Source organism: Telmatherina bonti (assembly GCF_933228915.1).
Source record: "Telmatherina bonti genome assembly, chromosome: 8".
NCBI classification, from domain to species: Eukaryota; Metazoa; Chordata; class Actinopteri; order Atheriniformes; family Telmatherinidae; genus Telmatherina; species Telmatherina bonti.
Genome location: NC_136626.1, coordinates 38,197,963 through 38,270,051, shown reverse-complemented (window position 1 = coordinate 38,270,051; position 72,089 = coordinate 38,197,963). Strand labels below are relative to the sequence as shown.

At 47.2% G+C, this 72,089-nt stretch overlaps 2 protein-coding genes across 2 annotated transcripts; one reads left to right on the top strand and one right to left on the bottom strand.

The window, feature by feature from the left end:
• The first annotated feature begins 25,261 nt into the window (after positions 1-25,261).
• Positions 25,262-57,185, top strand: tbl1xr1a (TBL1X/Y related 1a). The gene is made up of 17 exons (XM_079245089.1): positions 25,262-25,420; positions 25,496-25,552; positions 35,030-35,298; positions 40,086-40,187; positions 41,653-41,798; positions 41,891-42,116; positions 42,188-42,320; positions 42,551-42,692; positions 45,043-45,106; positions 45,284-45,381; positions 45,912-45,972; positions 46,044-46,165; positions 51,456-51,530; positions 51,621-51,748; positions 52,134-52,299; positions 52,378-52,479; positions 52,550-57,185. The coding sequence occupies exons 1-17, from the start codon at positions 25,296-25,298 to the stop codon at positions 52,574-52,576; spliced, it is 2,043 nt and encodes a 680-aa protein (XP_079101215.1). The 5' UTR covers positions 25,262-25,295; the 3' UTR covers positions 52,577-57,185.
• A 3,846-nt stretch (positions 57,186-61,031) lies between these two features.
• Positions 61,032-68,953, bottom strand: LOC306759664 (uncharacterized protein). Its single transcript, XM_079245366.1, has 6 exons — positions 68,842-68,953; positions 66,808-67,004; positions 66,614-66,716; positions 61,810-61,879; positions 61,615-61,718; positions 61,032-61,282 (listed from the first exon to the last, which is right to left on the bottom strand). Exons 2-6 carry the CDS (start codon positions 66,989-66,991, stop codon positions 61,072-61,074), a joined length of 672 nt encoding a protein of 223 aa, XP_079101492.1. The 5' UTR covers positions 66,992-67,004; positions 68,842-68,953; the 3' UTR covers positions 61,032-61,071.
• Between the last annotated feature and the right edge of the window lie 3,136 nt (positions 68,954-72,089).

Here is a 72,089-nt window from a genome sequence, read left to right as displayed (position 1 = left end):
ACCTAATACATAGATCATACATAATACATACATATTACATGCATAATACATACCAAATACATAATACATACCTAATACATAATACATAGATCATACATAATACATACCAAATACCTACTACGTACCTAATACAATAACTAATACATACATAAAACAAACCTAATATATACATAACACATATCTAATACATACCTATCACATACATAATACATAAATAATACATACCTAATACATACATCATACATATTACATACTTAATACATACCTAATACATACATCATACATAATACATACCTACTACATACCTATGACATACTTAATACATGCCTAATACATACCTAATACATACATAATACAATAACTAATAAATACATAATGCAATAACTAATACATACCTACTACATACCTAATACATAAATAATACATACCTAATACATGCATCATACCTAATACATACATAATACATACCTAATACATACATCATACATAACACATACCCACGACATGACTAATATATACGTAACACTTGACTAATACATACCTAATACATACGTAACACATGACTAATACATACCCAATACATACGTAACATATGACTAATACATACCTAATATATACGTAACACATGACTAATACATACATACGTAACACATGACTAATACATACCCAATACATACGTAATACATAACTAATACATACCTAATATATACGTAATACATGACTAATACATACCTAATACATATGTAACACATGACTAATACATACGTAATACATGACTAATACATACCTTTTTTTTTTTTTTTTTTTTTTCTTTTTTTTTGTCTTGTCCAGCATTTAAGCAAGCAGACTGATGTTCTGGATGCTGTGTTCTGCTGAGCAAATTTATTTTGCCAAGGGGAACTTTTGTAGATGTAATGATCCCCTTGTATTTCTTGATTCTTATTTTATTTTTCAATTTGTTTTGGATTATAGCTTGTATTACAGAGTTTATGCTGCTGGACCCGACCGGAAAGGACAGGAAAGGGGCAGAAAGAGAACAGAAAAGAGAACATAAAAAAAAAAAAAAAAAAAAACAAAAGAAAGAGATCAATGCATACATGTATATGCACATACATACCCACCTACATATATATGTATATACACTCGCACATACATTATATATATACATATATACATACATACATACATATACACATACATACACATGCATACACACACATGTACACATACATGCATACATAAAGATAGATATACATACATACATATACACATACATACACACACATATATATATATATATATATATATACATATATACACATATACATACTCACATACATACACATACATATACACATACACATACACATACATACACATACACTCACACATATGCATACATATATACATATCCATACACATACATACATACACATACACATAAGTACACACACATACCCACCCACACACATAAATATATACACCCACACAAGCCAACTCTAGATACGTGGAGAACAAAACCGTTGACAATCATGAGGACCAGAAACTAGCAAGTTAAAAAGACAGAAAGAGAGGTACCTGCTGTTAGTGAATAAACTTGCTGGATGACTCAGTGACTGTGACACATGCAGAACATTCATGCAGAACATTCAGAGTGGAACGTGTTTAGAGAAGAGTGATCATGCCAATGTGACCCCGCCCGCCTACAGCTAGAGGAAGGCCAGGAGAACCCAGAGACCCGGGTAACCGACAGTCACCCCCAGGTACAGATCCCAACCACCCCACTCCGGAGCCAGCCATGCATCTGCCCAGGAGGTGGCGAAGGAGGTGCCCAACCAGAGTCCCCCGCAGTCAGGGGGAACAGGCCCCAGCAGGCCCAGGCCGGCAAGGGCCGATCCCGCCGGGCACCGGCCACCTAGGGCAGACAGAGCGCAGGCCCCAGGGCCCCAAGAGCCCGTGAGCAGCCCCCCGCCCCCGCAGGCAGAGGGCACAGCCCACACCGACGGAGGACCAGGATCCCCAGACCGCCACCCAGCGGCAGCCAGGTCGCACCCCAGCGCACCAGCTGCGCCCCCGGGTACAGGACACCACCCCCCCACCACCAAACCACACACACATATACATGCATACCCCCCCCCCCCCCCCCCCCAACACGCACTCCCCTCTCAACCCCCATCCACACAACCCTCTGCAATCCATGCACATCATCCATCACATATACAACCCCACCCCACCTCTACTCACTCACCCATACCAAGTCACACGAACCCCAATCGCCCCCCCCCCCCCCACACACGCTCACACCCCGCCACCCCATCCCTCTACTTCTACCCAACCACACATGCCCCACCAAACACCCCTCCACCACCCATAGCCCCCCTCCAAACTTCACCCTCACTCACACATCCCATTCCGCATATACACCCCCCCCTACACACACACACACACACACACACATACCCTCACTCCTCCAACACAGGCACACCCCAATACAACCCACGCGCCAACATACCCGTCCACACACACATCTACTCATCCTCACACATCCCTATCCCCTACCCACCTATATCCCCAACCCTAATCCCCCCCCAGCCATCCCACCATCCATCTGTAACCCCATACACCAACTCCCACACATCCTCACCTCACCCCTCCATCATGTCCCATGTGAGATACCTCAGAGGGGGCAGAGGACAGGATGGCCCCGATCAGGGCCCCCATAATTACCGCCCACCACTCCCAGCGTCCCCCCCACCACCCCACAGATGCAGCCGACCCAGCACCCCCCCAGGGCCGGCGACAACCCTCCTACAGCCAGGCCAGCCCAGACTTAGGCCTAATGGACGGCACTCTTCCCCCACCCATACCCCCCCCCCCAGTAAAGCCCCGAGAGCAGGGGCATGAGAAGACCCTATCGTCCCTGCCTCCCCCCCGCTTATGACTGATTGTGAAGTATGTATTAGTTGCAATTAAAACTGAGGGAAGTGCCACGCGGTGCTGGGAGAGGGACCACCTAAGCAGCCCCGCCCACCATACACCGCATGCTCTTCCCCCTAATCATGTGAGTCGTCAGTGTTTTGGTGTTTGGTGTCTAAGTGTAATTAAAACTGGGAGGTGAGCCGAGGCTGGGTGCAGCGATCAAGACCACCTTGATGGCCTTTCTCACCACCCAGCGCCACGTGCACACCTCCCAATACCCTGCCTGTGTGTGATGGGGAGCGGGGAGGAAGAGGGATTGAGGGATTTAAGTCTGGAGGAGAGTGAGCTTTCCTCCAGAAGGTGAGCCGCCCGCGGCACTGGGCATGCCCCCTACTCCCAGGGCCCCCCAAGGACCAGGACAAGCCGGGGACAGCCATCCCCGTAACCAGAGCCTTCGGCGACTCTAACCAGAGAGTCATCACCGACCCAAGAGGGGACCAACTCACCACATGCAGAAGGGGGGCACGAGGACAAAGAGGAGGCGGGGCGGCAGAAGGGGAATCCCAGACCAATTGTCCACCGCCCCCTCACTCACAGAGGACACCCCCACCTGGGGACATGAAGTCCCCCCTTGTCCACACATCGGCACTTCACACTGTCTCAGCACACACCTACAGCCACACACACACACACTTCCGGACACATTCAGGTCCACCCAGCCACCCGTTCAGCCCACCCTTAAAACCATCCTCCTGACCCCCACGTCACATCCAAATCTCCCCCACTCCCATCCATCATATCTACACTTATCCACCAACCTACCACACACATGCACCACCCACTCCCCCATACATACACCCCTGCCCCCCCCCCCCCACACACACACACACAGACAGCACGCCCCCCCCCTCCCCCCTCCTCCCCCCCCACACACACACCCACCCGTATACATGCACCACCGCCACTCCCCACATACACGCATCACCCCACTCCCCTACACACACGGCACTACCCCCCCCACAGACACCACGACACCCCCCCCACACACGCATCATCACACTTCCCCACCCACACACATCCACATACCTATGTACCACCACCAGTCCTCAACGCACACCCCCTACACACATCCCTCCATACACACTCACATCCCATCCACACTATCAAACACCCCCCACTCAACAAGTCCCAGGGTCGCAACCAGGCACCAGAGCACGTACCTGCCCGCCGCCGCAGCGGCAGGTCCAGGTCAGCCCAGCCCCCCCCCGGCACAAGCCGACCCCCCACCCCCAAGAGACAGGGGACAACCCCGGGCACCGGAGCCCGGGACCCCGCCCAGCCCACCCCACGGCGGCACAGGCACCCGTTACGGAGTCACGCCCGCCAACCCATCCCCCGCCAGCGACCTCGCCCCGCCGCTGCGCAGCAACTCCAGCCGCTGGCCCATCCAGGTCCACAGTAGGGCTAGAAACCTAGCCACTCCAGCAATGGAGCAGTCAAAATCCCCCCCCCCCAGGAGCCCACCACAGACCCACAGCCCCCAGAGAACCCCAACCGGCCACCAACCCCGAGCGCAATAAGGTCACATTCTCCCCCCATACTAAGTGATGGAGCTGATCACAGGGGACCAGAGGGAATAAAGTTCAGCTGACTGATCTCTTGAGGAGGCAGACATCATCTCGACACTGATGTGATCTAATAAGAGATTTCTGAACTGCTGGATACACAGACTTTGTTTGCTTTTCCAGTTTAGAAGGATAGTTTTCTTTGCGATACATAAACTGGTGAGGATTAAGTTTGCAGAATTAAATTCTATGTTAATTTCACCCAAGTAACCCAGTAGGCCCAGTTTGGGGTTTGTAGGGATGTTACATTTGAAGCAATTTGACAGATCTTTACATACCTGAAACCAGAATTCCTGGACAGGTGGGCAAGACCACAAAGCATGGTAGTAGCTGTCAGTCGTGTTGCCAGTGCAGTGTGGACAGATGTTTGATTGTGACAGACCCATCCTGAACATCCTGTGTCCTGTATAATGAGTTCTATGCAGAATTTTAAATTCTATTAGTTGCATGTTTGAATTCTTAGTCATTGTAAATGTATTTGAACAGATTTGTGACCATTCATTTTGGTCAAAGTTACTGGATAAGTCTGCTTCCCATTTAGAAGTTGGGAGACATGGAATCGTCTAGCTTTGATAGTAATCTATATATTTTGGATAACAGTTTCGGGGCATTGAGATTTAAGAATTCTGCAGCCCTGATAGGTAGCTGCAAGTTTAATTGATCAGGGGTGTATTTCTTACCTATAATAGATTTAAGTTGATGGTATTCTTAGAATTTTGTGCTGCTGATTTCATATCGTGAAGTAATTGTATCAAAAGGGAGAAAGTTCCCATTTTCTATTAAATGTTCTAACTGTTTTATTCCTTTATTCTTCCACTGAGGGAAGTTTATCATTTTCCGGTTTTGCTGGATGTCGGAATTGTTCCAAATAGGTGTAAGTTTGCATGGAATAAGCAAGGATTTGGTTAGTTTAAGAAATTCCCACCAGGCCATTAGTGAGGAGCTGATATTAATTATTTTAAAGCATTTTTGGCGTTTGACAGCTGTGCTGATAAATGGCAGGTCTGAAATTGCCATATCCTCACACATAGCTTCTTCTATATTAAGCCATGGTTCATCTAGATAGCTAGGTTTAAGCCATTTAGAGATGTATTGTAGTCTATTGCTTATAAAGTAATTTTGGAAATTAGGCAAGTCTAAGCCACCGCTATCTTTAGTCTTCTGGAGTGTTTTTAGACTAATCCGTGGTGGTTTGTCTTTCCAGAGAAATCTAGTGACATGAGAGTCCAGCGATTTAAACCAGGTGGAGGGAGGTTTAATGGGGATCATTGAAAACAGATAATTGATTTTAGGTAGAATCATCATTTTTATAGTTGCAACTCTTCCCATTAGTGATATGGGTAAAGATTTCCACCGTGTGAGATCGTCCTCAACTGTTTTTAGTAGAGGGACACAATTTAGCTTTATAAGGTCTGACAGTCTGGGTGAGATGTTTATTCCCAAGTATCTAATATCTCCTGACTGTAAAGCAGTGTCAGGAGTATTATGGAAGGAACAGTTGATGGGTAGAACGGTGGTTTTAGACCAATTAATGGAATATTCGGAAATTGATGAGAATTTATTGATGAGTGCGATTGTCTGACAGATGGATGATTGTGAATTTTGAAGGAAAAGTAATACATCATCAGCATAAAGACTGGTCTTATGCTCCATATTTCTACAGTTAATGCCTTTAATGTCTTTGTTTTGTCTAATGCTAGCTGCTAAGGGTTCAATAAAGATTGCAAAAAGTGAGGGGGAGAGTGGACAGCCTTGTCTGGTGCCTCTCTGCAATCTGAAGCTGTGAGAAGTTTGATCATTTGTCCTGACGCATGCATTTGGATTGCTATACAGTATCTTTATCCAGTCGATAAACGATGAGCCAAACCCGAATTTTCTTAATGTTGCAAATAAGAATTTCCAGTTCACCCTGTCAAATGCTTTTTCAGCATCTAGAGAGATTATTGTAGTTTCCAGGTTATGTATGGTGGCATAATCAATTAGATTTATTAGTCTGCGCGTATTAGTGGTGGAATGTCGTCCCTTGATAAATCCTGTTTGATCAGGATGTATGATAAGTGGAGTTATTTTTTCTAGTCTTGTATGACTAATACATACCTAATACATACGTAATACATGACTAATACATACCTAATACATACGTAATACATGACTAATACATACGTAATACATACGTAACACATGACTAATACATACCTAATACATACGTAACACATGACTAATACATACCTAATATATACGTAACACATGACTAATACATACATACGTAACACATGACTAATACATACCTAATATATACGTAACACATGACTAATACATACGTAATACATGACTAATACATACCTAATACATACGTAATACATGACTAATACATACCTAATACATACGTAATACATGACTAATATATACGTAATACATGACCAATACATACCTAATACATACGTAAAACATGACTAATACATACCTAATACATACGTAACACATGACTAATACATACTTAATACATACGTAACACATGACTAATACATACATACGTAACACATGACTAATACATACCTAATATATACGTAACACATGACTAATACATACCTAATATATACGTAACACATGACTAATACATACCTAATATATACGTAATACATGACTAATACATACCTAATACATACGTAATACATGACTAATATATACGTAATACATGACTAATACATACCTAATACATACGTAAAACATGACTAATACATACCTAATACATACGTAACACATGACTAATACATACTTAATACATACGTAACACATGACTAATACATACATACGTAACACATGACTAATACATACCTAATATATACGTAACACATGACTAATACATACCTAATATATACGTAATACATGACTAATACATACCTAATACATACGTAACACATGACTAATACATACCTAATACATACGTAATACATACCTAATACATACGTAATACATGACTAATACATACCTAATACATACGTAACACATGACTAATACATACCTAATACATACGTAATACATACCTAATACATACGTAACACATGACTAATACATACCTAATACATACGTAACACATGACTAATACATACCTAGTACATCCATGACCCTTTCTTGCTTCATGCAGACGCAATTTGGAAATTTGACAGCAGATGTTTCCATGTTTTATTGTGTTAAACACTGTGTAACACTGAAGCATTTAAAGACAACTGCTTCATATTGATTCAGTGGTTCAAAAACATTCGCCTACCCCATCATACATTTTTATATATATATATATATATATATATATATATATATATATATATATATATATATATATATATATATATATAATGTATATATTATGTGTGTGTGTGTGTGTGTGTGTATAAAGCAGATTGGACTTTTGAATTGTGTATTTTCCAAATGTCGCTTTCTAGAACAGTCGTGTGTGTGTGTGTGTGTGTGAGATAGTATTTTGTGTAAGAGTTTGGCCAACCCCAGTCCGTCTACGCTGTCCTTCACCACACTGCGACACCCATTTTGATGTTTATGTGAGTGGCGCGTGCTTCCTGCAGAGAGGAGCTCAGGCCTCGCGCTCATTTCCGCCTGGCGGGTCAGCTGTGTGTGTTTCAGTGTGTGTGTGTGTTTGTTTCTATGTGTGTGTGTGAAGCCGCTGGCTGCTGCTGAACCGCTTGGCTCTTTTCTCTACCAGCGAGCAAACCTACATTGAGAGCAGCTGTACGTCCAGCGCTTCATCAGGGATTTATCGCCACATATAAACACACCGGGACTCCAGGCGGCGGCTGGCCGCGCTGAGCCCGTTGTACCGCGCTAGTCGGGTGAAGTCGGAGGCTGGAGCAGCGGTGGAGGAGGAGATTCCATATCAGGAGCACAGAGGAGAAGGCTCCCCCTTGTGTGGTTCGGAGCTGTTTGGTGAGTGTTTACCGCCTTTTAACCTTCTTATCGCCGTTATAAATCCCACGCAGGCGTGGAGGGGTCACGTGCGGGTGTGCGCGAGCTGTTTGGCCGGGTTATTGCGCTGTTTTCACCGCTTATTTTCTGTATTTTCCTCCTGGCTGCGTGGGGGGATGGGCAGCCTGGGTGCGTGAGTTGGCGCGCGCGTCTTGTGCACGTGTTCGTGGGTCAGTTCTCGCGCGTAGTTTTTGTCTGTGAGCGCGCCCTTCTTCCTGCCACTGCTGGCGAGTGTAAATGAAAGTAGAGTGACTCCTGATTAACGCAGTTAGGGTTCCAGACTCCGCTTCTTACCCAACAACGTCACGGCGTGAATGCGGTTTGTTCTAGTTAAACTGCAGCTGAAACTAGTTGCAGCAACCTTTACCTCTCTGGTTTATGTTCTAGTTAAACTGCAGCTGAAACTAGTTGCAGCAACCTTTACCTCTCTGGTTTATGTTCTAGTTAAAGCTGCAGCTGAAACTAGTTGCAGTAAACTTTACCTCTCTGGTTTATGTTCTAGTTAAACTGCAGCTGAAACTAGTTGCAGCAACCTTTACCTCTCTGGTTTATGTTCTAGTTAAACTGCAGCTGAAACTAGTTGCAGCAACCTTTACCTCTCTGGTTTATGTTCTAGTTAAACTGCAGCTGAAACTAGTTGCAGCAACCTTTACCTCTCTGGTTTATGTTCTAGTTAAAGCTGCAGCTGAAAAGTCAAACTAGTTGCAGCAAACCTTACCTCTCTGGTTTATGTTCTAGTTAAGGCTCCAGCTGAAAAGTCAAACTAGTTGCAGCAAACTTTACCTCTCTGGTTTATGTTCTAGTTAAAGCGGCAGCTGAAACTAGTTGCAGTAAACTTTACCTCTCTGGTTTATGTTCTAGTTAAAGCTGCAGCTGAAAAGTCAAACTAGTTGCAGCAAACTTTTACCTCTCTGGTTTATGTTCTAGTTAAGGCTCCAGCTGAAAAGTCAAACTAGTTGCAGCAAACTTTATCCCTCTGGTTTATGTTCTAGTTAAAGCTGCAGCTGAAACTAGTTGCAGTAAACTTAACCTCTCTGGTTTATGTTCTAGTTAAGGCTCCAGCTGAAAAGTCAAACTAGTTGCAGCAAACTTTATCCCTCTGGTTTATGTTCTAGTTAAAGCTGCAGCTGAAACTAGTTGCAGTAAACTTTACCTCTCTGGTTTATGTTCTAGTTAAACTGCAGCTGAAACTAGTTGCAGCAACCTTTACCTCTCTGGTTTATGTTCTAGTTAAAGCTGCAGCTGAAACTAGTTGCAGCAAACTTTTACCTCTCTGGTTTATGTTCTAGTTAAGGCTCCAGCTGAAAAGTCAAACTAGTTGCAGCAAACTTTACCCCTCTGGTTTATGTTCTAGTTAAAGCTGCAGCTGAAACTAGTTGCAGCAAACTTTACCTCTCTGGTTTATGTTCTAGTTAAAGCTGCAGCTGAAACTAGTTGCAGCAACCTTTACCTCTCTGGTTTATGTTCTAGTTAAACTGCAGCTGAAACTAGTTGCAGCAAACTTTACCTCTCTGGTTTTGTGTTCTAGTTAAAGCTGCAGCTGAAAAGTCAAACTAGTTGCAGCAAACTTTACCTCTCTGGTTTATGTTCTAGTTAAAGCTGCTGCTGAAACTAGTTGCAGCAAACTTTACCCCTCTGGTTTATGTTCTAGTTAAAGCTGCTGCTGAAACTAGTTGCAGCAAACTTTACCCCTCTGGTTTATGTTCTAGTTAAAGCTGCTGCTGAAACTAGTTGCAGCAAACTTAACCTCTCTGGTTTATGTTCTAGTTAAACTGCAGCTGAAACTAGTTGCAGTAAACTTAACCTCTCTGGTTTATGTTCTAGTTAAAGCTGCAGCTGAAACTAGTTGCAGTAAACTTTACCTCTCTGGTTTATGTTCTAGTTAAACTGCAGCTGAAACTAGTTGCAGTAAACTTAACCTCTCTGGTTTATGTTCTAGTTAAACTGCAGCTGAAACTAGTTGCAGTAAACTTAACCTCTCTGGTTTATGTTCTAGTTAAACTGCAGCTGAAACTAGTTGCAGCAAACTTTACCCCTCTGGTTTATGTTCTAGTTAAAGCTGCTGCTGAAACTAGTTGCAGCAACCTTTACCTCTCTGGTTTATGTTCTAGTTAAAGCTGCTGCTGAAACTAGTTGCAGCAACCTTTACCCCTCTGGTTTATGTTCTAGTTAAAGCTGCTGCTGAAACTAGTTGCAGCAAACTTTACCTCTCTGGTTTATGTTCTAGTTAAAGCTGCAGCTGAAACTAGTTGCAGTAAACGCAACCTCTCTGGTTTATGTTCTAGTTAAACTGCAGCTGAAACTAGTTGCAGTAAACTTAACCTCTCTGGTTTATGTTCTAGTTAAACTGCAGCTGAAACTAGTTGCAGCAAACTTTACCCCTCTGGTTTATGTTCTAGTTAAAGCTGCTGCTGAAACTAGTTGCAGCAACCTTTACCTCTCTGGTTTATGTTCTAGTTAAAGCTGCTGCTGAAACTAGTTGCAGCAACCTTTACCTCTCTGGTTTATGTTCTAGTTAAACTGCAGCTGAAACTAGTTGCAGCAAACTTTACCCCTCTGGTTTATGTTCTAGTTAAAGCTGCTGCTGAAACTAGTTGCAGCAAACTTTACCCCTCTGGTTTATGTTCTAGTTAAAGCTGCTGCTGAAACTAGTTGCAGCAAACTTTACCTCTCTGGTTTATGTTCTAGTTAAAGCTGCTGCTGAAACTAGTTGCAGCAAACTTTACCCCTCTGGTTTATGTTCTAGTTAAAGCTGCTGCTGAAACTAGTTGCAGCAACCTTTACCTCTCTGGTTTATGTTCTAGTTAAAGCTGCAGCTGAAACTAGTTGCAGTAAGCTTAACCTCTCTGGTTTATGTTCTAGTTAAGGCTCCAGCTGAAAAGTCAAACTAGTTGCAGCTAGGGCTGGGCGATATGACCTTTTAGTAATATCCTGATATTTTTATGCCATGTCACGATATACGATATATATCTCGATATTTACCTCAGCCTTGAATGAATGCTTTGGTGCATACAATCCCATCAGTAAGATGATTTTGTGTCTCCATTAAAACATAATTATTCATACTGCATTAAGATATGCTGATTTTAAACATTTATGCCAAAAGGATGAAATTGTAACGAAGCAAACTGATCAAAACCGTATTTATTGAACAGTTAAAGCAGTGGCAGAAACATGTCATTTTAAAACAAAATAAAGTGACTTTGCATGATGTAATAAATGCAACGTATGAAAATAGGTGCTCTAGGGGGGACTTTTCAAATGATGAACTATTATAAGGCTTTGCTTTATGGATACGTTTTTGAGTTGTTGTGTATTTTTTTAATCGCAGAGTTTAGCGTAGAAATCAGTCTTATAATCCAGGCAGAATGTCCTCGTATCGTCTCCAATAAACAATAAACGGTTGTTCGTAGGTGGACTAAGTCTGCTTATTTGATCCAAATCAGAATTAATTTGTGATTCAGAAAACCCCAAACAAGCGGACCGGGATTCAGATGAAAGTGTGGCGTGATGGAGAGTCACAAACCCAGTCGTCTACCTGAACTCACCTGCAGTCCAGGTTACCGATGGGAGAGAGAACTCTGGTCTGCCGACAGGTGGAGGTGTTGGTCCACTTGGGGCGAACCGCATACAGGCAGCAGCCGACAGGTGGAGGTGTTGGTCCACTTGGGGCGAACCGCATACAGGCAGCAGCCGACAGGTGGAGGTGTTGGTCCACTTGGGGCGAACCGCATACAGGCAGCAGCCGACAGGTGGAGGTGTTGGTCCACTTGGGGCGAACTGCATACAGGCAGCAGCCGACAGGTGGAGGTGTTGGTCCACTTGGGGCGAACCGCATACAGGCAGCAGCCGACAGGTGGAGGTGTTGGTCCACTTGGGGCGAACCGCATACAGGCAGCAGCCGACAGGTGGAGGTGTTGGTCCACTTGGGGCGAACCGCATACAGGCAGCAGCCGACAGGTGGAGGTGTTGGTCCACTTGGGGCGAACCGCATACAGGCAGCAGCCGACAGGTGGAGGTGTTGGTCCACTTGGGGCGAACCGCATACAGGCAGCAGCCGACAGGTGGAGGTGTTGGTCCACTTGGGGCGAACCGCATACAGGCAGCAGCCGACAGGTGGAGGTGTTGGTCCACTTGGGGCGAACCGCATACAGGCAGCAGCCGACAGGTGGAGGTGTTGGTCCACTTGGGGCGAACTGCATACAGGCAGCAGCCGACAGGTGGAGGTGTTGGTCCACTTGGGGCGAACTGCATACAGGCAGCAGCCGACAGGTGGAGGTGTTGGTCCACTTGGGGCGAACCGCATACAGGCAGCAGCCGACAGGTGGAGGTGTTGGTCCACTTGGGGCGAACTGCATACAGGCAGCAGCCGACAGGTGGAGGTGTTGGTCCACTTGGGGCGAACCGCATACAGGCAGCAGCCGACAGGTGGAGGTGTTGGTCCACTTGGGGCGAACTGCATACAGGCAGCAGCCGACAGGTGGAGGTGTTGGTCCACTTGGGGCGAACTGCATACAGGCAGCAGCCGACAGGTGGAGGTGTTGGTCCACTTGGGGCGAACCGCATACAGGCAGCAGCCGACAGGTGGAGGTGTTGGTCCACTTGGGGCGAACCGCATACAGGCAGCAGCCGACAGGTGGAGGTGTTGGTCCACTTGGGGCGAACCGCATACAGGCAGCAGCCGACAGGTGGAGGTGTTGGTCCACTTGGGGCGAACCGCATACAGGCAGCAGCCGACAGGTGGAGGTGTTGGTCCACTTGGGGCGAACCGCATACAGGCAGCAGCCGACAGGTGGAGGTGTTGGTCCACTTGGGGCGAACCGCATACAGGCAGCAGCCGACAGGTGGAGGTGTTGGTCCACTTGGGGCGAACCGCATACAGGCAGCAGCCGACAGGTGGAGGTGTTGGTCCACTTGGGGCGAACCGCATACAGGCAGCAGCCGACAGGTGGAGGTGTTGGTCCACTTGGGGCGAACCGCATACAGGCAGCAGCCGACAGGTGGAGGTGTTGGTCCACTTGGGGCGAACCGCATACAGGCAGCAGCCGACAGGTGGAGGTGTTGGTCCACTTGGGGCGAACCGCATACAGGCAGCAGCCGACAGGTGGAGGTGTTGGTCCACTTGGGGCGAACCGCATACAGGCAGCAGCCGACAGGTGGAGGTGTTGGTCCACTTGGGGCGAACTGCATACAGGCAGCAGCCGACAGGTGGAGGTGTTGGTCCACTTGGGGCGAACTGCATACAGGCAGCAGCCGACAGGTGGAGGTGTTGGTCCACTTGGGGCGAACTGCATACAGGCAGCAGCCGACAGGTGGAGGTGTTGGTCCACTTGGGGCGAACCGCATACAGGCAGCAGCCGACAGGTGGAGGTGTTGGTCCACTTGGGGCGAACCGCATACAGGCAGCAGCCGACAGGTGGAGGTGTTGGTCCACTTGGGGCGAACCGCATACAGGCAGCAGCCGACAGGTGGAGGTGTTGGTCCACTTGGGGCGAACCGCATACAGGCAGCAGCCGACAGGTGGAGGTGTTGGTCCACTTGGGGCGAACCGCATACAGGCAGCAGCCGACAGGTGGAGGTGTTGGTCCACTTGGGGCGAACCGCATACAGGCAGCAGCCGACAGGTGGAGGTGTTGGTCCACTTGGGGCGAACCGCATACAGGCAGCAGCCGACAGGTGGAGGTGTTGGTCCACTTGGGGCGAACCGCATACAGGCAGCAGCCGACAGGTGGAGGTGTTGGTCCACTTGGGGCGAACTGCATACAGGCAGCAGCTGAGAACACAAACCATGCAGGGTTAGTGGGATGATTCCCTCCAGCCAGAAGCTCCGCCACCCTGATGAAGGAGCCGCTCACCCTGCAGAGAGGAACTGGTGGCTCCAGCAGAGCGATTCCTGCAGCATTGTGATGCAGATAAAAAGTAAACCATGAGGTTATTTTCAGGGTTAGGATGCAGATCTCCGGGTCTGACTGTCGTGGATGCAGGAGAGTACATGTTGGGATGATCTCCAGAGCCGGCAGCTGAGTCATGTTGTGTAGAGAGGACACACTGACACACTTGGCCTTCATAAATCTCACTGGAAACACGGTGGAGCGGCGCCGTTATGTAAGCAGCACTTGTCAGTGTTGTGGAATGAAAATGGAAAGACAAGATAGATTAAGTAGAGTGAAATGTCTTCCTTCATTAGGTAACAGTCTGACGTGAGACATGCAGACATGGAGCAGGGCTGATTCCTGTTCACGCTGCTCTGACTAACATCTCTCATCAGTAAACCATAGGCAGTGTGTAGTTTGGGTTTATCATCTTCGGTGATGCTTATAATTTGACCAAATTAACCCGAAAAACTGCAGGATTTCTTCCACCATCACCAGCGTCTCAGCAACGGCAGCGTGTTCCTCTGGGGGGCACACGGTGATGGTCATGTGACCCTCCAGCTGGTCTATGGAGGTTTTCCAGCGTTTCTATCCGTCCAGGAGGTTTACAATCCAGACACAACATGTAGTGTTTATTCAGAGACTAGATGGTAAATCCAGCATTATTTATCACATCTTAATCACCATCACTACCATGTTGCTAAGAGACCTCTATTTTCACCTGGCCGTAGGGCTGGGCGATATGACCTTTTAATAATATCTGGATATTTTTATGGCATGTCCCGATATACGATATATATCTCGATATTTACCTTAGCCTTTTGTGCTTTAAAGTCAGTCGCCAAAACACCAGGAAAGTCTCCAATAACTCCAGTAAAAGCTGCTAGATCACTTGTGAGTATTTTGATACTTGACGACTAATGGACGTATTGTTGCAGCTGTAGTCTGAAACTCGTGCCGAACTTTTTCCTGTAATTCAGGAAGACTTCAGGAAGACGACGTTGCTGAGAAGGAAGTAACTAAACTCCCAGTCAGATTTCAGATGTTTCTCTGCAGAAGAGGAGGAATAGTTTTTTTTTTTTTTTTTTTTTCCTTCTGAAGGAAAACGTTTCTTATCTGACCGAGTTTTCCCAGATTCATATGTGGAGCGTAAAGCCAGATACGTTGCATGGGTAATAATTTCACCATCAGGGCTGCCATGTTTATTTTCATCACAAGGAAAAGGAGTGCTGATAGATCCCTTATTTTAATATCTATAAAAAAGAATCAATATGTCACTCATGGCATCACCTTAACTTTAAACCCATTGTCAGTAATTGATAATTACAGCCTGAAGCAAATCATTCAGACATTATTCATGTTCTTCTCAGCTGATAAAGACCTCCGACTAACTAACACTTCCCTCCCTTTCCTTGTCTGCTTTAACCGAACTAAGTTGTCCAGAGTTTAAAGGCAGCCGTGGACGAAACAAAGAGAATCAGATTGTTTGTGTGAATATTTACAAACCAGTTAGGTCGTTTCAGCTGTAAAACAGGAGACACGTCCAGCAAACGGAAGGGACATCATTAGTATTTTACTTTAATAATAGGTGTCAGCAATTGTTTTAACTGATAGCCAATAAAATACGGTTAAAAGCCTTTCATTTTCTCAGAAATTGACGGTGTGCCTTTAAACCCAGTGCGTCTTTAGTGTGCACTGAATTCCAAAATCTGCTGTGAAAAATCAAGCAAATGAATTCAGAGCGTGTCGTCAATCCGGCAGGATGAAACTAAAGACTCCAAGTGCTGGACAGTGGTGTGAAAGGGAAGCCGGGAGCGTCAAGCCATGGAGGAGAGAAAATACCTTCACAAAGACCGGAGCAAGCGGAGCCTCCGGCAGTTAAAAGTGAAGCCTATGTAGAAGTGTATAAAACTGCAGTTCCCCCTTCATCCACTAGGGGCTATAAAACAGAGCAAATCCCCAAAGACTCCCATGTTAAAAAGACCAACTTCACAACAAAAATAAACATGTTTACAGCAGAAATAAACACGTTTACAGCCTGGTACAGAAATCCATTTTAGGTTTAACAGGTCAGGTTTACCTTCATGACAACTGTGGGGGGAGTGAACTTTTTTCTAACTCGTTTAAAAGTAATTTAATCTCGAAGTTCGGCATATTTAGGGGCGTGTCCTTTTGATTGACAGGTACCCGATCTCCTGCTTCAACTAAGAAGAACGTAGAACAACTGCGGTTTTTAGCCGGTTAACAACGTGACTTAGCTTTAGCCCGCTTACCTCCGTTAGCTGGTTAGCTGCTGTTATCTCCAGGTTAGCTGCTCGGTTAGCTCTTAGCTACAGAAAGCTCCGAGTTCGCTCGATGTCAATCATCCACCATGACGCTCACAGCCCCCCTCTCAGCTCCACCTCTTTGCCCATATTTGTATTTTCCGGGCGAGACGACACGCATGCTAAAGCCGGTATCATCGCTGAACATCCACCCAGCAGCGAGGCTGACAAGAGAGAACCCGCTTCATGACCAAACTGCTCTTCAGTTCAGATACAGAAGATGAGAACTTCCATGGATCTGTGATGACAGACTGATCAAAAACTAGTATGTATTTTTAAACACTGTAGTTAAACAAGGTTCAGCCAAACTCACAGTTTTGCTTCTGTTCCATTGTTTTAGCACCCAACAACACGGCGCGCCTTCTGTACACCATAAACACAGAAACACACGCCGTAGCTGTGGCTGCGCCTTGTGGTACTCCCAGTTGTCTCAAGGAGTCAATGTGAGCATGAATGGTTGTTGGTCTCTTTCTGGTCCCGTGATGGACTGGTGACCTGTCCAGGGTGTGCCTGCCTCTCGTCCACTGATTGCTGAGGTAGACTCCAGCTTCCCTGTGACCCCTAACTGGACTAACTGGTTGAGAAATGGGTTATTTTGACACTAAAAACCACCATGTTGGTCGATCCTATGAAATACTTTTATGCGGCGTGTGATGCTGATTGTTTTTCCATTTGACGGGGTAAAACTTACGGCTCGTGGTGAAAACATGGCATCCAGGGGTCCAATCTGGTTTACAGGATCAGTTTAAGTGGCTCCAGTAAAACTGGAGAAGCTGTTTGTGGTGTTGGTGAGAGGATGAGCGTATCCTCTGTCAGCCGAGTGTTTGAGACACATGGACATGGAATATCTGTCCATGTCCTGCGCTGCATGATAGACTGACGTGTAGAAAACAGAAATTTATCTGTAAAAACCCAATGAGCTGTTTATGATGCTGAACGGAACAGTTTAAGCAGCCAGATGAAAACCAGAGGTTAGAGCGCCACGCTGCTGCTACAGGTTGATTCCCCGACTGGAACCCTTTACACGTCCAGACTAAATAACATCTCAAAGACTAGATGTCTTCCTGTTGTATCGTTCTCGTCACCAGGAAACCATAACTGGGATTGAACTGGGGAAGACGTGAACCTTCCAGTTGTTACCAGGAAACCATAACTGGGATTGAACTGGGGAAGACGTGAACCTTCCAGTCGTTATCAGGAAACTATAACTGGGATTGAACTGGGGAAGACTTGCACTTTCTAGTTGTTACCAGGAAACCATAACTGGGATTGAACTGGGGAAGACGTGAACCTTCCAGTCGTTATCAGGAAACTATAACTGGGATTGAACTGGGGAAGACTTGCACTTTCTAGTTGTTACCAGGAAACCATAACTGGGATTGAACTGGGGAAGACGTGAACCTTCCAGTCGTTATCAGGAAACTATAACTGGGATTGAACTGGGGAAGACTTGCACTTTCTAGTTGTTACCAGGAAACCATAACTGGGATTGAACTGGGGAAGACTTGAACCTTCCAGTCGTTACCAGGAAACTATAACTGGGATTGAACTGGGGAAGACTTGAACTTTCTAGTCGTTACCAGGAAACTATAACTGGGATTGAACTGGGGAAGACTTGAACTTTCTAGTCGTTACCAGGAAACTATAACTGGGATTGAACTGGGGAAGACCTAAACCTTCCAGTCGTTACCAGGAAACTATAACTGGGATTGAACTGGGGAAGACTTGAACCTTCCAGTCGTTACCAGGAAACTATAACTGGGATTGAACTGGGGAAGACTTGAACTTTCTAGTCGTTACCAGGAAACTATAACTGGGATTGAACTGGCGAAGACATGAACAGATGTGATAATGTAATATTTATATACCACTCCACTAATTCTGCCGTGTCTGTATGTTGACACCAAACCATTATCTGTGTTTCTCTGTCTGATAGTCTGAAGTTTCCCACAGTGTTGTCATGTCCTCCACCCTCTGGCCTCCACCCAGACCCACTCAGTGGGTCATGTTGTGAAATGTGTGGAGAAATCCTGGGCCACTGGATGGCTGCCACCGGGGGGCGCTGTCGGACATATGGACATAGCTGTCGGCTCTTCTGGGTTTGGTTGTTCCTGCTGTTGTTTTTTTAAGCGATCCACGTTTAGTGGAGAAAGTCCGTGTCGTAGGGCTGGGCGATTAATTGATTAATTTGAAATTAATTGATTAATTTGAATTAGCTGTTTATGAAGATTTATTTTGATCAAAATCTGAATTTTTTTTTTGCCCTGCCATCACCTTTTGGGCTTCCGTACCTTATAGTGACGTCAGCACACTCCCGCTGGTTTCCCACAGAAACGTATAAACACAACAACATGGCAGCTAGTGACGAACAAGTGCCGCTTCTGTGTTTCCATTACATTTTGTTGCTAAATAAAAAATGTTTTTGTAAGTTTCGACAAACAACAGTTGTGATTTGCGGGTGTTCCCATTGAACAGTGTTTAGCACATTAGCATCAAGTGTTGTAAAATCTTTCTCTTGTGAGATTTTACAAAAATTGCGTTTAATGCAGAGTGGCACGTAGCATTATTTTAGGGTTTTCTACTTGCTGCGAAGAATTTGCTTCAGATTTTCTGAGCTTTTCTCACTCACTTTCTTCTCTAAAACTCTGAAATTCACAGTTGTTTATTCCACACCGCTCCATCTTTACCGGGAATTACCTGGTCACGACCCCCACGTCACGACCCCCATGTCATGTCTGGGGACACGTAAAGGCAAAAAAAGTCTTTCCATTACACTCCTGCAAAATATTTTTATATCGAAATGTCTGAAAAACCTCCTCTAGAGATAGTAAAAACATTTTTAGCAATATGAGACTTTTTTTTTAATGTATGTGTTTCCATTAGCGGGTTTTTATGGCAATATTTAGTTTTTGTGCAGTTCTAGGTGTGATGGAAACGCAGGGTTTTCAGCGTGGGAGGGGGCACATGCCACAGGGGTCTGAAGCCAGATGCAGATGACAGGCTCGTCTTTCTTGCCAAACGTGTAAATTAAACAAAAAACAGAAAGAATGTAGTAATACATATATGTTAGAAATATAGCTTTAATCAACATTCAGGGATTTTTTTAAAAATGGTATTTTCTATCAAAGTGGTCAGTTTTCTCTAAACACATGTTAAGTGTAAAAACCATTCATTTTTATGACCTTATTGCCAATGTGGGAAATTGTTTTGGTTATTTAATGCCAAAATACTCTAAAAGAAATCACTATTTTTCTTCCAAGAGGAGGCACTTTTATTTATTATTTATTAGTTGTTTTATTTTAGAATAAAGTTACACAAGTGAAGTGAGGCCTGGACTGAAGGACACCTTCAGCTGTGTGGTGTGTAAACCTGGCAGCACGCCTGTGTTGGTGGAACTATGGAAGCCGAGCCATGACCTTCGACCTGATGTATTTAATGTTTCTGAGCGGAGTGTTTCCGTCGACAACGGTGAAGCAGAGAGAGAGAAGCGGAGTCACAAGCCGGCACACGGTTAACTTTTACTACCAGTTACTCTGGAAACTTTATCTTCATATTCCGTCTGAACGGAAACTTGTTCGGCTTCCGATACGTCGGCATTAAATCCGGTTTGGGCCACTTTGAACCGACTCTGGTCCACTTCCATGGATAATGCAGTTCTGTTTGGAGTTGGTCAACATGCAGCTCGGACCAGGCGTCACTATATGGTCTTTTTTTTTTTTTTTTTTTTTAAAAGACAGCATTATTTCCTCTTCTTACAGACGCAACGTGAAGCCTGTGTGTCGCAGCGTTACATCTCCTCTGTAACTCTTGCGACAGCAGCTGAGTGTGGCGGGAAGTGTTCAGGCAGCAGCCGTGAAGCTCAGCTAATCTGTACATATTGGTTAATCTGTGCATGAACAGAGTCTGGATGTTTCCGTAGCTGTGTGGACACCAGTAGGGCTGCACCATTCTGGATAAAATGAGAATCACGATTTTTTCTGCTTAGAATTGAGATCATGATTCTCTCACGACTTTTTTCCACGTATTACCGACACGTCAACTTTGCAACAGCTGACACTGAACATAACAACAATAAATGTCTCTTGTCTTCTCTTACACACACAACCTCTGAATAATTTTAATAGTAACATTTTTAACAATATTTTCTGTGCATAAGGTGATGAGAGGTCGGTATGGTTCTTAAAATATAAACAACAGGAGGGTTGGACATGAAGTTAGAAACTTCACACAGCAGTCCTTTGGTTAAATTTGATATTCTGACATTTAACAATGGAGGACAAAAGTGATTTATGCAATGTGGGTCTCAAGGGATCCACAATCTAATTTTAAAGGCATAACCTATTTCAGTGGCAAAATAAAAAAACAAAAAAGAGTTTATTGATAGTACTAAACATATCTAGGGTGGTTTCAACTGACTTTTTGTTTTCCCACAACATTATTCCTCTCTCCTACAACGTCCATTACATTACAGCATATGGACAAATATGCAAATTAGGTGATGATGTCATTCAGTGACTTCTAGAACAGCCAATAGCTGCTTTCTTTACTTTGGACCAGCAAAGTGACCCAAAAGAGACACTTTGGCAGAGTTACTTTGTTTTGTTGTTGTTTGTTTGTTTTCTTACTTTTGGTTTGTTTTTAGTCAAAGCAAAACATGAACATATGTTGGTAAAAACATAACTTTTAAACCACTTCCTGGACAGACAGTTTAAACTGGACATTAACAATCTAAATGGACCAAACAGAGACAACAGATGTTAGTTTACATCCCACTCTGTAAGCCAGGCTGGGATCAGCCGTGGATTTGCACGTGCACTATTCATTGTGACTGTGCACGTGGACTTGTGCAGGTGTCCTCTCTGCTCCTCTGACCGACTGGGAGTGCTTTATGATGGGGAGAGGCTCCCACCGCTCGTTCCTGACAGTCACTGCTAAACAATATTTGCTTTCAAGTCAGTCGCCAAAACACCAGAAACATCTCCAGTAACTCCAGTAACATCTCCAGTAACTCCAGTAACGTCTCCAGTAACGTCTCCAGTCACTCCAGTAACGTCTCCAGTCACTCCAGTAACGTCTCCAGTCACTCCAGTAACGTCTCCAGTCACTCCAGTAACGTCTCCAGTAACGTCTCCAGTAACGTCTCCAGTAACACCAGTAACACCAGTAACGTCTCCAGTAACTCCAGTAAAAGTTGCTAGATTTGTCGCTAGTCGCTTTTAACAAAAAAAGTCGCCAGATTTAGCAAGAAAGTCGCTAAGTTTTTTCCTATCAGCCGGCATCTGCCGGTTTGGTGGTGCCACCGTGAAAAAGATCCCAGTCAAACAGTTTTCTGCTTGCTCCATGTCTTGCTTTTAATTAATATTTATCCCGTTCTTTTCCTGGAGAACCTCTGCGTGTCCCTGCACAGCCCCGTTCTGGCTGTCGCAGCACTCCGTGTCCCAATGGGCAATGAACCAATGGGATAAACTTTACTATGCGACAGATGCCAACATGGCGCGCTTCAGCCACCTTTGATGTCTCGCTACGAGAAAGCTAATTTTCCTTCACCTATTCTATTCTACAGTCATTTAGCAACGCTTTTATCCAAAGTGACACACATATGAGTGAGAACAACACAAGCACGAAATCAAACAGTAGATTCTCGTGGACTTTCCACTTGGATGCAGATCCTTGCATGAAGTGCGACAGGCTTTTCTTTTTTCTTTTTTTTTACACTTGTTTACTCCCTTCCCACCCCATAATATCACCTATGTTACAATACAAAGAATTAATACCATAAAGTTTGTTGCAAAGAACTGGGCTAAGTTCTCCAGATTTCCAACAAATACAGCTATACTAAGTGTGGAAGTTCTCCTTGAAGAGCTGAGTTTTCAGCTTGCTATTAAAAGTAGACAGGGACTCTGCAGAGCGGACAGAGTTTGGGAGATCATTCCACCATCGTGGAACAACAGAGGAAAAGAGTCTGGCTGGTGGTTTAGTCCCACGTTGTGGTGGTAACACGAGGCGTCTTTCACTGGTGGAACGTAGCTGTGGAGAGGGAGTGTAGGTCTGGATTAGGGAGTGAAGGTAGACGGGAGACGTTTGACTTATTGTTTTGTAAGCCAGAAGCAAAGCTTTGAATTTGATGCGATGCAACCGGAAGCCAGTGAAGAGCGATTAGCAGCATCCTGACATGAGCTCGTTTGGGTTGCTTGAAAACCAGACGCGCTGCAGCGTTCTGGATCATCTGCAGAAGTTTAACCAGCATGCAGGCAGACCTGCCAGGAGGGAACTGCAGTAATCGATGCGTGAGATGACCAGAGCCTGAACCAGAAGCTAGGTCGTATGTTCTGTCAGGTACGGTCTGATACTCTTGATGTTGTAGAGAGCATATCGGCAGGTACGGGCAACTGAGGCAACATGGACCTTAAAGGTCAGCTGGTCATCCACCATGATACCCAGATTCCAGGCAGCAGATGTAGGAACAAGTGTGACAGTCAAGCTTCACACTTAATTGCGGATGTAAGGAAGGATCGACTGGGCAGACAATGAGCTCTGTCTTGGACAGATGGAGCTGAAGGTGGCGATCCTTCATCCATGCCGAGATATCAGCAAGACAAGCTGATATTCTCATTGAGATGGTTGTGTCATCCGGAGGAAAGGAGAGGAAAAGCTAAATGTCATCAGTGTAACAGTGGTAGGAGAAGCCATGAGAACTTATGACTGCACCAAGTGAGGAGGTGTATAGTGAGAAGAGAAGAGGGCCGAGCACCGATCCCTGAGACTCCCCATGTGAGCTGGATACTTCTCCTCACCAGGATACTCTGAAGGATCTTCCTGAGAGGTAGGACGAGAACCAGGAGAGGACAGATCCAGAGATGCCGAGCTCAGAGTGTGGAGAGCAGAATCTGATGGTTCACTGTGTCAAAAGCAGCAGACAGGTCCAGTGGGACCAGGACTGAGGATTGACCAGTGGATCTGGTCCAGCAGGACTAGGACTGAGGATTGACCAGTGGATCTGGTCCAGCAGGACTAGGACTGAGGATTGACCAGTGGATCTGGTCCAGCAGGACTAGGACTGAGGATTGACCAGTGGATCTGGTCCAGCAGGACTAGGACTGAGGATTGACCAGTGGATCTGGTCCAGCAGGACTAGGACTGAGGATTGACCAGTGGATCTGGTCCAGCAGGACCAGGACTGAGGATTGACCAGTGGATCTGGTCCAGCAGGACCAGGACTGAGGACTGACCAGTGGATCTGGTCCAGCAGGACCAGGACTGAGGACTGACCAGTGGATCTGGCAAGCCGGAGGGAATCGGTAACAGACAGGAGAGCAGTTCCAGTGGAATGGCCTTGCCTAAAGCCAGACTGATGTGGATCAAAAAGGTTTTCATCATGGAGGAATTGCGAGATTTGGCTGAAGACTGAACGCTCTAGTAGTTTAGATAAGAATGGCACCGGTGGGACCAGCCGGTAGTTTCCAACCTGGACTGGGTCGAGTGTGGGTTTCTTCAGCAGCGGGGTGACCCGAGCTTGCTGGTGGGAAAGACTCCAGATTCAAGAGATATGAGTAATATGAGTTACTGCAGCTTTGATCGTAGGAGAAATGCTCTGCAGGATGTCGGTAGGAACCGGATCAAGTGCACAGGTAGTTGGTTTAGAGTTCTGTAGAAGCTTTAGGACTTCATTCTCATTCAGAGTGCGGAAGGAGCAAAATGAAGCACCACTAGCTGGATGTGGTGGACTGAGCTGGTCAGGCTCAGAGAACTGATTACTGATGGTAGCAACCTTTCCGGTGAAAAAGGATGCAAACATTTCTACGGTCAGCATGGCGGGAGGCTGAGCAGGAGGTGGAGAGAGAAGAGAGTTAAATGCCATGAACAGCTGCTGTGTGTTGGGAACAAAGACAGTGTTGACAAAGACAAAGTTAAATTAACATAACTGTTTACATGTTTGTAATTTTTGTCAATATCAGGGCATTAAGATCAATTTGAGTTGATTAGAAATAGTTCATCACGATCTGCTCGTCGTTGCAACACATACTGATAGTTCATGATGCGTCTCTGAAGGGAAGGTCATTGAGTCGTGGACTGAAGCACGACCGTGCAACAGCATGAAGGGATTCTGGGTGCACTGACAGTAGGTCTGTTGAAATGTTTAGATAATTATTGATATCAATCAATATGAAGTTGTTTGATCCAGCCCCATTCTTCAGGGAGTTTTTCTGGCTGAAGCTCCTCTTGTTTTCATTCAGGAACCACAAAGAACTCCGTTTGGAGATGGATTCCGGTTTCATCGATCAGGTCCTCGGATGGCTGATCAGTGATCAGGTCCTCGGATGGCTGATCAGTGATCAGGTCCTCGGATGGCTGATCAGTGATCAGGTCCTCGGATGGCTGATCAGTGATCAGGTCCTCGGATGGCTGATCAGTGATCAGGTCCTCGGATGGCTGATCTGTGATCAGGTCCTCGGATGGCTGATGGATGGCTGAGGTCCAGCTTGTTGACCGGCTGTTCAGAGGAAGATGAGGTCCAGCTTGTTGACCGGCTGTTCAGAGGAAGATGAGGTCCAGCTTGTTGACCGGCTGTTCAGAGGAAGATGAGGTCCAGCTTGTTGACCGGCTGTTCAGAGGAAGAAAGTGGGATGAGGGCGGGTTTAAAGGAAGTTCCTGACCTGGTGCTGAAGACGTCCACCTTCATCAGGAGGCCCATAGGAAACCTGATGTCTGTGCAGACATTTTGTCACATTTGCTTTGTCTCATGTCAACACTTCTGAGTATAAACTCTTTTCTTTTGCAGATTCTCTGTTCATGGTCCAAATCCTCGACTGAACATCCTGCAAGTTCCTACAGACGGGTGAGTGTAAAACTAGTGAAGCCTTCTCGGCTCCTTTACTTTCTCTCTCCTCACCTCCCACCATGCTGCTGGAGGAGAGAAATACTTTGTGTCTGCAGTATCGCTGTCAGATAGATAGCAACAGTGGTGTTTTTTCAGTCAGGATGGAGTATACCCACTTCTTTTTCAGTCAGGATGGAGTATACCCACTTCTTTTTCAGTCAGGATGGAGTATACCCGCTTCTTTTTCAGTCAGGATGGAGTATACCCACTTCTTTTTCAGTCAGGATGGAGTATACCCGCTTCTTTTTCAGTCAGGATGGAGTATACCCACTTCTTTTTCAGTCAGGATGGAGTGTACCCACTTCTTTTTCAGTCAGGATGGAGTATACCCGCTTCTTTTTCAGTCAGGATGGAGTATACCCGCTTCTTTTTCAGTCAGGATGGAGTATACCCACTTCTTTTTCAGTCAGGATGGAGTGTACCCACTTCTTTTTCAGTCAGGATGGAGTATACCCACTTCTTTTTCAGTCAGGATAGAGTATACCCACTTCTTTTTCAGTCAGGATAGAGTATACCCACTTCTTTTTCAGTCAGGATAGAGTATACCCACTTCTTTTTCAGTCAGGATAGAGTATACCCACTTCTTTTTCAGTCAGGATCTAGTATACCCACTTCTTTTTCAGTCAGGATCTGGTATACCCACTTCTTTTTCAGTCAGGATCTGGTATACCCACTTCTTTTTCAGTCAGGATCTGGTATACCCACTTCTTTTTCAGTCAGGATCTGGTATACCCACTTCTTTTTCAGTCAGGATCTGGTATACCCACTTCTTTTTCAGTCAGGATCTAGTATACCCACTTCTTTTTCAGTCAGGATCTAGTATACCCACTTCTTTTTCAGTCAGGATCTAGTATACCCACTTCTTTTTCAGTCAGGATCTAGTATACCCACTTCTAAACCCCCTGCAATGCTGTTTTTACTTTGCAAATGTCCCTACACATGTACCCACATAGCTAAGGTTAGCTATATGCTACATTGGTGCAGTCATCAGCTGCGTTAACTTTAGCCTGAACATAGACATAGTACAGATATATGTATATATGTCTATGAGCCTGTCTCTCACCAGTCTATGTGCCAGTCCTTCCATAACTCTTCCTTCCTGAAACCAAAGAGCAGAAATAATGTGACAAATATACAGATCAGTTTTGGGCTGAACTGAGTGGAGTAGTCTTGCATGTATTTTTTCTGGCTACTTTAAGGATACTTTTCTGTGTTTTTTTTTTTTTTTTTTTTTTTTTTTTAAGGTGAAAAGGAGGATGGGGTGTGGGCGTGTGTGGGGGCGGGATGGGGGTGGAGGGGTAGGTTGGGGTTTGTGTGACTTGGATTGGGGAGGGGTGTGTGGAAGGGGGTTCGGAGGGGAGTGTGTGTCAGGGACGGAGGGAGGGAGTGTGTGCATGTATATATGTGTGTGTGGGGGGTTTCTTGTGCCCGAAGAGCGCAGCTGATGCACTGGGATGCGGCCTGGCTGCCGCTGGGTGGCGGTCTGGGGATCCTGGCCCTTCGACGGTGTGTGCTGCGCTCTCTGCCTATGGGGGGCCTTGGGGCCCGTGCTCTGTCTGCCCAGGTCGGCCCTTGCCGGCCTGGGCCTGCTGGGGCCTGTTCCCCCTGACTGCGGGGGTCTTTGGTTGGTCCTGGGCGGATGCATGGCTGGCTCCGGAGTGGGGTGCCTGGGGTCTGTGCCTGGGGGTGACTGTCGGTTACCCGGGTGTCTGGGTTCTCCTGGCCTGCCTCTAGCCGTGGGTGGGCGGGGTCACATTGGCATGATCACTCTTCTCCGAACACGTTCCACTCTGTTCGTTCTGCATGCGTCACAGTCACTGAGTCATCCAGCAAGTTTATTCATTAGTAGCAGGCAGCTTTCTTTCTGTCTTTTTGACTTAACTTGCAGGTTTCTGGTCCACCTGACAGTCAATGGTTTTGTTCTCTACAGGGACCATGAATCTAGAATTGGCCTGTGTAGGTGTATATATATATATATGTGTGTGTGTGTGTATGTGTGTACATATGTATGTAGGTGGGTATGTATGTGTATGTACGTGTATGCATTTAGCTCTTTCTCTTGTTTTCTGTGTTTCTTTTCTGTTCTCTTTCTGTCTCTCTTCTGTCCTCTCCAGCCTGGTCCAGCAGCATAAACTGTAATACGAACAATTATCCAAAACAAAAACAAAAACAAAAAAAAAATTCAATTCAACTTTATTTATATAGCGTCAAATCACGGCAATGCCATCTCAAGACGCTTTACAGACAGAGGGGAAAACATAATGAAAGCCAATTCATAACAGCCTATATAAGGAAACATACAGATTGAGTTGAGTCCAACTCAATCTCCCATCCTGAGCAAGCACACTGGCGACAGTGGGAAGGAAAAAACTCCCTTTTAACAGGAAGGAAACCTCCGGCAGAACCCGGCTCAGGACAGGCAGCCATCTGCCTCTGCTGTGTGGGGGGAAGAAGACAGAAAGACAACAGACAACAGGAACTGCTACTCCCGGCCAGGGAGACCTGCTGAGACAGGAGACATACATGTTAATAGCCTCTTTCCCACTGTAGGAACCATTTGACGTTCCTGTAACCTTTTCAGTTCTTTGGCGCATTCGGACAGATCGGAACTTAGGGACCATGCCCCTGAGTTCCTATAACCATTTCAGCGCCTACTCAACTTCCGGGTCTTTCCTTAGTTCTGTAGGAACGCATCTGACGAAGCAGGCTGACGTAGGTGATAGCTACGCCCTCGCGCTGAGCGTCGCTACTTAATTTCCGCATCGTCAGACCCTGCCATTTTTAAAAACCACTGTTTACGGAAGCATGGAGAACGCAGCTGATAAGTGGACAGACGACGAAGTCAGAGCCCTGCTGGCCGTTTTTTCAGCCGAGGAAATCCAGAGGGGGTTCGAAAGCACACAAAGAACACGATGGCCTTGTCGCTCTCCATTTTTGCTCCTTTGTGGTGTTTTCCTCTTCGCGGTTTGTTTTGTTGCTGAGTGGCGCTAAAATAACACGTCACTGTCGCAGATGGTTGCGTCAGATCGGGTCTCCGACTCATGTCCGAATGCAAAGTGACACGGTTCTCTGGCGAAGGACAGTTCTTAGAACGCTATTAGTTCTCAGAACGCAGTTCTTAGAACGTCTCTGTCCGAATGAGACTATTGATGCAACACTGTTATTGGGGGGGGGGGGGGGGGGGTAAAAGAGAGAGAGAAAGAGAAAGAAGCTCAGTGTATCAGGAAATGTCCCTCAGCAGTCTAAACCTATAGCAGCATAACTAAGGGATGCTAACCATCCCTAGTTATAGGACTTATCAAAAAGATAAGTCTTCAGCCTAGTCTTAAAGGTGGGGAGAGTGTCTGCTTCCCTAACACTAACTGGGAGCTTATTCCATAAGAGAGGGGCCTGATAACCAAAGGCTCTGCCTCCTGCTCGGCTCTTTGAGACTCTAGGAACCGCAAGTAAGCCTGCAGTCTGCGAACGAAGTACTCTGCTTGGTATATAAGGAACAATGAGGTCTTTGATATATAGTGGTGCCTGGCTGTGGAGGGCTTTATATGTAAGGAGAAGGATTTTAAATTCTATTCTAGATTCAACAGGCAGCCAATGAAGAGAGGCTAAAACTGGAGAAATATGATCTCTCATGCTGGTTCTGGTCAGGACTCTGGCTGCAGAATTTTGGATCAGCTGAAGGCTTTTCAGGGCATATTTAGGACAGCCCAGTAATAGAGAGTTACAGTAATCTAGTCTCGAAGTAACAAAAGCGTGAACCAGTTTTTCTGCATCACTCTGAGACAGAATGTCCCTAATTTTGGCTATATTACGTAAATGAAAGAAGGCTGTTTTAGTAACCTGCTTAATATGTGGGCCAAAGGACAGGTCAGGGTCAAATATTACTCCAAGGTTTCTCACTGTAGCACTGGAAGCTAAAGTAATGCCATCCAGGTTTAAAGGATAAGTATAGTTGAGTATCATCTGCATAACAATGAAAGTTTATTCCATGCTGTCTAATAATTTTGCCTAAAGGGAGCATATATAGCGTGAAGAGTATTGGTCCAAGTACAGAGCCTTGAGGAACTCCATGACTTACTGTAGTTTGGGAGGAGGACTTGTCATTTACATGAACGAACTGAAGTCTATCAGATAAATATGATTTAAACCAGCTTAACGCTGTACCTGTAATTCCAATCACCTGTTCTAGTCTCTGTAACAGAATGTTATGATCGACTGTATCAAATGCAGCACTAAGATCAAGCAAGATAAGTACGGACACAAGTCCTTTGTCTGAGGCCATAAGAAGGTCATTAGTAACTTTCACCAATGCCGTCTCAGTGCTATGATGAGCTCTAAATCCTGACTGAAACTCCTCGCATAAATTATTTCTGCTCAGGTGGGCATGTAGCTGAGCTGAAACTATTTTCTCCAGAATTTTGGACATAAACGGGAGGTTAGATATAGGTCTATAATTTGCTATCACCTCTGGATCCAGAGATTGCTTTTTAAGTAAAGGCTTGATTACAGCAGTTTTAAATGATTGTGGTACATATCCTGTCACTAAAGACATATTGATAAGATTTAGTAGTGATGTATTAATTAAAGGGAAAATGTCCTTAAAGAGGCTCGTTGGGAGAGGATCTAAGATACAGGTGGATGGTTTAGATGAAGCTATTATTTTAGTTAATTCAGAGGGTTGGACAGGACAGAAACTATTTAGGCACAAGTCAGATCATGGTTCTAAGGATGCTTCAGAGACCACAACAGGTTCAACATTATAGGTAGAAGGAAGAATATTGTGGATTTGATCTCTCATAGTGTCAATTTTATTCCTGAAAAAATACGTGAAATCATCACAGCTAAGTGAGAAAGGAATACATGGCTCCACAGCGCTCCTAGTAAGCCTAGCTACAGTGCTGAAAAGAAACCGAGGGTTGTTTTTGTTTTCCTCTATCAATGATGAATAATAAGCTGTTCTTGCCGTACGTAAGGCTTTTTTGTATACGATTAAACTTTCTTTCCAGGTTAAGTGAGTAGACGGTAGAGGGGGAAAAATTGATTCAATTGATTGTTTAAATTTTGTAATATTATTGTCTGATAAACATCTACTATAGTAGAATTTATTTTTGGTCAGTGAGTAATCAAAAAAAAAAAAAAGAAAGAAAGAAACCAGAAATACAAGGGGATCATTAAATCTATAAAAGCTCCCCTCGGCAAAATAAATGTGCTCAGCAGAACACAGCATCCAGACCATCAGTCTGCTTTCTTAAATGCTGGACAAGACAATTTAAAAAAGAAAAATAGAGAGTATCTCCACTTCTTGAGGGACCACTAAACCACTGGAGAGCAATACAAATAATCTACATAAAACACGCTGTGCCTGCAGCTCTGGATCGGAAGCATCTCCAGATGGCTTCCAGCTACTCCTCCTCCCAGCGCAGAGGTGGAACCCTGAAGTCATGTTGCAGTCAGGGAAAGGGGAAATTCTGATGAAAACTAGTATAATTCAACACAACGTGAACTTTATTGAGATAAACTGCATTGTGGGATCCAGGAATATGATAGAACCGGGTCGAACCGGGTCATCAGAATCACATGGCTTGTTTTGCTTTGGGTCTCAGTGAGAAAGAAGCTGAAGGGGTTTTTACCCACTGGGGTACAGATATTAACCCACAGCATCAGCAGTGTGTTGGATGTGGACAACCAACAGCACAGCTGGGGTCTCAGGCTGGTAGCTCGATATAAATACTTCATCTCCGTTGATATACAGGTACATCTGAGTAGTTACGTTGTTTTTTTAAGCTGTGTCGGCTTCTTTTAATAAACTTTTTTACTTTTAAAATGAAACTGAATTGTTTTAATTCAGTCTTTTTTCCTCCTGGTGCTTATTCTGAAGAGGTTTTATAAAAAAAAAATCTACAGGTACATCTCAGATAATTAGAATATTATGAAAAAGTTAAAAATTTTTATCATTCATTTCAGAATGTGAAACCTATATATTGAATGGATTTATTACACATAGAGTGAAACATTTCAACCATTAATTCTCTGAAATGTTGATGACTGTGACTTTTAGATGATAAAAACCCAAAATGCAGCGTCTCAGAAAATTAAAATATTACACAAGATCAATGAAAAAAAGGATATTTTAAACAGTCAGACTTCTGAACAGTATGTTCATTTCCATGCCTCAGTACCTGGTTGGGTCTCCTGCATGAATTACAGCATCAACACGGCGTGGCAATGGAAGCCACCAGCGTGTGGCGCTGCTCAGGTGTAATGGAAGCCCAGGTTGCTTTGATAGCAGCCTTCAGGTCGTCTACATAGTTGGGTCTGCTGTCTCTCATCTTCCTCCTGACAACACCCCACAGGTTCTCTACAGGGTTCAGATCAGGTGGGTCTGTTGGCCGATCCAGCACAGTCATTGGAGCAGCTTTTGGTACCTTTGGCAGTGTAGGCAGGTGCCAAAGACATTTATTTCAGTAATGTAACTAATGTAACTAATGTAATAACTACGTGCAAAAATACAATTTTATACTATATTTGTTTATTCTTCAGTGAGTGGCTGTGACACTCTGAAGGTCCACCGAGGTGGCAGAACTCCCCAAATTCACCTCAGGACCACCATGAGGGGTTCAGAAAGAAGTGAAGGGATCGTTTATGATAGGAAGAGAAAATAGTTCATGGTAAAACCCACTTCGTCTCTCTAGCAACGCCTTCATCTCCATGGAAACCAGCAGGAGCTTCATGACTCATTTAATAAAAACATGATTTATGAGGGTAGTTTCTGTCCTGCCGTTGTCTGTGTGGAGAAATGACCAGAAGTGGACGGCGTTTCCAGTTTGAATCGGTTTGGATGCTGGAGGAGTCTCCTGTCATGTTGCTATGCTACATGCTAGCATTGCGGTGATGCGTTTCCGTTTTTTTTTTTTTTGTTTTTTTTTTGTTGTCTCTTTCAGCATTTAGGCAGCAGAATGATGGTCTGGATGTTCTGCTGAGCAAATTTTCTCTGCCAAGGGAAGCTTTATAGATATAATGATCCCCTTGACTTTCTGAATTTTTATTTTATTTCTATATTTATTTTGTATTGTTTGAATTGTAGAGTTTGTACTGCTGGACCAGACAGGACAGACGAAAGACAGAAAGAGAAAGGAGAAAAAACATCTCATAAGAAAAGTGAAAGAGATAAAGGGAGAGAAAAGGGAAAGAGGAAAAAAAGAAAAAAACTAAAAAACAAAAAGAGAGAAAACAACCTACAGATGTATACATACACACACATACAGGCACACACATACATATACACACACGTATACACACACATATATATACATATGTACACATATACATATACACATACATACATATACACACACACCTCTATGCACACACACACATACATAGGTACAAACATATACGCACTCGCCAGTATCAACACATATACATACACATACAAGCCAACTTTAGATCATAGTAACTAAACTATGAATCTAAAAAGTTAAATATAAATGAGAAACAAACAGAAATGAGAAAACTAGCTGCTGTTAGTGAATAAAACTGCAGACGACTCGGTGACTGTGTCACATGCAGAACATGCAGAGTGGAACGTGTTCAGAGAAGATCATGCCAGTGTGACCCCTCCCACACAAAGGCAAGAGGCACGCCAGGAGGACCCCCGAGACCAGGGCCATCGGCAGCCACCCCCAGGCGCAGACCCCAACCGCCCCACCCCGGAGCCAGCCATGCACCGACCCAGGAGGCGGCAGAGGGGGGGTCCCAGCCAGAGTCCCCCGCAGTCAGGGGAACCGGCCCCCCAGGGCAGACAGAGCGCGGGCCCCACGGCCCCAAGAGCCCAGAAGCAACCCCCCACCCCCGCAGGCAGAGGGCCCAGCCCACACCGACGGAGGGCCGGGATCCCCAGACCGCCACCGAGCGGCAGCCAGGCCGCACCCCAGTGGACCAGCAGCGCTCCCCGAGCACCAAGACCCTCCACGCACCCACGCACACACACACACACACACACATACGCACACACACGTGCACACACACACACACACACACACATGCACCCACCTACCCCCACCCACACCCACACGCATCCACACTTCCTCCTTAACACCCATTCTCTTACACACGCTCAAACTCACACTCTCCTACCCCCGTTCTTCATACACACACACCCCCTCACACACACATCCCTGCTCCCTCTATAATCACCCATTCTTCCATACACGCATACCCCACTCTACACACACACACACACACCTCCCTACACCCCTCTATCTACATTCACAGTCCTCATTGTACACCCACCCCATCACTTCCCTGTACCACCAACATAACCCCACATACGCACCCCCACCCATCTGCATACACCCCCCCTTCCTCCTATCCCAGCGGCCATCCACTTTCCTAAATTCTTTCACCCTGATCCCCCCACCCCCCCTCTACCCTAACATTCAGTCACCACTTCATCCATTGGCTCATGCACGCCCTCACCTTTCTTTCCCAACGTGTCCCCTGTGAGATACCCCCGGGGGAGCAGGGGATAGGAGGGCCCTGATCAGGGCCCCACAACTACCCCCCACCCCCGTCAACGCCCCCCCACCACTCCACACATGCAGCCGATCCAGCACCACCCAGGGCCAGCAGCAGTCCCACCCCCGCCAGGCCAGCCCAGACCCAGGCCCCCTGAACAGCACCACTCCCCCGCCCAACCCCCCCGGCACAGCCCCGGAAATAGGGGCGTGGCAGGACCCCATTGTCACCCCCTCCCTCCCAGCTTATGAATGATTGTGAAGTGTGTGTTGTTTGCAATTAAAATTGGGAAGAAGTAACCACATCATGTTGGGAGCGGGACCACCAAAGCAGCCCCGCCCACCGCACACTGCATGGTCCGCCCCCCAAAATATGTCCATGTGTTGTCAGTGTGTGTTTTTTGTGTTATGTTGACTAAGTGTAATTAAAACTGGGAGGTGAACCGATGCTGGGTGCAGCGATGGAGACCACCTTGATGTGTTTCCTGTTTGGATGCTGGAAGAGTTTCCGGTCACGTTGCTATGCTACATGCTAGCAGGGCTGCTTCCTGCTGTCTGCAGACATCTCCTGGACTGTCCTGCTGCCTCCTGAACAGGCATACTTGCCATAAGAATGCTTCTTATTGTGGTGAAATTAATCAGAAACTGATGTCCAGTACTACTAGGAGGAGCTTTCGTGTTGTCATAGTAACAGGCCTGAGCTTTGAGCCTGCAGGTTGCTGATGTTATATCTGTTTTTATACAGGTTGCTGATGTTATATCTGTTTTTATACAGGTTGCTGATGTTGTTCCAGTTGTTTCAATGCAAATGTTGTGTTTCTTACTGGCAAAGCGCGGCGCGTTTGCCGACGTGGTATGTAAACAGTTTGTTGCATCGCTGCTTCTCCTGCCTCCTCTTACTCTCCAACCCTCCTCCATTCAGCCAGAGACTCTTGACTTCAGGCTGCGGTGGCTCTGCAGGGCCTACGGAGAGGCGACCTGCAGCTGCTGGGAGCCGGGCGCCGGCGACCAAGGTGCCACTCGGTGACCAGGATGTTCTGCTCTGTGGTGACCAGGATGTTCTGCTCTGTGGTGACCAGGATGTTCTGCTCTGTGGTGACCAGGATGTTCTGCTCTGTGGTGACCAGGATGTTCTGCTCTGTGGTGACCAGGATGTTCTGCTCTGTGGTGACCAGGATGTTCTGCTCTGTGGTAGCTACTGGGTTCAAATCACCTTCAGCTTCCTGTGCTCTGATCAGACTCTGGAGTTTAACAGCTCTGGTCTGTATGAAAGATGAACTGGGCTACATGGCGATGGTCCTGTAAAAACCGTACAGGTGTGTCTGACTTCCCTACATCAGTCAGTTCCCCTCCAGAGGCCAGTTCACTCATTCTGCTCAGAGCGTCTTTTAATCCACATTTACTAATGGACATGCTGTAGCTGTGTGCATGCAGGCTACTGAGGTTCACTACTTGGCTGGGCTCTTCCACATACCTGCGGTGAACAGGTGATCACCTGCCAGTCCGGACCGAAGTCACAGAACCGGTCTGTGTGGTTGTCTTTACACGTCTGGAGAAGTCTGAAGCCTCGGGGTTAAGCCTTTCTGGTTCGGTGTGAGCCTGAAGTATTTGCCTTGTCAGCATGTTTTCTGTAAGTCCCAGGCTACCAAGCGCACCTGGATGCACGCCGCATGCCGCAGAGCAGCCAAGTTGATGATTCTTACGGCCCAGAGATCACGGCGTTGTTTTTCTCTGAGCGGGAGTCTCCTCATGTTACGGTTCCACCGCCACGACGACGTCCCTCGCCAGCCTCCATCCTGTTACAGCAGAACATGACTCAGCAAAATGATGATGCAGATCTGTGTGATGGGGGGCGGCGGTAGCTGCTTTCCTCTCAGTCAAACCTAAAACAGTTTCAGTTCATCTCCGTCGGGGGTAGGGCTGCTCGATTATAGCAAAAATTATAATCACAATTATTTTGACTGAAATTGAGATCTCGATTATTGAACACGATTATCCTTTTATCTTTAACATGATTTTTTTTAACATTAAACTGTGACTTTTAAAAAAAAATGTCTTTAGGATTTCACATTTTAGAAAGCAAACAAATAACATGAAACTTTGTCTTGACAAAGTGCAAATACTGATGTAAGCTGAATAGATAAGTATAAGTTAGGATTAAACAACGCTGCGCGTCGTGATGTTCTGGACTCCGCGTCGGGCATTATAACCGTCTGACACACGGTTACGAGTTGTTTAATCCGCTGATGCTATGGACCCACACAGTAAATATTTGTATGTATTTTCTGCATTTGCTGAAGTATAGGAACTATTTTACGTTGGCCTGGATGTACGTTTTATACCAAACAACCGCTGTCAGGCTGCAGCGCGTTTCTCTCATTCACCTGTTAAAAGACGGCTGATCTGAACCAGCTGGTTAACGCGTTGCCATGGTAACGCCCCGTAACGGAGGGATATTACAGTGTTTAACTGGCCGAACTATGTATAGGAAAATAATGCAGCCAGTTGTCACTGACAATGGTGTAAACTATGTTTAGGTGAACTTCCACAACCTACTGCAGTTATTCTACATTGACCTGCAGCCGGAGCCGACTGAGACTGGCCGCCTGGGAGTGCTTTAGGACGGGAGAGGCTCCCGCTGCTCCTTCCTTACAGTAACTGCAGAACAATATGTGCCTTCAAGTCAGTCGCCAAAACACCAGAAAAGTCTCTAATAACTCCAGTAAAAGCTGCTAGATTTGTCGCTTTTAACAAAAAAAAGTCTCCAGATTTAGCGAGAAAGTCTCCAAGTTGGCAACAGTGTCTGAATGAAAGCAAAGCGGCTGTGGGAGGAGTTTACAGCACAGCGCTGCAACGCCAGAGACGCTCGATTAGCAGCTGAAGACAGCAGGAGAGGAAACTGCAGAGAGGAAAATAATCACACCCTTTTAGTTTTATCATGGTTGGAAACCCAGATCGTACTGAGATTAAAATCTGATTAATCGTCCAGACCTAACCAGGGGTCACGTGCACAGTCTGGCATGCATGTCACACTGACATACAACTAAACCCAGAAAAGTAGTCTGGACCAAAACTCTCCAGGTGTATGAGTGTGTTCATGTGCATGTTCCAGATAAATCCCAGCTGAGCAGCTTCAGACGCGCCTGCTGCCATTAAAGCATGCAGATGACGACATTACACAGCATGTTGTTGCTTTTAGCCTGAAGGAAACCAGAACTGGGATATTTGACATGGAGCTGATGTGGCTGAATCAGAGGTGGAAACGTGATAAAACAGCCAGCAGACACGTTTCAGACAGGTGGGCGGAGCTTCCCAGCGTGCTTTGTGTGAGCGTAGCGTCCTCGTGGAGCGACCTGTGTTGTTGTGTTTTACTGGCTGTTTTAGTGTGAAATATGTGGAACCGTAGTTCAGACTGGAGCTTGTCTCCAGGTTTCCCTTCGTTTCCATACATGATAACATTTTATATTTAAACATTACAATGAATGATCGGTTTTATTTTATTGATCGATCTGTCATTCGTACCGCGGTGTGTCTGAACACGGAGCTGTGAAGGTCTCGTGTCGTTTATTAAGACAAATACAGACGGCTGAATCCCAACTGAGCAGAAAGAGGTGCACAGACCTCCTGCTGCTGAGGGACCCCAGTCGGACCGGGTACGGACCCCCACCAAGCTGGACCCTCGTTGAACCAGACATCATTCCTGTAGGAACCTATACAGAGATTTGTTCCTGATCAATATGATCATGTGACTCTGTGCTGCGTCTCAGAGGGAATCAGAGCAGCTCATGTGGAGCGACGGCGTTAACGTGATGCAAACAGAGAAAACTCATCAGTTTTCAGTCATGCAGGTCTTTTACTGCAGCATCTGCAGGAAACATCAAACATTAAACGCTTTTAGTTTTATTGATCAGCTGGAAACCAGCAGCTGGTCTACGGGAAGTTTTTTTAATCCATTTCGGCTTTGGACAGTTTACAGACGGCGTCTCAGTGTGAGGATAACGGCTCTGACTGGTGGACTGGAGAAACGGCTTTGTAACCTTTCCAGACCTGTTCCTGGTCGGCATCACGTTTTCTTTTCTACATCTCACAGCCGGCTTCACCTCCGCACACAGGGTTAAGGGATTTCCTCACTGATCGGGTCTGGCTGGGATCGGGTCTGGCGGGGATCGGGTCTGACTCGGATCGGGTCTGACTCGGATCGGGTCTGGTGGGGATCAGGTCTGGTGGGGATCGGGTCTGACTCGGATCAGGTCTGGTGGGGATCAGGTCTGGTGGGGATCAGGTCTGGTGGGGATCGGGTCTGGTGGGGGAGTGAAGTGAAGACGCGACGTGACGTGGCGTGATGATGTGGCGTGACGTGGCATGGCGTGGCGTGATGAAGACGTGGTGTGGTGTGATGAAGACGCGACGTGACGTGGCGTGATGATGTGGCGTGACGTGGCATGGCGTGGCGTGATGAAGACGTGGTGTGGTGTGATGAAGACGTGACGTGGCGTGATGATGACGTGGCATGGCGGGATGAAGACGTGGCATGGCGGGATGAAGACGTGGCATGGCGTGATGATGACGTGGCATGGCGGGATGAAGACGTGGCATGGCGAGATGGGGACGTGACGTAGACGTGACGTATCGAGACGTGATGTGACATGGCGTGATGGTGGCGTGGCGTAGATGTGGCGTGACGTAGACATGACGTAGACGTGACATAGACGTGGCGTGACGTGGCGTGGCGTGATGAAGACGTGACGTGGCGTGATCGTGGCATGACATGGCGTGGCATGATCATGGCGTGACGTGACCTGAAGTGATCGTGGCGTGGCGTGACGTGACGTGGCATGATCATGGCGTGACGTGACCTGACGTGATCGTGGCGTGGCGTGACGTGACGTGGCGTGATCATGGTGTGATCATGGCGTGACGTGGCGTGATCATGGCGTGACGTGGCGTGATCATGGCGTGACGTGACGTGATCATGGCATGACGTGACGTGACGTGATCGTGGCGTGGCGTGGCGTGACGTGGCGTGATGACGTGGCATGGCGAGATGGGGACGTGACGTAGACGTGACGTATCGAGACGTGATGTGACATGGCGTGATGGTGGCGTGGCGTAGATGTGGCGTGACGTAGACATGACGTAGACGTGACATAGACGTGGCGTGACGTGGCGTGGCGTGATGAAGACGTGACGTGGCGTGATCGTGGCATGACATGGCGTGGCATGATCATGGCGTGACGTGACCTGACGTGATCGTGGCGTGGCGTGACGTGACGTGGCATGATCATGGCGTGACGTGACCTGACGTGATCGTGGCGTGGCGTGACGTGACGTGGCGTGATCATGGCGTGACGTGACGTGATCGTGACGTGGCGTGACGTGGTGTGACGTGGTGTGATCATGGCGTGACGTGGCGTGATCATGGCGTGATGTGGCGTGATCATGGCGTGACGTGGCGTGATCATGGCGTGATGTGGCGTGATCATGGCGTGACGTGGCGTGATCATGGCGTGACGTGGCGTGATCATGGCATGACGTGACGTGACGTGATCGTGACGTGGCGTGACGTGGCGTGATGATGACGTGGCATGGCGAGATGGGGACGTGACGTAGACGTGACGTATTGAGACGTGATGTGACATGGCGTGATGATGGCGTGGCGTAGATGTGGCATGACGTAGACATGACGTAGACGTGACATAGACGTGGCGTGACGTGGCGTGGCGTGATGAAGACGTGGCGTGATCGTGGCATGACATGGCGTGGCATGATCATGGCGTGACGTGACCTGACGTGATCGTGGCGTGGCGTGGCGTGACGTGACGTGGCGTGATCATGGCGTGACGTGGCGTGATCATGGCATGACGTGACGTGATCATGGCATGACGTGACGTGATCGTGGCGTGACGTGGCATGACGTGACGTGACGTGACGTGAGCGTGGCGTGACATGTCTTTCATGAAGCTGTCTCTGTCTTCCAGGTTCGGTGCATGCGTTCGGACCTCATGGTGCAACTGGACTAAAGATGAGCATTAGCAGTGATGAGGTCAACTTCCTGGTCTACAGATACCTACAGGAGTCAGGTATCCCTCTTACATATTCATTTACCTGTTTATGAAGGAACGATAATGTGCTGTTGTCATGGTAACCTGCTTTTAACTTTAAGTTTAAATCCTGGCTTCACTGGTTTCTGTTTTTGGAGCTGATCAGAGTATCTTCTAGCCACTGGTAGAACCTCATGTGAGCATGTAGTGTTTATTCAGAGACTCTAGATGGTAAATCCACCATTATTTATCACATCTTCATCACCATCACTACCATGTTGCTAAGAGACCTCTATTTTCACCTGGACATGATGATGAAGACACTTCCTGTCAGACTTTCCACCAATCAGAGAGCTTAAACTGACGGTAACGTCCAATCAGGAGCAGCCAAGGATCAACAAGTGATGAGAAAAGCAGGAAAATAATAATCCTCTATGGCTGGAATAAAGACTTTAGACTAGACTTAGACTTTATTGTCCCCAAAGGGAAATTCTTTTCCACGTACACAGCACATGTTTGACAACAAAAAGGACAATAACAACAGACCACAGAAACAACATACAAATACAATAGAGTACACTCAGCGCCCCCTGCTGTTTAGAAATGTTATGACTGAGGGGATCAGGCTTTTTCCCAACCGAGCCTTTTTGCACCTGAGCGCCCTGTACCTCCGTCCTGAAGGAAGAGGGGTGAGTTGTTCATGAAGGGGGTGTGTGGGGTCCTGCTCCATGGAAAGTGCAAAGCGTCCAATGACTCTGTTGTTAAGCTCTGTAAGGCTTGGTGTGGGGAGTCCTATGATTTTTGCTGCGGTGTTGGTTACCTTTATGAGTTTAGTCCGGTTCTTAACAGTCAACAAATTGAAAAAGCAAGTTGAACAGTACAGAATAACAGGCTGGATAATGGACTGATATAACCGTAGGAGTAGAGGTGGAGAAACATAGAGTCCTTTCAGTTTCCGGATTATTGATAGTCATTGTTGGCTTCGTTTATAAATAAAGCCAGGAAGACGTTTGGGATGCAGCTGAGGTGGAGGTGCTGCAGTGAGGACAGCAGGTAGACAGTAGCAGGAAGACGTGGAAACATGGAAACAGTGTGTGTTATTATTTGAACATTGATGGATTTTGGTCTGAAGTATCGTCTCAGAGGTCTCGTCTCTGCTGCTGTGGCCCAACAAGCCAAACAAGCCCAACCAGAGATTGATCTTCACCGATCCTCGGCAGATGCAGGCTGACACACCAGAATGATGAACTAGATCAGGTTTTCTGTGGTTTAACGTTAACTGATGGACTGATCTGGTCTTCAGCACACACACTGTCTCTGTTTGCTGTCAAACAGAAGTGAAAAACAGTGTCCTCCTGCAGGCGACTGGTGGCCTTATTGTAGGTATAAATGCAGGTTGACTGGAGGGGAGAAGCTCCTGGTGAAGTAGTGATGTGTCAGACCTGGATGAAGATAAGTTAACATCATGAAGGTGTGCATAGTAACGTTTCTCCCTCGTCTCCAGGATTCTCCCACTCAGCTTTTACCTTCGGCATAGAGAGCCACATTAGTCAGTCCAACATCAACGGTGCTCTGGTTCCCCCTGCTGCCCTCATCAGCATCATTCAGAAGGGTCTGCAGTATGTGGAGGCGGAAGTCAGCATCAACGAGGTGGGAACCATCATCATCCTCACTTCTTCTCTGTGATTCCAGATCCAGGATCTGTAGTTGTGATCCTGCTTCATTCCTCCTGTTCTCTGCAGGACGGCACGCTGTTTGACGGGCGGCCCATTGAGTCCCTGTCCCTCATCGACGCAGTGATGCCGGACGTCGTGCAGACGAGGCAGCAGGCTTACAGAGACAAAATGGCCCAGCAGCAAGCTGCCGCTTCCACGCCGGCGTCGGCCGCAGGAGGCAGCATCACCGGGAACGCCAAGAATGGAGAGAATACGGCCAACGGGGAGGAGAATGGAGCACATGCCTTAGCAAGTGGGTGGGATCACGTCTTCCTGACGTTGTTGTTGTCCAGCAGTGTCTGATGCATCAAACGGTGTCTGCAGACAACCACGCAGACCTGATGGAGGTGGACGGAGATGTGGAGATCCCCCCGAACAAGGCCATGGTCCTCAGGGGCCACGAGTCCGAGGTCTTTATCTGTGCCTGGAACCCAGTGAGCGATCTGCTGGCGTCGGGGTGAGACCGCCATCCTCGTTCTCTGAGAGGGACATCGCTAACGGTGAACTGGTGCCAGAGGTAACGCGCGTGTGTGTGTGTGTGTGTGTGTGTGTGTGTGTGTGTGTGTGTGTGTGTGTGTGTGTGTGTGTGTGTGTGTGTGTGTGTGTGTGTGTGTGTGTGTGTGTGTGTGTGTGTGTGTGTGTGTGTGTGTGTGTGTGTGTGTGTGTGTGTGTGTGTGTGTGTGTCAGGTCGGGCGACTCAACAGCTCGTATCTGGAACCTGAGTGAGAACAGTACAAGCAGCTCCACACAGCTGGTCCTGCGGCACTGCATACGGGAGGGAGGCCAGGACGTCCCCAGCAACAAAGACGTCACCTCACTGGACTGGAATGTAAGATCACACACACACACACACACACACACACACACACAAATCTACCAGATGTAAGACACAGATGATCTGTAAAATGAGATAGACGCCGTTAGAAACATGAAGTGTCTGAAAAAGCTCGTCAAATGTCTGGTCGCTGTCACAGCAGTTTCCTGATCAGCTGATTGCAGTTAGTTTGTTAACTAACCTCCTGAGGACAGAGACGGTGGTTAACTAACCTCCTGAGGACAGAGACGGTGGTTAACTAACCTCCTGAGGACAGAGACGGTGGTTAACTAACCTCCTGAGGACAGAGACGGTGGTTAACTAACCTCCTGAGGACAGAGAGACGGTGGTTAACTAACCTCCTGAGGACAGAGACGGTGGTTAACTAACCTCCTGAGGACAGAGACGGTGGTTAACTAACCTCCTGAGGACAGAGAGATGGTGGTTAACTAACCTCATGAGGACAGAGAGACGGTGGTTAACTAACCTCCTGAGGACAGAGAGACGGTGGTTAACTAACCTCCTGAGGACAGAGAGACGGTGGTTAACTAACCTCCTGAGGACAGAGAGACGGTGGTTAACTAACCTCCTGAGGACAGAGACGGTGGTTAACTAACCTCCTGAGGACAGACAGACGGTGGTTAACTAACCTCCTGAGGACAGACAGACGGTGGTTAACTAACCTCCTGAGGACAGACAGACGGTGGTTAACTAACCTCCTGAGGACAGAGAGACGGTGGTTAACTAACCTCCTGAGGACAGAGAGACGGTGGTTAACTAACCTCCTGAGGACAGAGAGACGGTGGTTAACTAACCTCATGAGGACAGAGAGACGGTGGTTAACTAACCTCATGAGGACAGAGAGACGGTGGTTAACTAACCTCCTGAGGACAGAGAGACGGTGGTTAACTAACCTCCTGAGGACAGAGAGACGGTGGTTAACTAACCTCCTGAGGACAGAGAGACGGTGGTTAACTAACCTCCTGAGGACAGAGAGACGGTGGTTAACTAACCTCATGAGGACAGAGAGACGGTGGTTAACTAACCTCATGAGGACAGAGACACGGTGGTTAACTAACCTCCTGAGGACAGAGACGGTGGTTAACTAACCTCCTGAGGACAGAGACACGGTGGTTAACTAACCTCCTGAGGACAGACACGGTGGTTAACTAACCTCATGAGGACAGAGAGACGGTGGTTAACTAACCTCATGAGGACAGAGAGACGGTGGTTAACTAACCTCATGAGGACAGAGACGGTGGTTAACTAACCTCCTGAGGACAGAGAGACGGTGGTTAACTAACCTCCTGAGGACAGAGAGACGGTGGTTAACTAACCTCCTGAGGACAGAGACACGGTGGTTAACTAACCTCATGAGGACAGAGACACGGTGGTTAACTAACCTCCTGAGGACAGAGAGACGGTGGTTAACTAACCTCCTGAGGACAGAGAGACGGTGGTTAACTAACCTCCTGAGGACAGAGAGACGGTGGTTAACTAACCTCCTGAGGACAGAGACACGGTGGTTAACTAACCTCATGAGGACAGAGAGACGGTGGTTAACTAACCTCATGAGGACAGAGAGACGGTGGTTAACTAACCTCCTGAGGACAGAGACGGTGGTTAACTAACCTCATGAGGACAGAGAGACGGTGGTTAACTAACCTCATGAGGACAGAGAGACGGTGGTTAACTAACCTCCTGAGGACAGAGACGGTGGTTAACTAACCTCCTGAGGACAGAGAGACGGTGGTTAACTAACCTCCTGAGGACAGACAGACGGTGGTTAACTAGCCTCCTGAGGACAGACAGACGGTGGTTAACTAACCTCCTGAGGACAGACAGACGGTGGTTAACTAACCTCCTGAGGACAGAGAGACGGTGGTTAACTAACCTCCTGAGGACAGACAGACGGTGGTTAACTAACCTCCTGAGGACAGAGAGACGGTGGTTAACTAACCTCCTGAGGACAGAGAGACGGTGGTTAACTAACCTCATGAGGACAGAGACGGTGGTTAACTAACCTCCTGAGGACAGAGAGACGGTGGTTAACTAACCTCCTGAGGACAGAGAGACGGTGGTTAACTAACCTCCTGAGGACAGAGAGACGCCAGCTGAGGCTTCGGCCTGCAGCAGGACACGCCGCCTGTCCTGTAACTCTGTCCAACAGGGTAAAACCTGCTGACATCGAGACGTTTGGAGAAAATCCACATATCTGATCCAGGAGCAGCTGATCATCAGCATTGATCACTGAGATCAGAACTAAACTGGCCGTTAGACGGAGGGAGGTGTGCTGTGGGTTTCAAGCTGTGTGAAGCCTGGCTGCTAACCCAACTGATGGATGAACCCTGTGTCTCTCTGACAGAGTGAAGGCACGCTGTTAGCAACCGGCTCCTATGACGGCTTCGCCAGAATATGGACGAAAGACGGTAAGACAGCTTAAGTCTCCATGCAGGATGTAAAGGCTGGAAACGCCGCTGCAGACCAGGCGGTGGTGGGTGGATGCTGCCCTCTACTGGCAGCTCCATGTCACTACATCAAGATCCAGTTCTTCCTGGACAGTCTCAAAGTTGAAGTTTACAGATTTCTGTCTGTGTTGAATCCAGGTAACCTGGCGAGTACACTTGGACAACACAAAGGTCCCATCTTCGCCCTGAAATGGAATAAAAAAGGCAATTTTATCCTGAGTGCAGGAGTAGACAAGGTAAACGAGTCCCTCCCTTACTGCTACATGTCCCGCCACGTGGACTACATGTCCCGCCACGTGGACTACATGTCCCGCCACGTGGACTACATGTCCCGACAGGTGGACTACATGTCCCGCCACGTGGACTACATGTCCCGCCACGTGGACTACATGTCCCGACAGGTGGACTACATGTCCCGCCACGTGGACTACATGTCCCGCCACGTGGACTACATGTCCCGCCACGTGGACTACATGTCCCGACAGGTGGACTACATGTCCCGCCACGTGGACTACATGTCCCGCCACGTGGACTACATGTCCCGCCACGTGGACTACATGTCCCGACAGGTGGACTACATGTCCCGACAGGTGGACTACATGTCCCGACAGGTGGACTACATGTCCCGACAGGTGGACTACATGTCCCGCCACGTGGACTACATGTCCCGCCAGGTGGACTACATGTCCCGCCAGGTGGACTACATGTCCCGCCACGTGGACTACATGTCCCGCCACGTGGACTGACTGCATGCCTGTCTCTGCAGACAACAATCATTTGGGACGCACACACAGGAGAAGCCAAGCAGCAGTTTCCCTTCCATTCAGGTGAGCTCGCCCCCCGTTGTTCGTGGATTCCTGAGGTCCAGCGGGTTTAACGTCCTCTGCTTGTCCCACAGCTCCAGCGTTAGACGTGGACTGGCAGAGCAACAACACGTTTGCTTCCTGTAGTACGGACATGTGCATCCACGTCTGCAAACTGGGACAGGACCGGCCCATTAAGACATTCCAGGGACACACAGTAAGAGTCCGAGCCGGCAGCAATGTATGTTTGATGCTGCATGCAGGATGGAGGTCCTCGCCTCCTCGTTCTCCTCTTCATCCTCATTCTCTTCCTATTCATCCTCATTCTCTTTCTCTTCATCCTCATTCTCTTTCTCTTCATCCTCATTCTCTTCCTATTCATCCTCATTCTCTTTCTCTTCATCCTCATTCTCTTCCTATTCATTCTCTTTCTCTTCATCCTCATTCTCTTCCTATTCATCCTCATTCTTTTTCTCTTCATTCTCTTTCTCTTCATCCTCATTCTTTCTCTTCATCCTCATTCTCTTCCTATTCATCCTCATTGTCCTATTCATCCTCATTCTCTCCTCATCCTCATTCTCTTCCTCTTCATTCTCCTCTTCATCCTCATTCTCTCCTCATCCTCATTCTCTTCCTCTTCATTCTCCTCTTCATCCTCATTCTCTCCTCATCCTCATTCTTTCTCTTCATCCTCATTCTCCTCTTCATCCTCATTCTCTTTCTCTTCATCCTCATTCTCCTCTTCATCCTCATTCTCTTTCTCTTCATCCTCATTCTCCTCTTCATCCTCATTCTTTCTCTTCATCCTCATTCTCTCTCTTCATCCTCATTCTCCTCTTCATCCTCATTCTCCTCTTCATCCTCATTCTCTCTCTTCATCCTCGTTCTCCTCTTCATCCTCATTCTTGTTCTCTTCATCCTCATTCTCCTCCTCTTCATCCTCATTCTTTCTCTTCATCCTCGTTCTCCTCTTCATCCTCGTTCTTGTTCTCTTCATCCTCATTCTCCTCTTCATCCTCGTTCTCCTCCTCTTCATCCTCATTCTCTTCATCCTCGTTCTGCTCCTCTTCATCCTCATTCTCTTCCTCTTCATCCTTGTTCTGCTCCTCTTCATCCTTGTTCTCCTCCTCTTCATCCTCGTTCTCCTCCTCTTCATCCTCGTTCTCTTCCTCTTCATCCTCGTTCTCCTCTTCATCCTCGTTCTCCTCCTCTTCATCCTCGTTCTCCTCCTCTTCATCTTTGTTCTGCTCCTCTTAATCCTCGTTCTGCTCCTCTTCATCCTCCTTCTCTTCCTCTTCATCCTTATTCTCCTCTTCATCCTCATTCTCCTCCTCCTCGTTCTCCTCTTCATCCTCATTCTCTTCCTCTTCATCCTCGTTCTGCTCCTCTTCATCCTCGTTCTCCTCTTCATCCTCGTTCTCTTCCTCTTCATCCTCGTTCTGCTCTTCATCCTCGTTCTCCTGCTCTTCATCCTCATTCTCTTCCTCTTCATCCTCATTCTCTTCCTCTTCATCCTCGTTCTCCTCCTCTTCATCCTCGTTCTCCTCTTCATCCTCGTTCTCCTCTTCATCCTCGTTCTCCTCTTCATCCTCGTTCTCCTCCTCTTCATCCTCGTTCTCCTCTTCATCCTCGTTCTCCTCTTCATCCTCATTCTCTTCCTCTTCATCCTCGTTCTCCTCTTGATCCTCATTCTCTTCCTCTTCATCCTCGTTCTCCTCCTCTTCATCCTCGTTCTCCTCCTCTTCATCCTCGTTCTCCTCCTCTTCATCCTCATTCTCTTCCTCTTCATCCTCATTCTCTTCCTCTTCATCCTCGTTCTCCTCCTCTTCATCCTCGTTCTCCTCCTCTTCATCCTCGTTCTCCTCTTGATCCTCATTCTCTTCCTCTTCATCCTCGTTCTCCTCTTCATCCTCGTTCTCTTCCTCTTCATCCTCGTTCTCCTCTTCATCCTCATTCTCTTCCTCTTCATCCTCATTCTCTTCCTCTTCATCCTCGTTCTCCTCCTCTTCATCCTCATTCTCTTCCTCTTCATCCTCGTTCTCCTCCTCTTCATCCTCGTTCTCCTCCTCTTCATCCTCGTTCTCTTCCTCTTCATCCTCATTCTCTTCCTCTTCATCCTCGTTCTCTTCCTCTTCATCCTCGTTCTCTTCCTCTTCATCCTCGTTCTCCTCTTAATCCTCGTTCTCCTCCTCTTCATCCTCGTTCTGCTCTTCATCCTCATTCTCTTCCTCTTCATCCTTATTCTCTTCTTCATCCTCATTCTCTTCCTCTTCATCCTTATTCTCCTCTTCATCCTCATTCTCCTCCTCCTCATCCTCGTTCTGCTCCTCTTCATCCTCATTCTCTTCCTCTTCATCCTCGTTCTCCTCCTCTTCATCCTCGTTCTCCTCCTCTTCATCCTCGTTCTCTTCCTCTTCATCCTCGTTCTCCTCCTCTTCATCCTCATTCTCTTCCTCTTCATCCTCGTTCTCCTCCTCTTCATCCTCATTCTCTTCCTCTTCATCCTTGTTCTCCTCCTCTTCATCCTCGTTCTCCTCCTCTTCATCCTCGTTCTCCTCCTCTTCATCCTCGTTCTCCTCTTCATCCTCGTTCTCTTCCTCTTCATCCTCATTCTCTTCCTCTTCATCCTCGTTCTCTTCCTCTTCATCCTCGTTCTCTTCCTCTTCATCCTCGTTCTCCTCTTAATCCTCGTTCTCCTCCTCTTCATCCTCGTTCTGCTCTTCATCCTCATTCTCTTCCTCTTCATCCTTATTCTCTTCCTCTTCATCCTTATTCTCCTCTTCATCCTCATTCTCCTCCTCCTCATCCTCGTTCTGCTCCTCTTCATCCTCATTCTCTTCCTCTTCATCCTCGTTCTCCTCTTCATCCTCGTTCTCCTCCTCTTCATCCTCATTCTCTTCCTCTTCATCCTCATTCTCCTCCTCTTCATCCTCGTTCTCCTCCTCTTCATCCTCGTTCTCTTCCTCTTCATCCTCGTTCTGCTCCTCTTCATCCTCGTTCTCCTCCTCTTCATCCTCGTTCTCCTCTTCATCCTCATTCTCTTCCTCTTCATCCTCGTTCTCCTCCTCTTCATCCTCATTCTCCTCCTCTTCATCCTCATTCTCCTCCTCTTCATCCTCATTCTGCTCCTCTTCATCCTCGTTCTGCTCTTCATCCTCATTCTTTTCCTCTTCATCCTTATTCTCTTCTTCATCCTCATTCTCTTCCTCTTCATCCTCATTCTCCTCTTCATCCTCATTCTCCTCCTCCTCATCCTCGTTCTGCTCCTCTTCATCCTCATTCTCTTCCTCTTCATCCTCGTTCTGCTCTTCATCCTCATTCTCTTCCTCTTCATCCTCGTTCTGCTCTTCATCCTCATTCTCTTCCTCTTCATCCTCGTTCTGCTCCTCTTCATCCTCGTTCTCCTCTTCATCCTTGTTCTCTTCCTCTTCATCCTCATTCTCCTCTTCATCCTCGTTATCCTCCTCTTCATCCTCATTCTCCTCCTCTTCATCCTCGTTCTGCTCCTCTTCATCCTCGTTCTGCTCCTCTTCATCCTTATTCTCTTCTTCATCCTCGTTCTGCTCCTCTTCATCCTCGTTCTGCTCTTCATCCTTATTCTCTTCTTCATCCTCGTTCTGCTCCTCTTCATCCTTGTTCTGCTCCTCTTCATCCTCGTTCTGCTCTTCATCCTCGTTCTGCTCTTCATCCTCGTTCTGCTCTTCATCCTTATTCTCTTCTTCATCCTCGTTCTGCTCCTCTTCATCCTCGTTCTCCTCCTCTTCATCCTCATTCTCTTCCTCTTCATCCTCGTTCTCCTCCTCTTCATCCTCGTTCTCCTCCTCTTCATCCTCGTTCTCTTCCTCTTCATCCTCGTTCTGCTCCTCTTCATCCTCGTTCTCTTCCTCTTCATCCTCATTCTCTTCCTCTTCATCCTCGTTCTCCTCTTAATCCTCGTTCTCCTCCTCTTCATCCTCATTCTCTTCCTCTTCATCCTCGTTCTCCTCCTCTTCATCCTCATTCTCTTCCTCTTCATCCTCGTTCTCCTCCTCTTCATCCTCATTCTCTTCCTCTTCATCCTCGTTCTGCTCCTCTTCATCCTCGTTCTCCTCCTCTTCATCCTCATTCTCTTCCTCTTCATCCTCGTTCTCCTCCTCTTCATCCTCGTTCTCCTCCTCTTCATCCTCGTTCTCCTCCTCTTCATCCTCATTCTCTTCCTCTTCATCCTCGTTCTCCTCCTCTTCATCCTCATTCTCTTCCTCTTCATCCTCGTTCTCCTCCTCTTCATCCTCATTCTCTTCCTCTTCATCCTTGTTCTCCTCCTCTTCATCCTCATTCTCTTCCTCTTCATCCTTGTTCTCCTCCTCTTCATCCTCGTTCTCCTCCTCTTCATCCTCGTTCTCCTCTTCATCCTCGTTCTCTTCCTCTTCATCCTCGTTCTCTTCCTCTTCATCCTCGTTCTCCTCTTAATCCTCGTTCTCCTCCTCTTCATCCTCGTTCTGCTCTTCATCCTCATTCTCTTCCTCTTCATCCTTATTCTCTTCTTCATCCTCATTCTCTTCCTCTTCATCCTTATTCTCCTCTTCATCCTCATTCTCCTCCTCCTCATCCTCGTTCTGCTCCTCTTCATCCTCATTCTCTTCCTCTTCATCCTCGTTCTCCTCTTCATCCTCGTTCTCCTCCTCTTCATCCTCGTTCTCTTCCTCTTCATCCTCGTTCTCCTCCTCTTCATCCTCATTCTCCTCCTCTTCATCCTCATTCTCCTCCTCTTCATCCTCGTTCTGCTCCTCTTCATCCTCGTTCTGCTCTTCATCCTCATTCTCTTCCTCTTCATCCTCGTTCTGCTCCTCTTCATCCTCGTTCTCCTCCTCTTCATCCTCGTTCTCCTCTTCATCCTCATTCTCTTCCTCTTCATCCTCGTTCTCCTCCTCTTCATCCTCATTCTCCTCCTCTTCATCCTCATTCTGCTCCTCTTCATCCTCGTTCTGCTCTTCATCCTCATTCTTTTCCTCTTCATCCTTATTCTCTTCATCCTCATTCTCTTCCTCTTCATCCTCATTCTCCTCTTCATCCTCATTCTCCTCCTCCTCATCCTCGTTCTGCTCCTCTTCATCCTCATTCTCTTCCTCTTCATCCTCGTTCTGCTCTTCATCCTCATTCTCTTCCTCTTCATCCTCATTCTCCTCTTCATCCTCGTTATTCTCCTCTTCATCCGCGTTCTCCTCCTCTTCATCCTCGTTCTGCTCTTCATCCTCATTCTCTTCCTCTTCATCCTCGTTCTCCTCCTCTTCATCCTCGTTCTCCTCCTCTTCATCCTCGTTCTCTTCCTCTTCATCCTCGTTCTCTTCCTCTTCATCCTCGTTCTCCTCCTCTTCATCCTCGTTCTGCTCTTCATCCTCGTTCTCTTCCTCTTCATCCTTATTCTCTTCTTCATCCTCGTTCTGCTCTTCATCCTCGTTCTGCTCTTCATCCTTATTCTCTTCTTCATCCTCGTTCTGCTCCTCTTCATCCTCGTTCTCCTCTTCCAGAATGAGGTAAATGCAATCAAGTGGGATCCCATGGGGAACCTGTTGGCTTCCTGCTCAGACGACATGACGCTGAAGGTGAGCTGTGATGTCATTGTCATGTCATACCTGTGAGAGTCCAGATCATGTGATTTAATCATGTGATGTGTTTCCTCTCCGTCTCCTCAGATCTGGAGTATGAAGCAGGACTCGTGTGTTCATGACCTGCAGGCTCACAGTAAAGAAATCTACACCATCAAATGGAGTCCAACTGGTCCTGGAACCAACAATCCCAGTGCTAACCTCATGCTAGCAAGGTATGTGCGATGCGTGCCAGATTCTACGTCAGCAGGAGGTGCTGGATGTGTGCAGACGATTGTTAGAAAACGTCTGAATAAAACTCGGAAACGGGAAGAGATCGGAAGAGATCTGCCTGTTTTGCTGCTCCGGTCTTCTCTGGTCTGAAATAAATCCTGAAATCTGGTGAAAAAGCAGGTTTTCAGACTAAATGAAGAGAATAAATTCTCCTCTAGAGTAATGAAAGATATTCTTACTGGTTATTTGACTGGTCGTCCTCATGGAGACCAGACTAACAGTGGGACTAACCGGAACCAGGCTGCTCACGGTTTTCTGTTTTAGTTCTGATAAAATCTGTTTAACGCTTGTTGGTGGGCGGGGCCTAACTGTCTGGTCTCCCTGCAGCGCATCGTTTGACTCCACGGTTCGGCTCTGGGACGTGGATCGGGGAATCTGCATCCACACTCTGACCAAACACCAGGAGCCGGTCTACAGCGTGGCTTTCAGCCCTGACGGCCGCCATCTGGCCAGTGGCTCATTCGACAAATGTGTGCACATCTGGAACACACAGGTAGGACGGGAAGCGGCTGTCTGTCCTCGTCCCGGTCCCAGAAACCCCCACATGACTAACACAGTGTGTCTGCTGCAGACGGGAGCTTTAGTCCACAGTTACAGAGGGACGGGAGGAATATTCGAGGTTTGCTGGAACGCAGCGGGAGACAAAGTGGGAGCCAGCGCGTCAGATGGATCTGTAAGTTCCTGTTGGGACATTGTCCTTCTGTCCCCTACTGTCCTACAGATCCCCGTCTCCTGTCTTCCAGGTGTGTGTACTAGACCTCCGGAAATAGAGCTGCTGTTTGGAAGCCATGGACCGACCATGAATGTGTACATAGCCAAATGACTGTCCCTACCTGCCCCGCGTACCGCCCACGCTCACGACTAGGCCGCGCCCACCGCCGGACAGGAAACAGGAGACAGGAAGTACCGACACAGCAGGTCCAGATATTGGGATGAACAGAGGGACGGACAGATGGAGCTGTCCCTCTCAGTCTGTGCAGACTCTCAGAGAGACGCAGGAGGGACGCAGCAGAAAAAGACAAAAAAAAGACCAAAAAAAAAAACAAAAACAAAAGAAAGAAAAAGTTACAGATGAGTTTATGAACCAAACTCTGGAAGCGGTCCCATCGCTAACCATCGTCATGACAACGGCAGGCGCTGAAAACACCTGGATCTTCATCCAGTTGGCTCTCGGCGCGTCCATGTCCAGAACGTCCTCACGTCTCCACGTCCAGAACGTCCTCACGTCTCCACGTCTCCATGTCCAGAACGTCCTCACGTCTCCACGTCCAGAACGTCCTCATGTCTCCATGTTTCCATGTCCAGAATGTCCTCACGTCTCCACGTCTCCATGTCCAGAACGTCCTCACGTCTCCACGTCTCCACGTCCAGAACGTCCTCACGTCTCCACGTCCAGAACGTCCTCACGTCTCCATGTTTCCATGTCCAGAATGTCCTCACGTCTCCATGTCCAGAACGTCCTCACGTCTCCATGTCCAGAACGTCCTCACGTCTCCATGTCCAGACCGTCCTCACGTCTCCATGTCCAGAACGTCCTCACGTCTCCATGTCCAGAACGTCCTCACGTCTCCACGTCTCCATGTCCAGAACGTCCTCACGTCTCCACGTCTCCATGTCCAGAACGTCCTCACGTTTCCATGTCCAGAACGTCCTCACGTCTCCACGTCCAGAACGTCCTCACGTCTCCACGTCCAGAACGTCCTCACGTCTCCACGTCCAGAACGTCCTCACGTCTCCACGTCCAGAACGTCCTCACGTCTCCATGTTTCCATGTCCAGAATGTCCTCACGTCTCCACATCTCCATGTCCAGAACGTCCTCACGTCCAGAACGTCCTCACGTCTCCACGTCCAGAACGTCCTCACGTCTCCATGTTTCCACGTCCAGAATGTCCTCACGTCTCCATGTCCAGAACGTCCTCACGTCTCCATGTCCAGAACGTCCTCACGTCTCCATGTCCAGAACGTCCTCACGTCTCCACGTCTCCATGTCCAGACCGTCCTCACGTCTCCACGTCCAGAACGTCCTCACGTCTCCACGTCCAGAACGTCCTCACGTCTCCACGTCTCCATGTCCAGAACGTCCTCACGTCTCCACGTCTCCATGTCCAGAACGTCCTCACGTCTCCATGTCCAGAACGTCCTCACGTCTCCATGTCCAGAACGTCCTCACGTCTCCACGTCCAGAACGTCCTCACGTCTCCACGTCCAGAACGTCCTCACGTCTCCACGTCTCCATGTCCAGAACGTCCTCACGTCTCCACGTCTCCATGTCCAGAACGTCTCCATCTCTCCAGCACCAAACGGGACGTCACTTAGTTTTTTAAAATTTCTGAATTCTGATGTTTTTATGGGGGGGGGGGCGCCCAGGTCTCTAACACACACACACACACACACACACACACACACACACACACACCTCTGAACTACATCGTCCTCCTTGTCATGATTTTCAGTGTGTATCTGCCCGAGAGTTGCTCAGACCAGATCCAGATCAGATTCACGTCATTTAGACCAGATCCAGATCAGATTCAGGCCGATCCAGATCAGATTCAGGCCGATCCAGATCAGATTCAGGCCAGATCCAGATCAGATTCAGACTAGATCCAGATCAGATTCAGACTAGATCCAGATCAGATTCAGACCAGATCCAGATCAGATTGACTAGATCCAGATCAGATTGACTAGATCCAGATCAGATTGACTAGATCCAGATCAGATTCAGACCAGATCCAGATCAGATTGACTAGATCCAGATCAGATTCAGACCAGATCCAGATCAGATTCAGACCAGATCCAGATCAGATTCAGACCAGATCCAGATCAGATTGACTAGATCCAGATCAGATTGACTAGATCCAGATCAGATTCAGACTAGATCCAGATCAGATTCAGACTAGATCCAGATCAGATTCAGACTAGATTCAGATCAGATTCAGACCAAATCAAGATCAGATTCATGTCATTCAGACCAGATCAGATTCAGACCAGATCCAGATCAGATTGACTAGATCCAGATCAGATTCAGGCCGATCCAGATCAGATTGACTAGATCCAGATCAGATTCAGACTAGATCCAGATCAGATTCAGACCAGATCCAGATCAGATTCAGACCAGATCTAGATCAGATTCAGACTAGATCCAGATCAGATTCAGGCGAGATCCAGATCAGATTCAGGCGAGATCCAGATCAGATTCAGACCAGATCTCGATCAGATCCAGATCAGATTCAGACCAGATTCAGACCAGATCTAGATCAGATTCAGACTAGATCCGGGTCAGAAAAAGATTTGATTTGAACCAGACTACAGCTGGACTCATTCAGACAAGATTTAGACCGGTTTCAGATGAGATTCAGGTCTGATGCAGACTACACTGAGACCAGATCCATAGTACATTGTGTATGGATCTGGTCTTCAGATCTGGTTTCTGATCAAGTCCAGTCCATACGGACTGGATCAGACTAGACCCCTGGTGGAACATCTGCATCCACACGGGCGACTCAGACCAGGAGGACCAACATCAGAGGTCTGAACCTCCTCAGTACCTTCACATCAACTGGGTCAGCTCAGAAACTGGGCTCTTGGCAAAACTCTCAACAAGTGAGTCTGGAAGTCTACTGGGTCCAGGTAATGGATCCCCCACCCCAAACGTTCGGTCCCCGTCTAAAACCAGTTCATTACATCCTGCATGGGAAGTGCGAGCTTCATCATCGGGTCAGTTCGTTCTCGGTGAGAAGCGTTGTGCATGACGGGGCGGGGTCACTGTCGGGGTCACGGCGATGTTTTTCCTGCATCAGCAAAACTAGAAGCGGTGACTTCATGCTGGTCCCTGTTAGCCACGCCCACCTCAAATGTCCGACCAATCATACAGTACGTCTCCGAGGCCCACGAGGAGAAAGTTCTGCTTGGCGAATCTGTGGAGAACAAGCTGCAAGTTGTCCTCGATCACATCGAGTACCGAGAACTGTTCTGGCTTCTCATGGAGGATGCTTCAGTCCGAGAGCCGGCGCCTCCTGTCGTCAGGAAGTAGATGGGTTGTCCTGGAAACCAGAAGGCAGTGCAGCGTCTCCCTGCACGTGATTGCTGGGAGGAAATAAAACATGATGTTCATCATCATCTTCTCTTCTGGGCTCTTCACCACCAAAGTTCTGCTTGTTTTATTCCAACAACACATTTTATACTCTTTTAAGACAAATTTAAAATTACATTTTTGTAATTTCTTTGTAAATCTGGGAGCTGACGGTTTGTGGGCCGTGTCATGAGATGGGAATATTTTCATTTACTAAGTCCATGCAGAGGTTGACTCGGCAAACCGGAGCTTCCTGAGCTGAAGGCACCTTTCCTGGAGACACTTCCAGGACAAAATTCCTATTGAATTTCCCCGTTTTTACCTGATCGCGTCCAGGAAGTTTTGGCCCACTTTCTCCTGCAACTTTGAGATCCTTGCAGATGTTTGGGATCCTTGCAGATGTTTGAGATCCTTGCAGATGTTTGAGATCCTTGCAGATGTTTGGGATCCTTGCAGATGTTTACAATCCTTGCAGATGTTTGGGATCCTTGCAGATGTTTACGATCCTTGCAGATGTTTACGATCCTTGCAGATGTTTGAGATCCTTGCAGATGTTTGGGATCCTTGCAGATGTTTGAGATCCTTGCAGATGTTTGGGATCCTTGCAGATGTTTGGGATCCTTGCAGATGTTTACGATCCTTGCAGATGTTTACGATCCTTGCAGATGTTTGGGATCCTTGCAGATGTTTGGGATCCTTGCAGATGTTTGGGATCCTTGCAGATGTTTACGATCCTTGCAGATGTTTGGGATCCTTGCAGATGTTTGGGATCCTTGCAGATGTTTGGGATCCTTGCAGATGTTTACGATCCTTGCAGATGTTTGGTAATTGGGGTAGTTCTGGAGGGAGATCTGTTCTGACAGGTTCAGTACAAAGTTGCATCCTTGTTGGATCTCCATCAGCTTCCTCCAGTTGGATCTTGAAGCGTGTCCAGTTTTCCAGCTGGAATCCAGACTGGAGGAGAAGCTCAGACTGGTCTCCGGCTCAGACATTCGGTCTCTGCGTCACTCAGAAGTTAAACTGCAGCAGAACTGAAGCTGCCTGCATGAGCTCGTCTCGTCACAAACATAAAGAAATTCCTCCAGCTGCATTTCCTGTGGGGTTTGTTTAAAACGTCGTCCTGCATGTTGACAGTCTGGGATCTGACGTTTGCTGAGTCAGCCTTTATCTGCTGCATCATGTGTCACCGTGCAGGGCTCTCCACGCCGTCATGTTCTGTTTCTTTCTTTTTCTCTGCAGCTTGCATCACATCCATCTGTCATCAGATCAGTGAAACATAAAGTCCAGAATAAAATATATTTTGATAAGAGTTTGGAGTCTTGTTTTGTGCGTGCGTGCGTGCTGGGGGATGAAAAGAAAAACCACCAGTTGAAGTTGGTGACAGTCATGTTGGTTTTATTCCATGTCTAAACAGAGGATGGATTTATTAGGTTCTAATGAAGCAAATGAAAGATTCAGTGAGTTTAAAGTGAGCAGATTCGGAACGGCAGAGGAAGATGTAGCCATGACAACGGGGCTCCTGCGGTGATTTAACCACATACTGTATGTGCATGCATTACAGCAGAGGTGTCAAACACAGGCGTTTTTACTGGTCTGACCCACTGGGGACCAGGCTGAGACTGGCCTGGTTTAGAGCCAGTCCAGTTATAAAAATGATTATAAAAATAATATATTTGAATATGACATGTCTGCTGCATCATCGTATTCGTCACAAGGCCGTCGGCCACTCAAAGCTTCTGGACTTCGTCCACCAGTTAGACCAGCTTCTGGAGGTTTCCACCAGTTATATCTGTTTCAGAAAGGTCCAACCAGTTAGATAGCAGGTTTCTACCAGTTAGACCAGCTTCTGTGTGTGATTACACACGTTGTCCAGCAAAGGGGTCCACTCCCTCCAGAACCCTGCAGAGTCCAGCTGCACCTGAAAGTCCCTGGTTTAACCTGTTCTAGTATTTTACTAGAGTATTTCTAGTTTACAACGACTGCAGAACTCGGCGGCACGAGTTCTGACGAGGACCAGGGGGCGGGAACACGTTACACCAGTTTTAAAGTCGCTGCATTGGCTCCCCGTGCATTTCAGGATTGATTTTAAGGTTCTTTTAGTGGTTTATAAATGTCTTAATGGTCCTGGGCCTTCTTATTTATCTGATCTGTTTTTCAGGTATGAACCCTCGCGGACCCTGAGGTCCTCAGGTACCGGCCTTTTAGTTCTTCCTAAAGTTCGTACCAAACATATGGCGAGGCCACATTTCAGTATTACAGGCCTCGCCTATGGAACAGCCTGCCTGAGGGCCTCAGGGCTGCAGAGACTGTTGATGTTTTAAATAAAACGCTCAAGACTTTTTTAGTTTAGCTTTTAAATAAGTTTTAACATTCTTATATTAGCCCATATTTATTCTTCTTTTTAGTTAATTTATTTATATATTTTATATATTGATTTACATCTTTTTAGTTTATTTATTTTATATATTTATTTACATATTAGTATAAAATTTATTATTTTATTATTTTTTAAATGGATTTTATTTTTGTTATCACTCCAGCTCTCTCCTCATTGGGGTCCTCTTCACCAAGGGCTGCCCCTGCTCTGACTGCATGGGTGTTGCTGTGGGTGCTGTCCCTGTCTGGTGGGTCGGGATCCAGCGCTGCAGCCTTACGGTTGTGGCGTGGGTCCTGTCTGCCAAGACCCGGGTGGCCCCCATGGTGATGGCCTGGATGGTCTTGGTTGGGGGCAGCCCTTTGTGTAGAGTCTCCCTGAGAATATCGTTTCCTTATCTGGTGCACATCTGGTACAAATGCACCTGGCCATTCATCTTCTTTTAACTGTTACAGGGCTGATAGGGCATGGGTGAGGGTGGTTGTGGGTGGGTGGAAGGGGATGTGTATGTGTGTTAGTGTTTTATCTACTTTGATGTAAATTGTTTTATAATGTAAAGCACTTTGTATTGTTTTTAAGCACGAAAAGTGCTATACAAATAAAGTTTGATTTGATTTGTTCTTCATGATTGAACCTGTTCTTCTTGACAACCCTGTAGGAAACACCGCTTTACTTCCAGCTGAATGACACTGCTATATATTGTTGTGATGTGGTTTTCTTTCAGGAGGAGGTAACATTGACACGTTCTGCTGTGTTCCAGGTGAATTTACTCTGACACAGAAACACATATGTTGAATCTGACACGTCTGCAGTATCTCGCAGACCAGGATTCTACATGCAGTCCTGCAAGTTGTGAAGATTTATTTTTGGTTTTATTTGCGACAGGAGGCAGAGACATCAGGACTCATCATGAAGAGGTTAAAGCGGTGTCTGCTGGAATTAACCCGTCCAGGTGGAGGTCCAGAGGTGACAGATTAACAGTGTGTCTGCAGATGGATGCAGTCTCCTGCCGGACACTAGTTAATCGGGTAACCGTTGTTGTGACAGCTAAAGCCTCATTATGCTTTTTTTCAAACGCCATACGCTGCCTACCGTCACACGTCCACGCATCTTTATCTTGTCTTGGTTATGAAGACAATTCATCCACTAGAGGACAGTAGAGAGTTGAGTGTTCTGCGTTCTGCCGCAGGTTTCAGGCACAGATGCTGGTGGTAATGTACCACCATGAAACAACCTCCCAAAATGTTTTATTACATTCCTCTTCTTCTCTGGTTTGTTCCTTACATTGGTTGTGTGTCAGCTTTACAACTCAACACTGCCTCCAACACTTCCAGTGGCATCGCTCTGTTTACTGTCAGTCGACAGACCTGCAAGACCCCTGAATACGGAACCGGACCAGAAAACTCAGGAGATAGATGATAGAAGTGGGGTAGTGGTTAGCACTGCGGCCGCACAGCAAGGTCGTAGGTTTGAGCCTTGGCTGGGGGGGAACAGTGGCTTTCTGTGTGGAGTTGGTGTGTTCTTCTTCCCACCCACAAGTCACATGTTGCCGCTTTGGAAAGAAGCGTCTGCTAATAAACAGGCCTGAAGGCGGACCTGTCTGTCGCAGTGCGTGCTTCTGTCTCTATAAAGATGATTGATGTAACTTCTGTCATATTCACTTTGATCGGTTACAAACATCACCAGACTGGTCCTGGATCAGGTCAGACTGGGAACTCTGGAAACATGGAACGTCTCATCATAAGGTTGTCATCTATCTCCATTTTATTATAGAGTTATTCATGAATTCCTTGAATAGTTTATTTGTTAGAAAACCATGTCAGAACTGACATGAAACCTTTCAGAGCTGTGTGCAACATGTGCAGACCTCCAGTCTGAGCTGGGAGGTCCTGCAGGCGCCAGAATGGCCCCACTGCACAGTGGCTGCTGTGGTTAATGAAGCTGCAGCGCCGTCGGCCAGCGCTGGAAAGGTGTAGCCATGGCAACCAGAAACAGGATGCATCCAGAGCTGGCTAAGATAAAGATGCAGATTTGTTTTGGCCATTTAATCTCCTGCTGGTCCCTGTGCTGTGCAGATGTGAAGGTGTGTAGATGTGAAGGTGTGTAGATGTGAAGGTGTGTAGATGTGAAGGTGTGTGTGTAGATGTGAAGGTGTGCAGATGTGAAGGTGTGTGTGTAGATGTGAAGGTGTGTAGATGTGAAGGTGTGTGTGTAGATGTGAAGGTGTGCAGATGTGAAGGTGTGTGTGTAGATGTGAAGGTGTGTAGATGTGAAGGTGTGTGTGTAGATGTGAAGGTGTGTAGATGTGAAGGTGTGTAGATGTGAAGGTGTGTGTGTAGATGTGAAGGTGTGTAGATGTGAAGGTGTGTAGATGTGAAGGTGTGTAGATGTGAAGGTGTGTGTGTAGATGTGAAGGTGTGGGTGTAGATGTGAAGGTGTGCAGATGTGAAGGTGTGTGTGTAGATGTGAAGGTGTGTGTGTAGATGTGAAGGTGTGTAGATGTGAAGGTGTGTGTGTAGATGTGAAGGTGTGTGTGTAGATGTGAAGGTGTGTGTGTAGATGTGAAGGTGTGTAGATGTGAAGGTGTGTAGATGTGAAGGTGTGTGTGTAGATGTGAAGGTTTGTGTGTAGATGTGAAGGTGTGTAGATGTGAAGGTGTGTAGATGTGAAGGTGTGTGTGTAGATGTGAAGGTGTGTAGATGTGAAGGTGTGTGTGTAGATGTGAAGGTGTGTGTGTAGATGTGAAGGTGTGTAGATGTGAAGGTGTGTGTGTAGATGTGAAGGTGTGTGTGTAGATGTGTATGTGTGCAGATGTGTGTGATCAGATCAGGGAGGATAAATTTGCTGCTCTGAAGCTTCCAGTCCAGTTGTGGATGTGTGGCTCCTGATGGTGGGTGTAGAAGTTCAGGTAATGCGCCACGTCTGCCAGAGTCTGCAGGACGTCGTAGGTTACTGCAAACAGGAAGTAGGTGGGCAGCAACCAGGTGAGGCTGAACACACAGTCACCCACAGGTAAAGGAACAGCAAAATGCCTGGAATGAAAGAGAGAGAGAGAGAGAGAGAGAGGGGTCCTCACTGGGATTAATATTATTTCCATGTCCAAAAAACTGAAATATGTCCATGTTTCTGCAAATTTCTAGTCTTTGTGCAGGAAGCGCTGATGTAAGACTGTTAACCTGATGCTAGCAGGAAGCTACGTAGCGGCGCTAATCTACTCCTCTTCTAACACTTTCATTTCGGTTTGTGTGTCTTTAAGTTTCCTGTCTACAGGTGTCTGTCAGAAATACTATATGATCTCTAAATTAGCAACACCATCTCAGAAGTGAGACCCAGGGGAACATTAAGACTTCCCAGCATGCCTCACCTGAACCTGTCCTCTCTGGACTCTCTCAGCATGATGAACACAAACAGTCCGACTTCAGTGTTCAGGGAAAATGACACCACTTTGTCCAACATGACAACAAAACCCTGAAGGAGAGAAAATACACAGATGACTGGCAGGGATCAACACACCAGTCATGTCTGATGGTGTGTGTGTATATGTGTGTGTGTTGCTTACACTGGGATCAAACATTGATACGATGAAGATGACAACAAATCCAAGAAGGGACACCAGACGTTTGGTCACACTGCAGGAAGCATAAAGTAAACTTTAGTTTGTCTACATGCTGGAGGGCAATGGATGGATGGATGGATGGATGGATGGATGATGGAAGGATGGATGATGGATGGTGGATGGATGGATGGTGGATGGATGATGGAAGGATGGATGATGGATGGATGGATGGTGGATGGATGATGGATGGTGGATGGATGGATGGTGGATGGATGGATGGATGATGGAAGGATGGACGATGGATGGATGGATGGATGGATGGATGGATGATGGAAGGATGGATGATGGATGGACGGATGGTGGATGGATGATGGATGGATGGATGGATGGTGGATGGATGGATGGATGATGGATGGATGGATGATGGAAGGATGGATGGATGGATGATGGAAGGATGGATGGATGGATGGTGGATGGATGATGGATGGATGGATGGTGGATGGATGGTGGATGGATGGATGGATGGTGGATGGATGGATGGATGATGGATGGATGGATGATAGATGGATGGATGGATGATGGATGGATGGATGGATGGTGGATGGATGGTGGATGGATGGGTGGTGGATGGATGGTGGATGGATGATGGATGGATGATGGATGGATGATGGATGGATGATGGATGGTGGATGGATGATGGATGGATGGATGATGGATGATGGATGGATGATGGATGGATGGTGGATGGATGGATGGATGGATGATGGATGATGGATGGATGGATGGATGATGGATGGATGGATGATGATGGATGGATGGATGGATAGATGGTGGATGGATGGATGGATGGTGGATGGATGGATGGATGGTGGATGGATGGGTGGTGGATGGATGGTGGATGGATGGATGGTGGATGGATGATGGATGGATGGTGGATGGATGATGGATGGATGGATAGATGATGGATGGATGATGGATGGATGGTGGATGGATGATGGATGATGGATGGTAGATGGATGGATGGATGGTGGATGGATGGATGGATGATGGATGGATGGATGATGGATGGATGATGGATGGATGGATGATGGATGGATGATGGATGGTGGATGGATGGATGGATGGATGGATGATGGATGGATGGATGGATGGATGATGGATGGATGGTGGATGGATGGATGATGGATGGATGATGATGGATGATGGATGGTGGATGGATGGATGATGGATGGATGGATGGATGGATGATGGATGGATGGATGGATGATGGATGGTGGATGGATGGATGGATGATGGATGGTGGATGGATGGATGGATGGATGATGGATGGATGATGGATGGTGGATGGATGGTGGATGGATGGATGGATGGATGGTGGATGGATGGATGGATGGATGATGGATGGATGGATGGTGGATGGATGGATGATGGATGGATGGATGGATGGATGGTGGATGGATGGATGGATGGATGGATGGTGGATGGATGGATGATGGAAGGATGGATGATGGATGATGGATGGATGGATGGTGGATGGATGGTGGATGGATGGATGGTGGATGGATGGATGGATGATGGAAGGATGGATGATGGATGGATGGATGATGGATGGATGGATGGTGGATGTATGGATGATGGATGGATGGATGGTGGATGGATGGTGGATGGATGGATGGATGATGGATGGATGGATGATGGAAGGATGGATGATGGATGGATGGATGATGGATGGATGGATGGTGGATGGATGATGGATGGATGGATGGATGGTGGATGGATGGATGGATGATGGATGGATGGATGGATGGATGATGGAAGGATGGATGGATGGATGGTGGATGGATGATGGATGGATGGATGATGGATGGATGGATGGTGGATGGATGATGGATGGATGGATGGTGGATGGATGGATGGATGATGGATGGATGGATGGATGGATGATAGATGGATGGATGGATGGATGGATGATGGATGGATGGATGATGGATGGTGGATGGATAGATGGATGGATGGATGGTGGATGGATGGATGGATGGTGGATGGATGGGTGGTGGATGGATGGTGGATGGATGGATGGTGGATGGATGGATGGATGGATGATGGATGGATGATGGATGGATGGATGATGGATGGATGGATGGATGATGGATGGATGATGGATGGATGGTGGATGGATGATGGATGGATGATGGATGGTAGATGGATGGATGATGGATGGATGATGGATGGATGGATGATGGATGGATGATGGATGGATGGATGGATGATGGATGGATGGATGGATGATGGATGGATGGATGATGATGGATGGATGGATGGTGGATGGATGGATGGATAGATGGTGGATGGATGGATGGATGGATGGTGGATGGATGGATGGATGGTGGATGGATGGTGGATGGATGGATGGATGATGGATGGATGGATGGATGGATGGTGGATGGATGATGGATGGATGGATAGATGATGGATGGATGATGGATGGATGGTGGATGGATGATGGATGGATGATGGATGGATGGATGGATGATGGATGGATGGATGATGGATGGATGGATGGATGGTGGATGGATGGATGGATGATGGATGGATGGATGGATGATGGATGGATGGATGATGGATGGATGATGGATGGTGGATGGATGGATGGATGGATGATGGATGGATGGATGATGGATGGATGGTGGATGGATGGATGATGGATGGTGGATGGATGGATGATGGATGGATGGATGGATGGATGGATGGATGGATGATGGATGGATGATGGATGGTGGATGGATGGATGGATGATGGATGGATGGATGGATGGATGATGGATGGATGGATGGATGGATGGATGGTGGATGGATGGATGGATGGATGATGGATGGATGGATGGTGGATGGATGGATGATGGATGGATGGATGGATGGATGGATGGATGGATGGATGGTGGATGGATGGATGGATGGATGATGGATGGATGATGGATGGATGGATGGATGATGGATGGATGGGTGGATGGATGGATGGATGATGGATGGATGATGGATGGTGGATGGATGATGGATGGATGGATGGATGATGGATGGATGGGTGGATGGATGGATGGATGATGGATGGATGATGGATGGATGGATGGATGATGGATAGATGATGGATGGATGGATGATGGATGGATGGATGGATGGTGGATGGATGATGGATGGATGGATGATGGATGGATGATGGATGGATGGATGATGGATGGATGATGGATGGATGGATGGTGGATGGATGGATGATGGATGGATGGATGGATGATGGATGGATGGATGATGGATGGATGGATGATGGATGGATGATGGATGATGGATGGATGGATGATGGATGGATGATGGATGGATGATGGATGGATGGATGGATGGTGGATGGATGATGGATGGATGATGGATGGATGATGGATGGTGGATGGATGGATGATGGATGGATGGATGGATGGATGGTGGATGGATGGGTGGTGGATGGATGGTGGATGGATGGATGGTGGATGGATGATGGATGGATGGATGGATGGATGGTGGATGGATGATGGATGGATGGATAGATGATGGATGGATGATGGATGGATGATGGATGGATGGATGGATGGATGATGGATGGATGATGGATGATGGATGGATGGATGGATGATGGATGGATGATGGATGATGGATGGATGATGGATGGATGGATGGTGGATGGATGGATGATGGATGGATGGATGGATGGATGGATGATGGATGGATGATGGATGGATGGATGATGGATGGATGGATGGATGGATGATGGATGGATGATGGATGGATGATGGATGGATGGATGGATGGATGATGGATGGATGATGGATGGATGGATGGATGGATGATGGATGGATGGATGGATGATGGATGGATGATGGATGATGGATGGATGATGGATGGATGGATGGTGGATGGATGATGGATGGATGATGGATGGATGGATGGATGGTGGATGGATGGATGATGGATGGATGATGGATGGATGGATGGATGATGGATGGATGGATGGATGATGGATGGATGATGGATGGATGGATGATGGATGGATGATGGATGGATGATGGATGGATGGATGATGGATGGATGATGGATGGATGGATGGATGGTGGATGGATGGATGATGGATGGATGGATGGATGATGGATGGATGATGGATGGATGGATGGATGATGGATGGATGGATGGATGATGGATGGATGATGGATGGATGGATGATGGATGGATGATGGATGGATGGATGGATGGTGGATGGTGGATGGATGGATGATGGATGGATGATGGATGGATGGATGGATGATGGATGGATGATGGATGACTACACCGGCTTCGCTCTGTGTGTGATTACTTTCCAGTCTGATCCCATTAAACCATTAACTGAGATGGTTTTGGGTGGTGTTGCTTCCCAGCATCACTTAGACAGTGTGATGAACAGAAGCTACAACCAGATGTACTGGAACTGGTGGGACTGGTTCCCAGACTTTTATCAGTTTCTGTTTAGTGTGTTTCTATCAGATGTGTGAATGGCAGAAGCCCCCCCCCCCCCGCCGCCGCCGGGCCTTCCGGCGCATTTAGAGGCTTTTTAAAGTGACTTTGCGGGAACTTGGAGTGACGCTACGTAACTTTCCGTACATCAGTGCTTCTGACTTGGAAGAGCTCCATCACAGCTGGTGTTTGGAAACTAGATGACATGACATTTTACTTCTAGAGGCAGTTCCCGCCTGACATTCACCTTTTTAAGTCTCCCCCAGCATAAATGCTTTGCTTCAACCCCCCTCCGTCACCTTTTCGCTGAACACATGTGATGTTTGTTTGGCAAGTTTCGCTCCCACGTCTTGGACATCCACTCCAGCTTGCTGTTCCACAGTGAACCCACCAGACCATCCACTGAGAGAAAACAGAACAGTTCCACTGGTGTTTCTACGTCTGCTGGTCATTAAAACCACCACGTTCCATGTAAAAGGACGTTCTGACTTACGGGTGTGCGTCATTGCAGATCCCATCACGAGGAAGGAGACGGTGACGCTGATGGCGATAAACACCTGAATCAGCTCCGCCACCCAGGAGTAGGCCCTGTAATGTTCATTAATAATCTGCAGAGGTGGAGGCAGGTGGAGGCAGCAGATGAAGGTGGATGTGGGAAATGAGGACACGAGTGGCATCAGTTAGATTCTTCTGGGAGACAAAAAAAACGTTTGAGAGGCTCGTGCTGAAGTAAAGACTTCCTGCATCAGGTCTGGTATCATGACACCAGCAGCTCATCCACAACACAAGAAACATTTAAAGGTTTCAACCTCCAGAGTTTTTTTTAATTTTATTTACAGTCAAATATGTGACAGAGTTGTCATCAGTATCAGCTTGCCGGTCATGCCAGTTATTCCAGTTCAGAAGCAGCTAAACTGGGCTGAATGACAAGGCTTTATTCCTGCAACCTGCTCTTTGTCATGAAAATGCTGCATTTACACCTGGACATGTTCAACATCAACAACAGACCTTCAGGTGCTGCAACGTTTACAGCAGGGGTGTCAAACTCAAGCATGCAGTGAGACAAAATGTTAAATTAAACAAACTTGTGGGCCAGTAACAATAATTATTGAAAAATCTTTGTATATGACAATGACTGGTGCCAAAATCACGTGTGTTTGTTGAAATGTGTGTTTTTTCTCTGGGCTCAGGAACTCACAAACCTTCATCGTGCACTTTTCCCCAAACACTCACTGTAGGGCTTATTTAGCCGTCTCTGCTGCAGGAGCTTGTAGTTGCCATGACTACTGTCTACAGAGGAGGTCCTGTACCGGACCACCACTGGACCACCACCAACCCATCACCGGAGCCTTCTGGGGTTTGTAAAGCAGTACATGTGCTGTATAATACCGGCGGGCCGGTTCTAGTAGTCGCCTCATGGGCCAAATATAACCACACTGCGAGCCACAGTCGGCCCGTGGGCCAGGGATTGACTCCTGTGTTTTAGTGTGAAATGGGATAGCTTTGAATTTTTTCCATTTAATACAGTTTTCCATCAAACTGCCGGCCAACAGAACGTGGTGCTGCAAGTTTACATCACAGGTAGTCATATATTTAACAGAAGCATTATTTCCTGTCCTTCCAGTGCAATGGTAGCTAATAGCTAACATTAGCTTCCTTTGCCACTGGCCACTGTGGCTAGGGAAGCTAATGGTAGCTAATAATTAGCATTAGCTTCCTTAGCCACTAGCCACTGTGGCTAGTGGCTAGTCGGGCAGTCACATGTATTTGTGAGCAATTTATTTAGTTTTTATTGTTGAAATAAATGGACTGCATGGTGGTGTTGTGGTTAGCAGCGCGGGTTCTCTCCGGGTCCTCCCACCGTGGGTCCCTGCCTCTCGCCCAGTGATTACTGGAACCCCGCGACCCTTAACTGTACTAAGCAGTGAAGCATATTAAATGAATGAATGTTTAAATAAACACAATTTTTTGTTGTAATGAAAACATAATTATAAAAATTTAAAATGAGCAAAAGTAATCTTTATTTTTCTTTCATTTGAGTTCAGCTGACAGAAGAGTTAGCAGTCAATCCACGCCGACCGGGCTCCGTTACATCCTCCCAGTCTGCAGAGAGCAATGCTGCAGCGTTGCCAGACCAGCAGACTTCCAACGAACAGTCTTCAGCTGGGCCTCGAGGGAAGCTCCCGAAGAAAGCAGCACTTTTTAAATCAATGAATTTCTTCCACATCCTTTAGTTCCACAGTACAGAGCGGAGTGGAGAACCCACCACAAGCAGCCAGTCTCAGATCACAGAAGATGGTTGATGTCGCTGCGAGCCAATGCTCAGCAAACAGAATAAACCATCAGCAGATTGTCTTTCACATGCATCTAGAAGATGATCGCTAACTCTGTAGCAAAGATAAACCTATTGATTGATGGAGTTATGATTATCGCAGGTATGCTTCTTCTGAATGTCTGAATGTTTCTAACTACTTTCCAACAAACTTTCCAGCTGCAGAGACACTCGGAGGAGTGTGTGGAGTTTTACCTTTGTCAGTGGGATGGTTGCAATCTCTCCTGCCTTCTCAGAGCTGCAAAGACAACACAGACAGGAGGAGTTAGTTTAGCTGGAGGCGACGGAGCAATGAGGCCATGTGTTGAGCGCTGTGGAGCACTCTCTGCGTTGTGTGAATAAAACTAAATATTTACCAAATCAAAGCCTGGTTTCACACCACAGCTGGGATGAAGAGAACAATCTAAGCTCATCCTGTTTCCAACAGCCAACCCGACTTCCAGGAAGCAGAGACGGAGAGTTCATGTAACTACTCTACTGTAGTTTCCCTCATTCTTGAATTAAAGACTGGTTTCTAAATGAAGGATTTTCTTCCTGCTTCTTCACTTTCACTGAAGGATGATAAACTTATAAAGGACCATCCCAAAGAAGACCCAACTGAGCTCTGTTAAAAGTGAGATTAGCTCCCAAAAAGCCACATGCACTGTTTGCTGCACACGGGACCCAGCCTGAATATTAACCGATCCAACGTAGCTGCTACCGCACAGATGTGCAGTCCGGATGTTTCTGTCTCCTGCCCTGAGGCTCGGTTTTCATGTCTACCTGTGCAATGTGGCTCTCAAATACTTCAAGCCCAGAGACGCTGATGTTGCCTCTGGAATGGGTTCATGTACAATCCTTACCGCCTCACCCATTCAGGCTGGAGATGACGTTGTAGAGGGAGAAATACGTAAAACATTCTAATCTTTCTTTGGTGGAAGATTGTTTTTAAATATAGTAGTGGTTCTCTCAGTTAAAACCGGAGATCGGCTTTGCTGAACCACCAGTTTAACATCCAGTCTGACCTCCAGTCTAACATCCAGTCTAACATCCAGTCTGACCTCAAGTCTGACATCCAGTCTAACATCAAGTCTGACCTCCACTCTGACATCCAGTCTAACATCCAGTCTAACCTCCAGTTTAACATCCAGTCTAACCTCCAGTCTGACCACCAGTCTAACCTCCAGTCTAACCTCCAGTTTAACATCCAGTCTAACCTCCAGTCTGACATCCAGTCTGACCTCCAGTCTAACCTCCAGTCTGACCACCAGTCTGACCTCCAGTCTGACCACCAGTCTGACCTCCAGTCTGACCACCAGTCTAACATCCAGTCTGACCTCCAATCTAACATCCAGTCTGACCTCCAGTCTGACCACCAGTCTAACCTCCAGTCTGACCACCAGTCTAACATCCAGTCTAACCTCCAGTCTAACATCCAGTCTGACCTCCAGTCTGACCTCCAATCTAACATCCAGTCTGACCTCCAGTCTGACATCCAGTCTAACCTCCAGTCTAACCTCCAGTCTGACCACCAGTCTAACCTCCAGTCTAACCTCCAGTCTAACATCCAGTCTGACCTCCAGTCTGACCTCCAATCTAACATCCAGTCTGACCTCCAGTCTGACCTCCAATCTAACATCCAGTCTGACCTCCAGTCTGACCTCCAGTCTAACCTCCAGTCTGACCACCAGTCTAACCTCCAGTCTAACCTCCAGTCTAACATCCAGTCTGACCTCCAGTCTGACATCCAGTCTGACATCCAGTCTGACATCCAGTCTAACCTCCAGTCTGACATCCAGTCTAACCTCCAGTCTAACATCCAGTCTGACCTCCAGTCTGACATCCAGTCTGACATCCAGTCTGACATCCAGTCTAACCTCCAGTCTGACATCCAGTCTAACCTCCAGTCTAACCTCCAGTCTGACCTCCACTCTGACATCCAGTCTGACCACCAGTCTAACCTCCAGTCTGACCTCCAGTCTGACCTCCAGTCTGACCTCCAGTCTGACCTCCAGTCTGACCTCCAGTCTGACCTCCAGTCTAACATCCAGTCTGACCTCCAATCTAACATCCAGTCTGACCTCCAATCTAACATCCAGTCTGACCTCCAATCTAACATCCAGTCTGACCTCCAGTCTGACCTCCAGTCTGACCACCAGTCTAACATCCAGTCTGACCTCCAGTCTGACATCCAGTCTAACCTCCAGTCTAACATCCAGTCTGACCACCAGTCTAACCTCCAGTCTAACCTCCAGTCTAACCTCCAGTCTGACCACCAGTCTAACCTCCAGTCTGACCTCCACTCTGACATCCAGTCTGACCTCCAGTCTAACCTCCAGTCTGACCTCCAGTCTGACTTCCAGTCTAACCTCCAGTCTAACCTCCAGTCTAACATCCAGTCTGACCTCCAATCTAACATCCAGTCTGACCTCCAGTCTAACCTCCAGTCTAACCTCCAGTCTAACATCCAGTCTGACCTCCAATCTAACATCCAGTCTGACCTCCAATCTAACATCCAGTCTGACCACCAGTCTGACCTCCAGTCTGACCACCAGTCTAACCTCCAGTCTGACCTCCAGTCTGACATCCAGTCTAACCTCCAGTCTGACCACCAGTCTAACCTCCAGTCTGACCTCCAGTCTGACATCCAGTCTGACCTCCAGTCTAACCTCCAGTCTGACCTCCAGTCTGACATCCAGTCTGACCTCCAGTCTAACATCCAGTCTGACCTCCAGTCTGACCTCCAATCTAACATCCAGTCTAACATCCAGTCTGACCTCCAATCTAACATCCAGTCTGACCTCCAGTCTGACATCCAGTCTAACCTCCAGTCTAACATCCAGTCTAACATCCAGTCTGACCTCCAGTCTAACCTCCAGTCTAACATCCAGTCTAACCTCCAGTCTAACCTCCAGTCTAACATCCAGTCTGACCTCCAGTCTGACATCCAGTCTGACATCCAATCTGACCTCCAGTCTGACCCCCAGTCTAACCTCCAGTCTAACCTCCAGTCTGACCACCAGTCTGACCTCCAGTCTAACCTCCAGTCTAACATCCAGTCTAACCTCCAGTCTAACCTCCAGTCTAACATCCAGTCTGACCTCCAGTCTGACATCCAGTCTAACATCCAGTCTAACCTCCAGTCTAACCTCCAGTCTAACCTCCAGTTTAACATCCAGTCTGACCTCCAGTCTAACATCCAGTCTAACCTCCAGTCTAACATCCAGTCTGACCTCCAGTCTGACCTCCAGTCTGACCTCCAGTCTAACCTCCAGTCTAACATCCAGTCTAACATCCAGTCTAACCTCCAGTCTGACATCCAGTCTGACCTCCAGTCTAACCTCCAGTTTAACATCCAGTCTAACCTCCAGTCTAACATCCAGTCTGACCTCCAATCTAACATCCAGTCTGACCTCCAGTCTAACCTCCAGTCTAACCTCCAGTTTAACATCCAGTCTAACCTC

Excerpts from the sequence above, each read along its gene's own strand:
- LOC306759664 (XM_079245366.1), bottom strand. The coding sequence starts at position 66,991 with ATGCCACTCGTGTCCTCATTTCCCACATCCACCTTCATCTGCTGCCTC. Across the intron at positions 61,719-61,809 it reads TATCAATGTTTGATCCCAGT|GGTTTTGTTGTCATGTTGGA; the intron begins GTAAGCAACACA and ends TCTCTCCTTCAG. Across the intron at positions 61,283-61,614 it reads TCCAGAGAGGACAGGTTCAG|GCATTTTGCTGTTCCTTTAC; the intron begins GTGAGGCATGCT and ends CTTTCATTCCAG.
- tbl1xr1a (XM_079245089.1), top strand. The coding sequence starts at position 25,296 with ATGAGGTCCAGCTTGTTGACCGGCTGTTCAGAGGAAGAAAGTGGGATG. Across the intron at positions 25,553-35,029 it reads CTGCAAGTTCCTACAGACGG|CCAGAGACTCTTGACTTCAG; the intron begins GTGAGTGTAAAA and ends TCCTCCATTCAG. Across the intron at positions 42,321-42,550 it reads AGCGATCTGCTGGCGTCGGG|GTCGGGCGACTCAACAGCTC; the intron begins GTGAGACCGCCA and ends TGTGTGTGTCAG.